This window comes from Cinclus cinclus, chromosome 15 (assembly GCF_963662255.1).
Source record: "Cinclus cinclus chromosome 15, bCinCin1.1, whole genome shotgun sequence".
NCBI classification, from domain to species: Eukaryota; Metazoa; Chordata; class Aves; order Passeriformes; family Cinclidae; genus Cinclus; species Cinclus cinclus.
In genome coordinates, this window is record NC_085060.1 from 1,096,292 (window position 1) to 1,156,111 (window position 59,820).

Below are 59,820 nucleotides of genomic sequence, written 5' to 3' on the forward strand. Positions count from 1 at the left end.
GCTCAAAGGCATTCCCAGAGCCCCTGCTTGGAGTGGGTCCCAGGAAGAGGGTGAGCTGGGATTTGGGAGCAAGATGGGCTGGCCAGGAGACTCCTTGGCTCTCAGCACTGGTTTTCAATTTGCCAGAGCTCATTTTGTTGGTGTTTTCTGCATAACAGGCCTGCAACAGAGAGCTGGGACTGGGGAGGGATGGAGAGACACAACTCACAGGGATGTTTTCCTCCTCTTCCAGTGGGAGAAGGGAAGAAGACATCCCCAGAAGACGCTGTCAGGCTAAGGAGGTGTAAAGGGGAAGGATGTGAGAGGATTCAGCCCAACATATGGAAAAGGAGGAGGAAAAGGAAGGTCTGAGGTTGGAACCAGCTGCACACCCACTCCCAACGCCAACCCAGACTCGTGGTCCCAGCCTTGGGACCAGTTCACAGCTGGGCATCGTCCCTGCCTCTGTTTCCTGCAAGGTCAGGACACATCAAGCCAGGAAAATCCTCCTGGTGTTGTCTCAGGAGCAGCAGCACCGGGGGATGCACTGAGCCTGGAAAAACGAGGCTCAGCAGGGGAACCCCCAAGTGTTTTTTTGATCAAATATTCCCTGGTCTGGCCCTGGGATAAGCCCACCCAAGGGTGCTGTCACTGTCCTTAAGGACCCATTTCTCCACGTGCACCACGGAACCCTGGTGGTGCAACAGGCAGGCAGGGGAGCAGATGGGAAATCCCTCTCTGTCCCAGGTGGGATTGGCAGCTCTCTGCACACCCAGGGCACCAAGCAGCACAGCCACTGTCCAGGAAACCACAGCGTGGAGATGTCCCCGTGCTGAGGACGTACCTGGGCACCTCCAGGAGGGATGGGGATGATCCTTCCCTTGCTCAAATCCCTCGCAAAGCCACAGCCACACCCTCCCTCATCCTGCCCCCTCCACCTTCTCTCCTCTCCCTTCTTTCCCCCGACATCGCTCACCCTGGGGGCTGCAGGATGCTGTGTCCTCCCTCCCTCCCTCCCTCACTCGTGGCTCTTGTCCCCCGGTGACCTCGGAGCGACATGGGACAGGCTCTGGGCACTTCCTTCACTCCCTGCTGTCCTCACAAGGGTTTCCTTTCACCCCCTTCCCGGAAAGGTCATTCCCAACTCATCCCATTCCCGTGGAGCTGGCAGGTTTTGCAGGAATCACTCCATGCATCCAAGAGCTGCTGCTGCTTCTCTGTGACAATATTAACAAGAATACTCCAGGGCATTCCATCCCCAGGAGAGCTCCCCACCGTGGGACACATCTACACACACCAAACCATTCCCTTTTTCACTCATCCCCAGTGGCACCTTGCCATTAGTTTTCCATCCACCTTGTTAGTGATAACAAACATTTCCAGAGCTCTGAGGAAACGCTGCCTGTCTCCAGATAAACATGGAAAGAGAACAAAATTCATTTTGGATAAACACAGCAGGATGAACGGTGCACAGCCACACAACACACAGCTGGATTTCACATCACAACCCTGCCTCTCCCCTGGTGCAAACCAGCATGGAATTGCCAGGGGTACGTTGCTGCAACAAAGGACTGCATTGGGGTTAGTAAAAAACCTAATTTTAATTAAGTTGTGTCCCACCAGCCTGGTATTCTGCTCAAAATAATAAATGTCTCCAGGTTCCAGTGCTGGACAAAGCAAAGAGCCCCAAATTCCCCCAAAATCCAAACATTGCTTTGGGAACGAAGGCTCCCGGTTCTCCCTGGAAGCTCCAGGGTGAACTCCCAGTTCAGTGACCCAACAGAACTGGAGATGGAGAAGAAGGAGAGCTGGGAAAGACTCAACCAGACACCCAAACACTGAAGGCATTCAAGAAAAGCAGCCAAGAAAACCACCAGTGCCTCACTTCTACCTCTGCAGCTGGGATTTACCTGCTGTGGTGATGCTTCAGCTCAATGGGAGGATGCTCTTGTCCCTCTCATTTCCTGGTAAATCCCACTTTTATAGTCCTCCTCGGGAGGAGGAGCCTGCAGCTGGTTGCTTCACTCATTGGCACCTGTGGCATTTTGGAGACAGGAGTTTCCTTGAACCTTGTCAGTTATTGTCTAAAATCTTTATTTATTTCCTGAAACGGGGGGTGGGGAGGGATTTCCCTTCTGCCCAGCAGGGACAAACCACCCCTCCTCATGGATTCCCCCCACCCTCTGGCTCCCCAGGGGCTGATGTCATCTCCCTGGAAATTCAGTTGCACAAAACAGAAAGCAAATTGCCTTTTGGACGCCGATATAAACCCTGCCACCAGCACCTTCCAGCCACACACCTCTGCCACCCCTCGAGCCGAGCACACCGAGCAGGGAATGGCACTGGCAAAAGCAGCCACCAGCATGGTCTACTCCACCTTCCAGGTAAAGCTCTTCCATCCAAACCCTCCCCACCCCTGAGCTCCCCTTTTGCACTTTAAAGAGGAAACATCGCTTTCCGGATGGTTCCTCCACTGGTCCAGCTGAGCGTGGCATTAAACCTGCCCCAAAATGAACAAATCCCTGTTTTCACAGCTGCTTCATTCAGCTGCTGATCTTTCCCTGCCATCCTGCTCCTTTCATGCGTCCCCAAAGTTCCCTGGACCGTGCCATGTGGGGGTTGTTTTTGTTGGGATGTTCTCCCTGGGTTTTTTCCTCGTGCCCGCTCCGAGGTCGCTGCAGGATCTCGTGGCAGGGCTGCACAAGCTCTGCTGTCCCTTCAGCTCTGTGGATTTATTTCCCTGGATGTTCTTGGCATCCTTGCTGGACGCAGCTTCGGAAAATATTTTTTTTTCCCCCTCCTTTAAGTATGTTGTTACTTTTACATGCTCGTTTGATCTGCGAGCGTCTCACGATGAGAGGCATAACCAGGAAAACTGCTCCGAGAAACCTTCCAGCAGCTCCGGTGACAGATTCCCTCTCTGTGTCTCTCCTCTAGAAATCCCAGAAGTTCTTGGCAAGCTCTCGGCAAGTCCACAAAACTGCTGCCCACGGTCTGTATCTCTCAGCATTCCCCACCCTTTCCTAGCGGGCATCCCCAAATAATCATGGCAGCGCTGGAAAAGAAGGTGCTGGGCTCAGAGAAATCCCCAAATTCTTGGAAGGCAAAATTTCCAAATGTTTGGGTGCCTGAGGTGCTTCGTGCCCTTGGAGGTAAAGGACCAGGTGAAAAGCAGCAGAGAGTAAAAATGTGGACTGTTAGTCCTGTGTTAAACCAGAACTTTAACTGGTTTACAACCAGACTTTCCAAATTCTTTGGTGGCAAATGTGAGATGTTGAAAGGGTGGCTCAGATCCTTAACTCCTCCACTTGTCACTGCTTCCTAATTCCACCTGACCCTGCCCTGGGCATTGCCTGGAGAGGTTCATGGATCTCTTTCTGTGGCTCCAGCACTGTCCAGCTTTGGATAAATTAACCACAGCTTGGCCATGTAGACACTTGGTCTATTTTGTCTCTAAACTTGGTCTAAATTTGTCTATTAACTGATCTTAAAATATGTTCTTGGTCTATTATGTTTATTAAGTTCTTTCTTTACTACAACTTTATTATAAGTCTATTAACTTTTTTTTAAAAGGGCTCCTCATTTATTGAAAGTTTTTAATTCTTAGGCTATTACCTCAATTTATTTTAAAATGAGTTATTAATGAAATAAATGCAAGGAATGTTGCCTAACGAGACCTGAGGACAAGAGAAACAATAATCCACAGGGATTTATCCTGCATCAAATTTAATTTTTTAATGAACTCCTGCTGTACCAGGAGGAAAACCCCAGAGTCATTGAACACTTTTATCTGAAAGGTTGAAAAATCCAGCTGCCCGCTGAGGTGACAAAGAGCATTTGATACCGGGAAGGAACCAGTCCAGCTTTTCTGGGTGCTGAGTGATTGGAGAAAATTTTCCTGCAGCGTCTCCAAGCCCTGAGAGCACCGCTCCGGCTCCGGGAGGGCGCCGGGGGAACCGGGGATGCTCCAGGGGAACCGGGGATGCTCCAGAGGGATCTGGGGATGCTCCGGGGGAACCGGGGATGCTCCGAGGGGAGCCGGGCTGGGCTGGGCTGGGCAGTGGGGCCCGGAGCTCTGAGTGCCGGGGTTCCTGCTCCCCGGGAGGGGGGATGTTGTCCCGGTGAGTCAGGCGGTGATGGCATTCCCAGCTGTGTTTACAGGAGGCTCAGACTGGGCTCGAGGTGAGCCCAAGCATGAGCCAGTGCTCCGTGAGTCACTGATGTGACATTTCGGGATAAGTCCAAACCAGGGAAATTAGAGAATGGTCATTTCATTAATTGCCATGTTTGCTGTTCTGAAAACAAAGCCTCTTGTGTACCTGCCGATCTGGATGAGCTTTCCCCTTGGAGCAAATTGTTTTTTATTTTGTTCACCTGTGATAAATTTAATTTGGACATTATTTAATCTTTTATCTCCATCTGTGTGTGCACCACGACATCCATCCATAAGTAAATGCATGGATTTGCCATCCTGCAGATGTTGGCTACATGGAATTTTATTTTTCCTGCTCTCCTGTGCACTCTCAAATTAACAATATAAATTGTAACAGGTCATAACAATTTTAATTCTATGAATTATGAATATAATTATATTCATGACCTTCTGTATCTAAGTCTAGAATTATGAATAATTTTATAAATTATTAAATACTGTATTAATTATAAAATTATAATATATATATTTGAGATATATATATAATGATCTATATATAATCTAAACAAGGCAATTTGTCACTGAAATCAAAACATATAATAGACACAAACTGGGGATTTTCCATAAAATTTTAACTCCTTTTTAATGATTAGCATCCTTTGGAGTATGTAGGGCTTAAGAGCTTTGGTGGCTAAGTCAAGACACTTCAGTGCCTTGTAGGATGAAACATCAGGATAAATCCAGGTTCTGGGTCTAGTCCTGCTTTCCAAAAAAATTATGGAAGTTTTTTATTTCTGTGGTCCAGTCCTGCTCTGCCTTTCCTCTGGATAAAGGGACATAATTTGTGTTGATACCTCCCAAAAAATGGTTGTTGGAACCCCAAGGTGAGGGGATGAGCTCTGAAGTTTCTTCACCTGAACATTCTGGAAGCCACCCCAGGAGGAGCACAGAGCGTGTGTGGAATACGAAATTTCCTATATAGAACATATAGACCAGAGAGCGCCCCAAGTGGGAAGGGAGCCATGGGGATGATGAATTCCAGTTCCCAGCCCTTGCAGGACTCCCCAAACTCACCTACCTGGCCCAGGCAGGTGCAGCACCCCGAGCTTGGTGCCACTTGGGGCGCAGAGCCGTGGCTGCCAGCGCAGGGCTCAGCTCTGTCCTTGTCCCCTCTCTGTGGCTCAGCACTGTCCTTGTCCCCTCGCTGTGTCCTGGCCCTGCAGTGGTGACTCGAAGCGCTCCCGAGGAATCCGTGACCAGCAGCTTTGCGTCGTTCATCCACGCGGCGCAGCCCGAGCATCTGTCCCAGACCGTGCGGCAGCGCAGCAAGAGGATGATCCTGGACAGCATCGGAGTGGGGCTCGTGGGCAGCACCACAAGAGTGTTCGACATCGCCCTGCGCTACTGCCGGGTAGGGACAGCCCCGCCAGGGCCACTGTCACTGCCACTGCCACCTCCACTGCCACCTCCAGGGCTGGTCCTGGTGGTTGCTGGCTCCAGGGCTCCCCTGACATTCCATCCTTCCCACAGGAGCTGTACTCCTCCGTGGCCGTGAGCTCTGTCTATGGCAAGCCCGGAGTGAAGCTGTCCCCGACCCTGGCTGCCTTCACCAACGGCGTGGCTGTAAGGATGGGTCGGGCTGGGCCAACTCTGCTTTGGGTTTTTCCAAGGGGATTTGTGCTCCCGACTTTTCCAAGGGAATTTGTGCTTCTGGTTTTTGTGCTCCCAGCTTTTCCAAGGGAGATTTATGCTCCTGGCTGTCCCAGCATTATCTGTGCTCCTGGCTCTTCCAGGGGAATTTGTGCCCTGTGTTGCCAGGAGCGAGCATTCCAGGAGATAGAGTTGTCACTGATGGGGGACAAAAGCTGGGAATGTCCTGGCTTTTCGAGGAGCCATGGGGACACTGAGTGGAGGCTTTGGCATAATTTCCCCAGGAATATCATCAGGGACCCTTCACTCCCTCAGCATCCAACAAGCACACCCTCATCTGTTTTCCTGGCAGACTCATTCCATGGATTTTGACGACACGTGGCACCCTGCCACTCACCCCTCGGGGGCCGTGCTCCCAGCTCTCCTGGCAGCTTCCCAGATGCTCCCTCCGAACACCAAACCCAACGGCCTGGATTTCCTGCTGGCCTTCAACGTGGGCCTAGAAGTGCAAGGGAGGCTCATGCATTTCTCCACTGAGGCTCACGACATTCCCAAAAGGTAAAGCTCCTCTTCTTTGCCGAGGACGGAGATGGTTTACAGGTCTGGGTTTTCAGATGTTAAGCCAAGTTTAAGTCCAGTTTAAACTAGCTTTACCCCAGGGTAAAGCCTCACTGAGAGTCAAATGCCAGAGGCGATTGCACCATGCATTTATTCAATGATTTCCAGGGATTTTGCCGCAAAAATAACCCTCAGGAGCACTCCCAGGGAGTCTGCAGTGCCAGGGCAGGACCCCAGCACCAAGCAGAGTTTGGTGGTGGGAACAGCCCCTGGGCCAACTGCTGCCACCAGCAGTGCCCTGGTGTGATCGGAGCGATGGAATCAACCAATAACTGTTCCCTTGGGTGTGCTTGAGGCTGAATTATTTGTCTGAGGAATTTGTGTGGACACAAGCCATGGCACCTCCTGGAGAAAGTTCAGATTGCTTTTTGGAGTTGCTGAGCTCACCTTGGTGTTTCTGAGGAGGTTTTAAGAACAAACTCAGTTTTTAGGCTAAATTGACATTAATTAACTCTAAATTTAGAGTTACAGTAAACTCCAGTAAAACTGATTTTTAAATTAATTTATTAATTGAATTTTGAATCGGGTAAATCCCACCTGCACCAGAGCCATCATGAGGGAGTTCCACTGTCTAATGGGTCCCTGATTTTCCATAATTTTTTCCGTGGGAGGATTGCTTTGGTGTTACCTGCGCCCCTGATTTTCCATTAATGGTTTTCATGGGAGAAATGCTTTGATGTCACCCGTGCCAGGCATCCAGGGCTGCTCATTCCTGCCATCCCCCTGCAGGTTCCACCCTCCCTCAGTGGTGGGCACTCTGGGCAGCGCCGCGGCCACGGCCAAGCTGCTGTCCCTCAGCTCTGCCCAGTGCTGCCACGCCCTGGGCATCGCCGCGTCCCTCGCCGGGTCACCCATGGCCAACGCTGCCACCCAGGCCAAGCCTCTGCACGTGGGGAACGCCACCCGCCTGGGCTTGGAGGCCGCTCTGCTGGCAGCCCGAGGGATGGAGGCCAACCCCTTGATCCTGGATGATATTCCCGGCTGCTCGGGCTTCAGCGCCTTCTACAGCGTCTACCACCCCAAACCGCTGTCAGTGCCCGGACAGCACCACGAGTTCCTCCTGGAAAAGCAGGATATTGCCTTCAAGAGGTTCCCAGCCCACCTGGGGATGCACTGGGTGGTGGATGCTGCCTTGTCCGTCCGGAATCTCTTCGTCAACTACGCGGGGTCCTTCTGCCCGTCGCTGATCCGCACCATTGTGCTGAAGATCCCGGTGTCCAAGTACATCAACCGGCCTTTCCCCAGCTCGGAGCACCAGGCAAGGCACTCCTTCCAGTTCAACGCCTGCGCTGCCCTGCTGGATGGTGAGGTGGGCCTGGGCTCCTTCTCCGAGAGCAGCATCCATCGGCAAGAGCTCAGGGAGCTGCTGGACAAGGTGGTGGTGGAGCACCCTGAAGACAACGTGGCCAACTTTGACAAGATGTATGGAGAGGTGGCCCTGCTCCTGCACAGCGGGGACGTGCTGACAGGCAAATGTGACACTTTCTATGGCCACTGGAGGAAGCCCCTGAGCAAAGAGTCTCTCCTGAAGAAGTTTCGATCCAACGCCTCCCACGTGCTTCCAGAAGAAAAAATAGAAGCCATCATCACTCTGGTGGACAACCTGGAGAACCTGTCAGACAGCTCCCAGCTGGCCTGCAGCCTGTGAGGGGACAGCGTGGGGGCTTGGTGAGGGACTGGTCCTGGTGAAGCTGCGATTCCTTTCTTCATTGGTGCTTTCTTATTGATTCCCATCCCTTCCAGTAGATCATTCCAAAGGAACCCACAAGGCAGGAGGTGTGTCTGGGCTAGCACACAGAGTAAATTTCAACTCCTGGTTGATGCCGGCTGAGGAGCTGAAAGGCTGCCACAAGTATAAAAAAAATCCCATGGAAATCTCTGAGAAGCCTGGGGTATAATCGAGTTCTCCAGGAGGAACAGTGCCCACACATTTGTTACAGCTGGATTCCAAGATTTTCTGTGCAGGATACTGAGTCTGGGGAGAGGAGGAGGCTCAGCTGCAGAGCCTGTGCTTTTCTTAATGCTCCTCTGGGCACTTTTGGGATCAGGGTGAGGCAGTTCCACTGGCCACAGGAAAAATCCATCCTTGCTGTGAGCAGCTCTGCCTGCAGGACTCTCCAGCAGAGAGGGATCCTCTTCCTTTCCAGTAAAAGCCTCGTGTTTCTCCAGCCCGTGGGCAGTGTTCGCACAAAGGATGGTTTGAGGACCCTTGAGAGCTGGATGTCTTTTCTGAAGGGAAGAGAGTTGGTGGGTGAGGAATCCTACATCAGTCCTACACCCTGAGGATGATCTCTGCTCATCCCAGGCTCACCAGGCTGCCCATGGGCTTCTCCAGGAGGTGGCTTGGGCACATACACTGTGACTCCCATAGGGAAATTCGCATTTCTCTCCTGTGAGAGGAAGGGAAGCTCACTGTGACTCGGCTCTTAACTCATCTTTCCAGCTGGGATGAAATCTGTGCTCCTGAGCAGCCATTCCCTGGAAGGCTCCTTCCCCTGAACCCTCCCTGAGCAGTGAGATGGAGAACTCAACATTTCTCCACACAGAATGCTGAGATTGCTGATCCAAAGAGCTCCTTCCCAATAGGATCATGATAAAATTGTGGAATCTGCTGTGGGAATTAGGATTCAAGAGGGATGAGATGGGAGCAGACAAGAAGGAAGATCATTTTCTCTTGCTGGTCATGGTTTGTGCGGGAAATGAACCATCCAGAAGAAATCTGTTTTCCCACCTGTTAATCCACTGTCCAATATTCATAGTGAATCTTGCTGAATAAAGAACAGAATTAAATTCATTTTCTCCATGAAGATTTAATTCTGCTTTATGTAAACCATCAGTTTTAATTGGAATACTCACAATACAGAGGCTTTTCCCATAGATGGGGAGCCCAGCAGAGGCTGGGACATGGACAGCTGGAATGCTGGCCTGTGGCCAGTGGTTTCTCCAGGGAAAAACTTTGAGTCCCACAGGTTATTTTTCCCTGAGACAACAACAACCATCAGCTAGCAAAGCCTCTGGTGCTCCAACACCCTCACTCCAAGAGAAATTCCTCCATCAGCAACGCATTCCAAATACTCGCTAAATTCCCATGTCAGGTTTTGAGTTTCCCATGGTTTGGGCCAGGTGTGAGATCCCCAAAAGTTTCATTCCATGTTTGACCCTCCAGTGAACGGGAAAGCCACAGAGGCGGCGTCCTCCAGGCCAGCCAGCAGCTGAGCACTTAAAGGGATCAACAGAGCCAAGATGGGCTCCAGGGGAGAGAGCAAAACCCTTTTCCATGGGTTTGACTGTGTCCCGTGGGCACTGACCCCCTCCCATGGGGTCTGACCTCCTCCCATGGGGTCTGACCTCCTCCCATGGGGTCTGACCTCCTCCCATGGAGTCTGATCTACTTCCGTGGGGTTTGACCTCCTCTCATGGGGTTTGAACCCCTCCCATTGGGGTTTGACCCTCTCCCGTGGGCTTTGAACCCCTCCCATTGGGATTTGACACCCTCTCATGGGGTTTGACCCTCTCCCGTGGAGATTGACCTCTCCTGTAGGGATTGACCTTCTCCCGTGGGAACCAACCCTGTTCCATGGGGTATTTGAACCTCTCCCGTGGGCACCGACCCTGCGAGGGTCGCGGGCACGGCCGGGGGACATCAGCACCCTGAAGAGCAACCTCCGGATGCTCCGTGGGCGCCGGGGCTGAGGGGACTCCGCTCCCGGGGGTCCCTCGCTGGGGTCCCTCCCTGGGATCCCTTCCTGCACCGCCATTCACGAGATGAAGGTGAGGAGATGCCAGTGGCTTTCCTGTCTTTAGCTCCCACAAATAACTCAGTGGAAACCAGCTCATCCCCACTGATCATGCAAAGCACTGAACGTTTTGTGACCTTGCCATTTTTTCGCACAGTGAAGAATTTTGGATTTCCGAAGAAATTCCAGCAAGGAAAGAAATGAGTACGAGTGAGAGATTGTTTCGATTTTATAGAGGATTTGGACTGTAGAGGTCAGAAGAGTTCTCCCTCCTTTCCAGCGCTGTTCCCGTGAGGATATCGATGCTACCTCAGTGTGGCCAGCATGGGAACTGCTCTGCTTGAGGATCCTTCATTGTTTAATACTTTTTAGATCACTTTGAAATGGCATTTTAAATCACTAAAGGAAGAAGAAAACTTAGGACGGTCCCACAAGTAACCAGGTGCCATGAGAGTCAGTCTCCTCTGTGTCAGACCATCCTCAATCCCTGCATAAATCCAGGTGAACTCCTGACATTCTGCCCTTCATGGAGGGTCCTCATCCCTGCTTTTTCCAGTCTTGAGTGACAGAAACCCCACAATTATTTGTACAGAGTTGACGATGAAACTTGAAGCTTCAATTTCAGGAGTGTTTGAGTGTCACACTGAGGCCAAATCCCCAAATTCCAGGCGAGGAGTGTGTTTGGATAGTCACAGTTGGATTTAAACCTCTGGCTTGGTGGGAGAGCCACCAGCACCGAGCAGGCTGAGACAAGAATCAGGAGGATGTGAGGAAGGGAGACAGAAATTTCCAACTGTGGGAAAGGGACTTTGAAGAGGAGAGGAGTGACAGGTGGACAGTGTAGGAGTGAGGACTCCAGCAAAAGCGACAGCAAGAATTAAGGAAAATGTCCCAACAATTGCAGTGCAGCAGCAGCAGGACAGATCTTTCCAGAAGGCCATGAAGCCTCTGTGGTGGAGATTATCAAAGCAAGGATTCACACCCAGAGCAGAGCAGGCTGCCTTGGGAAAACTCCTGATGTCCTTGCAGCCCTTCTTTGTGGCTATGATTTGAGGCTTGTCCCAGGTTAACACAATTAAAGCTTGGACTTTTAAATGGGCCAGCTAGAACCAGCCTCTGCAAACCTGGTCCATCTCCTGCAGGGAGCCAGGCAGAGCACGGGCTGTGCTCAGGGTTTCCCTTCAGTGTCTGCAGCCACACCCGTGCAGTACCTGGAAACCTCAACCAGGTTCTCGTCAGGGTCTCGGAAGTAGATGGAGGTTATTGGACCCACAGCACCAGTTCTGGCCACGGGACCTTCCTCAATGGCCACCCCACAGGCCTGGAGGACACAGGAGAGCAAGGTCATGTCATCATCATGCCCTCCTCCCCCAGTCTTGAAAACATGAACTGTTGGATGAGACAACCCTGACATTCCCCAGGAAAATTCCAGGGGAATTCCAGGAAAGTGTCATTTAGAGGTTCTGGGTTCGTGTCTCCTGGGGTGACCATGCCATGGGGACACTCTGAGCCTGCCTCACCTCCAGATGTTCCAGCAGCTTCTCCAGGGGTGCTGCTGTGATCAGGCAGAAATCCGCAGAGCCAGGCACCGGGAGCCGAGCCTTGGGCTCAAACTCCTGCCCAGCCTCGTGCAGGTTGAACTTCTGCTGTCCAAAACGTAAAGCTTTGCGATTCCCCTGTTCCCAAAGGAAAAAGCCAAAGTGAGGGAGACTTCCTGGGCTGGACATCTTCAGCACCCACTCCCCTGAGCAGTCCTGGAAACCCTGGGGACCTGGTGGGGTCCTGCTAACTCAAGTTAGGATTACCTTGAAAGTCACCACCTCCATGCCCAGGACTTTGGAATAAAAGGCCACAGTGTCCTCAATGCTCTTCACCGTCAACACAAGGTGATCCAGGTGCTGGATGAAACACGAGGGTGGGCTCGTGCCCTCCTTCTTCCAAGCCATGCTCTCAGGGCTGGGAACTGGCATGAAAATGGAGAATATGGAAGTTAGGAACATCCAGCTGTGCAGGGAAATGGAAAATGGTCCAGGGAGCGGAGGGCTGAGTGGGGACCGCCCGGGTTTTCCTTTGTCCTGAAGGTGGCACAAGTACAGAAGCAATAAATCCTCCTCCCTGCAAGAGCTCAGACTCTGCTCTGCACCCTCTGGCACCTGAGGCTGTCAGAGCCCCTGGCTGGGCCAGGTGTGGGGGATAATCCAGGTGACTTCACTGAGGGCTGGTGTCACCAAGATGCCAAGCGCCCAACACACAAACCCTGTGTGCACCAAGGTTGGGACCATGTGTGAGATCCTTCCTCCAGACCCCTCTGGGGTCCTCCCAGGTGTGGACACTCACCCAGGTGGAGCCAAGCCAGCGAGTGGAGACAAACTGGGGGCTGGCACAGCAGCAGGAAATATTTGGGATTTCCTAAAAACCCCAGATTCTTGCTATTTGTCTTCAAGCTGCCAGATGTCACCACCAGGCAGAGGGTGAGGTCAGGGCTCAGGGTGTGGGCACTCACCAGCCTGGGGTCACAGAGGTTCCTGGTGGCTTAAGCTGGGTTCAAATCCTCTGGCACTGCCCTTGGCTTTTAGGGACATGGGTTAGGGAGGTCCTGGCAGGCCTGGGGGAGTGGTTGGACTCAAGAATCTCAGAGGGCTTTTCCAAACTAAATGATTCCATGATTCTGCATGGGAAGTAGTGGGTGAGGAGAGATCCCACATCCCCACTGGCACAGGAGCAGGCTCAGCGTAAAGCCAGGAGCAGTTCCACTGGGATCTCAGGAGCCTGTTGGAGCAAGATCCCATCATCTCACTCCGTGGCATGGCCTGGACTGTGCCCAGTGACTGCACCAGTTATGGGGGAGCCATCACCAGACCCAGAGGAATCCCTGCCCCTCCTTGCTGGAGTTTGGTGTCCAACAACCTCAGAGCCGCCTGGCTCAATCCCTCTGCACATCCCTTCACCCCTGGCGTCCTTCATGTCCCAGCACCTTCACGTCCCAGCCTACAGCTTCCACCTCCTGCCCTCCCCTCCCAGCTGAGCCCCTGAGCCAAAAACTCAAAGGAAATGGGGCTGCAGAATTCCTGTTACCTCCAGAGGGGCGACGAGCTGGGAAGGCAGTGCTGGGTGTTTTCTTATGACCCTCCTCTTCCTGCTGGGAGCAGCCGCATCACGGGACAAAGGGAGGGAATGATGAGATTGGCAATGGGAACTCTAAACATTGTAGAGGTGGACCTTGACCCAAAGGCCAACTGCTTGGAAAAATCTCAGAAAAATAGTCTGGATTTTTCCCTTTACAAGGAAAAAATTGGTTTATGTGCTGGCTTAAAGCTCCCACTGAAGAATCCAGGATGTCCCTGGAGAAGAGGGGCTGTTCAAGCAGCCACAGCAGCCTCCCACCTCCCTGGTAATGGACAGGGAATCTTATCTCCAAGACTATTTTCTAGCACACAAAATAAATAAAATAATCTTTGTCCTGTGAGGCAAGTATCAAGGAGTTCAAAGTCTTCAGTTGTTTAGGAAGAAGGTTATGACAGACAACGTGAACCCCATGTTCATCTCAAGAAACAGAGACAACCTTTAAAGAATGACAATGTATTGGTGAGTTGGTGTAGGAAGATTCCTAAGAAAACGAGTTAAAAGCAGGAAATTCCCTGAGGGGTCAGCTTGGATCTCTAGAACCGTACATTTCTCCACTCCAGTTAAGACGTGAGTAAATCTGAGCTAAAAGCAATAAATCCATTAATATTTACAGCTCTGGACTTTCATCTGCTGGATGACTTTCAGTGTTGGGCTGTGGAGTGTCTGTTGGGATACCTGGATGTGGGAACACCTCACCCTCAGAGTGTCTCCATGTGGTTTAACCTCTGGTTGAGCACAGACTCACTGAAATTCGAGCACAGAAGAGGAGAAAGTCCCTGGAGAGAAGACATTTTTCCATTGGCAGTGTTCTGCTGAGGAGCTGTGGCACCAGCACTGACTTTGGTGGAAATTTGAGGCTTGGAGGGTCATTTCCTAGAGGCAAAATGGTTTCCTGGAGCAGGGAAGTTGTGGTTTGGGTCTGACAACTCCACTTCCCTACGAGAGATTTAGTCCAGGACCAACAAACTGGAGAAACTTTGGGATTAAACTCAGGGTAGGAACACAAATATCCAACTTGGGAATGGTTTTGTGATCAGCTCCTTGGAGGTGTGGCTGCAGACAAGGATTCCTGAGCTGCTCCTGACATCCAAAGAGGGATTTCCCTACATGTTGGACGTCGTGATGGAGTTGAAGTAGCTCAGCAAGTCCTCCACGGTGAAGTCCAGGGCAATCCCTGTTCCTGCATAGCAGCGTTGGATGAGCTCCTCAAACTCTCTGTACTGCTGGATGAATTCCTGCTCCATGGCCTTCCACAGCACCTGGAAAACCAGAACTCCTGTTCCATGGCCTTCCACAGCATCTGGAAAACCAGAACTCCTGTTCCATGGCCTTCCACAGCATGTGGAAAAGCAAACCTCAGCTCCTTCCCCTGGCCCTGCAGGTGCACTCCTGAATCCCAACCATCCCAGTGTTGCACCCATCCTGCTCCAGTTACCGGCAGAAGATTTTCCTCTGGGGACAGATATTTGTGGGTTGTCCTGTAGAGGCTCTCCAGGGCTCTTTTCACTTCCTTGCCAGGATATTTTTCGATGACTTTCCGGAGTTCATGCTTGCTGTAGGCCAGCTGGAAGCTGACCTCCTCTTCCTTCACCCCCTCATCCAGGCAGGCTTTGACCCCCTCAAAGAAATCCTGGAAAGGGAAGGAGGCATTGCATGAAGAGCCATCCTGAGGTGGATTCCTGCACCAGGGCTGACACCTGAGTGCTGGCCTTGATTCCCATGTCTAATTCAGTTGACATGAAGAATTTAAGAATGTTTAATGAAGCATTGGAGATTTTATCCTGCAGAAAAGCAGAGTTTAGGGAATTCCATGGTTCTCTCGCCTCCCTGCTCAATAAGCAGCATCCCTAAGGGTTGCAGGTCCATGGAGCAGTGGGACTGCTGGAAAATCCCTCCAGTTCCTTGTTTCTCCCCCCAGCTTTCTCCCCACAGAAGTGGGGAGGGGTGGATCCCAAAACCTGAAGAGGTGTAAAGAAAAACCTGAATTTTCTCAGTTCTCCTGACATCTCTGCCACAGCTGGACAGGACATTCCACATCCACTATAAAACAAGGGAATAATCCCTTCCTTCATCCTCCTGTCTGTTCATACAGTCCAAGAATCTGTTTGGGTATTCCAGCTGCAACTTGGCTATGGAGAAATACCCTAAATCCCAAGGATTTTGAGTTCCTAAATGTATGACGTGTTTCAAAAAACTCCTGCATCACTTACACCTCTTTGCACTTTCCCTTGGTGAAGGGAAACTGGGAAGGCCACACCAGGATTTTTGGGAAATTCATGTGCCCTGATATCCCACTCCCTTTGTTCCAAACAACGAAATTATCCTTTCCCTTGGAAAAGAGAGGATTTGAAGCCATAGCAGAGCTCAGGTAGCACAAGACACTGAGCTGATTTTCCAGCCAAAACAACAAATGTTTCACAGCAACAACTGAAACAAATTGGAAGTAACAGGTCCCATAAATAATTCCAGCTGAGCTCCGTCTGTGAGACATTTTAGGAAGAGGGAAGGAGCGGAAGAGCCGTGGTCTGGGGAAGGAGGGAATGTCTGTCTGAGTTAGCAGAGCCAGATGCTCTTAGCTCAGTTAACAAAGCAGCCACTTGGGAAGGGTTGGATGGATCAGCCCAGGCAGCTGTGAAAAAAAAACAACCTGGGATCTGCCAGATGCTGGCACGCAACTGGAACGGGGATGGGAACAAACTGGGAACAAACTGGGGACAAAGCTCCCCACCTCTGCTTTGGAATTCTGCCCCCCATGTGTTGGAACCCTGGTGACTGAGAATTTTAGAATTTCTGTGCTGGCAAGAGAACACTGCATTTGACCTGAGGCCATGGAGAAGGTTTCCAAAATGGAATGATAGAACTGGGATCGTTGGCGTGTAGTTTAAATAAAAGCATGTAATATCACATAGTGGAAACCTTAAAGTTTAAGGTTTTAGAACTTAGTAATATAAATAAAGCAAGATGGAGGTTTTAGGGAGGGAGTTTGCCCTTCTTCTTCACCTTCTTCTTCATGTGTGATTAAATAGAAAAGTCCACCTTGCAGGGCACAGGCGGTTGATTGTTAAGTTAAAAGTAAAATTAATTGAAGTGGCGTTTCTTAATTAAACAGTTTACTCTTAAAAGGCCTTGTAGAGAGAGAGCTCCATTTCTAAATTGTTAACTTGAAGTGCTGTGGAACTCACGGTTTGTGAGGCTGTAATATAAATAAGAACTAATGAACATCTAAGTCCAAACAAGAAATACCAGCTCATGCATTTAATCCCTGGAAAAAGAAGATAAGACCCAACACACCTGTTTGTCTTGGTCCACAATTTGGAAATGGGCAGGAGGACAAGGCAGAGGGAGTGAGGAGAACCCACACGTGGTTTGAGCTGTTGGTAAGAGGAGGGAGTGGAAATGCTTCCTTGTGGGACAGGGGAGCTGATCACGTTGTCTGGATACCTGGAACTTTTTCCAGTGAGAACAAGCTGGGATAATCCATCAACGGTGCCCGGGGATGAGATGGAGTCCCACCACTGGAGCTCCCAGGGTGTGACTGGACAGGGAGCTACAGAATCTCATCCAAGCAGCTCCCCAGTGAAGTTTGGGCTGGATGATCCTTTGGGATCCCTTCCAGCCTGGGACTCAGTGATGCTGCTGAGGTGGGACTGCACAGCCAAACCCAGCAGTGGGCAGGGAAGGGGACACTGGACAGGACATTCCACATCTGCTGTAAAACAAGGGAATAATCCCTTCCTTCATCCTCCTGTCTCTTCACAGAGCCCAGAATCTGTCTGGGTATTCCGGCTGCAATTTGGTTGTGGAGAAATAGCTTAGATCCAAAGGATTTAGAGCTCCTAAATGTACAGACTATTTCCAAGAACCAAGAAATGGCTCCTGCACTATTTACGCCCTTTGCACCTTCCCTTGGTGTCCGTGCTCAGACTGGGAGAGCTGGAGAAGGCCATGCCAGGATTTTGGAAATCCCTGAGCAGAATGAAATCCAGGTGCTCTCCTATCCTGTGACAACAAAGTAACACAATCCCAGAGTGGAGTCAGGGCAGGGAGATTTGAACACCGGTTAATCCAGAGTTTTGGGAAGAGCCCTTGCCCTTGGAGACCCAGGCCAGGGTCCTGCACTCACCTGGAGCCTCTCCAGGGGCTGGCGCAGGGATGTGGTGACATATTTCTCCATGTGCTCACTGGACCTTTGCTTGGCTTCTCTCTTCTTGTCCTCCAGGCAGGGGATGTTCTTTTGGCACAGGAAGTTGTGGATGTGGTGGAAATTTTCCATCATCACCATATCTGCATTCACCTTCAGGTTTGCTGAGGACAGGCTGCTGACTGGAGGGGAAGGGAATCAGGTGTGGAGAGAAGCCCCTGATCTTGGGAGGGATGTGCCTTTGGGATGGCTCATTTGAACCATCTGACCTCAGAGGGAGCCACTGCACCACAAACCCCCATCCCTGTCCCTGATTCCCTGCGAACGCTCCTGGAGCCTGGCAGTGGATTTATTAGGGGCTCAGCCCAGGCTCTGCACCACCTCAAGATCTGTGCTCAGAACTGTGACTTCTGCAGCCCCTCAGCTCCTCTCCGGGCAGGAAAATGAGATTTATCTGACAGGAGGCTGAGGGCTCCAGCAGGGACAACACAGGGATCTGCTGGAAGCTTCCCACCCCTCTCTCCCCACCCCTCTCTCCCTACCAACACCCCTTGGTGTTTTGGGAGAGTTTTTTCTCAGCTCCCAAGACCTTGTAAGAGGAGTCTGATCTGTGAGGAGCTGTCCCTCCATAGTGGGGCAGGAGATGTTGGAACTGGATCCAAAGCTGAGCCCTCATGTTTATCAGCCCTGTCACCCCATCCTGCTGTGACAGATGCTGTACACCCAGAATTTTCCTGGTGCTCCCAGGATCTTGCTCGGGAAAAGGAGTGTCAGGGGTGCAGGCAGTGCCCAGGGGACAGGCAGCTCCCACCCTGACACATCTGGAATTCTCCCGGTGTTCCCAGGATCGGGGTCCTTGGGGAGAGAGATTTCATTGCCCAGGGGACAAGCAGCTCCCACCCTGCCCTGGTGGCCCAGCTGGTCACTCCTGTAGCCACAGGGGGACATTTCCTGAGCAGTGCTCACTCACTGCTGCTGAAGACGCTGCTGGCCAGCCTGAGCTGGGCCTTGTCCAGCTCCTCCCGGTGCTGGGATGTCTGGAACACCTCTTCAGAGAATGCCACGAACTCCTGGAAGCTGCTGATGCAAGGCAGGATCCCTCTCATCTTGCTGGGAGTCTTGGACTCCTCCATCTCTTTGCACAAGGTCCCCTGAGAAGGACACAAAGACGTGGCACCCTCAGATCCGACCTCGTTTGGTGGAGCAGGGACCAGGGACACAAGGCAAGGAGCCGGGTTTGGGAACGCTGCTTCCATTTTCAATGCCTCCTATAATTCCAAGGAATGTGACATTCCTTGTTTGAAGCTGACATGGAGCTGTGCCCAAGAAAGTTTGGGGAGGTGTCCAAGGAACACCCTTGGATGTGGCACTCAGAGCTCTGGGCTGGTGACAAGCTGGGAATGGGGCACAGATCAGATTCAGTGATCCCGGAGGTCTTCTCCAACCTCCATGATTCTGGGATTCTGTTTAGAAAATTCTGGAACATCACTCAGGTCTACTGGGCTCCCTCCCACCACGGACACTCACGATGCATTTGTGGAAGTTGCCCTTGGCCAGGAGCAGCACATTCCCCAGGAGGGCGTGGAGGAAGGACGAGGGGGGAGCTGAGGAAGAGCCCCAGGGGCCCAACACGGCGTCACTCAAGGTCACCAGGACCCGCAGGCAGCCCCGTGGCTGAGCCTTGTTGCAGATATCCAGAAATGCCCCCAGCTCTGGCTCCAGGCAGCTGAACAGCACACTCAGCACTTTGGTTGTGGCTTCTTCTGGCCTTAAAAACCTAACCAGATCATGGGAAAGGTCAGGATTTAACTGGGAGGCGACACTTCAGCCATGTCCTGTCAGAGCACCCAGTGTATCCCATCACCCACGTACTGGCTCCAGGGCTTGGTGCAAGGAGGATCCTCTGGAGGTGCCCTGGGCTCTCCTCCCTTAGTGGCAGATCCCTGAAAAAAGATTGGAGTGGAAATGATCAAGGGATCCCAGAATGGTTTGGGGTGGACCCCAAACCTCCTGCCATGACAAGGACACCTCCCCTTGTCCCAGGTGTTCCAGCCTGGCCCTGGGCACTGCCCGGGATCCAGGGGCAGCCACAGCTGCTTTGGGAATTCCAGCCCAGCACTTCCCCACCCTGCCAGGGAGGAATTCCTCCCCAGTGTCCCATCTAACCCCACCAAACAATGATCTGCCTGCTCTCCCTCAGCCAGGAAAATGAGCTCTGGATTTATTTCTGCTGCCTCTTGTTTAATGCTTGGAGACCCCTCTTTTTCCTGGAGCTTCGGATGAAATTCCATTTAATTCTCCTCTTAAGCTTCCCCACTGCTGGCTCCTGGAGGATGAGAGCCCAGGAGAGCTCGGGTACCTCATGGATGTGCCAGGCTGGGTAAGGGGCCAGGAGAGGACACGGTGCCCACCCTCACCTGCAGCTCCACGGAGTCACAGCGCAGGCAGAAGAATTCCTGCAGGAATTGCTGCTCCGAGGTGCAAAGGGCCTGCAGCTCTCTCAGCACCTGCTCCAACACCTGCATAGAAACAACCTTTGGTCTGAGAAACCTCTGGAATTCCCTGGGGAGAGCAGAGCGGGTCCGTGTCCACCTGAGGGGACATTGGACAGCCCAGGGAGCACCTGAGGCTCCGCTCCAGGGGAGGAGCACGGGATGGGACGTGGGGCACCCCAGGAACCCCCAGTTCCTTACCCTGCTAATGTCCCCCCTGCCTGGGGTGTCCTCCTGGCTTTCCCTCCCCTGGGGCTGCTTCCTTCTGCCCATCAGCTTCTCCCAAGTTTCCTGCAGACCTGCACGGGGTGTGGGATGTCAGAAATCCAAAACCTGCTGGAATCGCCAGCTCCTGAATGTTTAAATTCTTAAATGTCTCCTTTTGTGTCTGACCTCATGCATGAATTGATCTTTTTCTGTTGCACTCAGATAAATGAGGAATTCAAGTGAAATTCCCATTTTTTCTTTGCCTTCCCGCCTGTTTCTCCCTCTTTGTCATTATTTTTGTTTCATTAAACCACCTTTTTATTTCATTGATTGTGGTGTTTATCCCTTTGCTGCCTTCTGCTTGCTCCTGACACCTGGGCTGTGCAAAGTCCCAAGGGGTAAGAGCATAGATCAACACAAAAAAACCTTCAAAAGTCTCAGGAAAATTGTTTGGTGGTTAATTTTAACTGTAAATTGCCATAAAAATATCCAGGGGAGGTGAAAGTGGCTTTTTCTCAAAAAATGCCCTTTTAAAATTAAAATCTTTCTCCTGGAAATAAATATATTTCTGCAACATTGGCAGTGTTAGCCCTGGGGGCTTGGCTCGAATGGAAAAGTTTAAAAAATCTTTTGAAAGATGCATTTAAAAATTCCTATTATACTCCCTCTAAAGAATCAGTGGGGAAACATCCAGATCACTTCCAAATTAATCCTAAAATTGGGAATCATTCCCCTATTCCAAAGATTCTGGGGGAGTCAGTTCACCTCTCCATCAATCATAGAATCCCAAAAATCTTTTTTGGAGCCATTCCCTGCAGGGTTTTCCCTTTGGGAAGGATTTGTGGGTTCCACGCTGAGCAGGGGTGAGGGATGAGCCAGCCCAGTTCACAACCTCAGCCTTGCTTAAACCAAGACTAAATCAAGGAGCTCCTTTCTAATCTTTTTCTCACCATTACATTATAATTTCACCAGAAGGGAATTGGCAAAAACAGGAAAAAAACTAAATATTTCAACAGCAAATGGGAAAGAATTTTACAAACCTGTGGAAAAGGGAAAATGAGGAAGGATCACTGGCTCCAAATTAATTACAAACAGCTCAAAGTTGCCTTCAAAACTCTCCCATCACATAAGGCAAGAAATCAGCAGGGAATCCACATAAAAATGTACTGGGATAACCAGGAGAAAGCAAATGACCTGGAGACCTGGGCTGGGATATTTTCCAGCAGGGATGAGGGAATTTTGACTGCAGGGATGAGGGATTTTTTGGACAGGTTTCCTCAGAGCCTGGGCTCCATCCATGAGCAAGACCTTGGATGAGGTTCCTGCAGAACTTCAGCAAAGACAGACCTGCCCTGCAAAACATCCCAGGAGCTGCCAGTTCTGCAGGAATATTGGAATCTGGGAATTCTGGCCGTGCCCTGGAGCTGGGAATGGGTCACCTTCCCCTGCACAGGGAGGGGGGATGCTGTCCCCCTGCTCTGCCCCCAGGACTGCAGACTGTGACACCACCAGCCCCTGGGAAGGTGCCACAACCTCTGTGGGGACAACTTGCTAAAAATTCTCCTTTTTGTCACCAGCTGTGACATTTTTCCAATGTTCTGGCCTCATCAAGGATAGGCTGAACAACCCCAGCCCAGCCTGGGGCTTCCTGCCTGTCCCAGACCTGTCCTTACCCTCTGGAGCAGAGCAGGGACATCCCAGGACAACAAAATTCACCCTGTCCTGCCCATGGAGCAGCCCCAGCACTGGGCAGAGACTTTGGGATGATTTCTACCAGAGCAGGAGCACCTTGTAGCTTTCCAAGGGTTTTCTCCTGGGATTTAATCCCTCCTGCTTTATAGACTCGTGTAGGATTTAAAGATGGATAAAATACAGGAAGGAAATCCCAGTTTAATATTTATGGAAAGGGATGGGGCTGACTGGCTGCCACACATGCCCTTCACCACCTTTGGTTTAATTTAACAACTTTATTTGCACAGATGGTCCCGTGGTGGCCATTTAGGTACCTTTAGGACTATTTAGGTGAAATTTTCCTCCTTTTTTCCCTGGACTCTTGTCCAGGTATTTGTGTCAGCACTCCCCATCCGGTTTTGATCCCAGGGTTTTGAGGTGCCCTGTTTTCCCAGCTGCTGAGTGTTTTGGGTGTGAAGAACCCCAAAAGTGGGAGGCACCTACTCCATTCCCTTCCCTCAGATCCATCCCTTGGCTTGGGGATGAGGGAAAAGCAGAGCTGGAAGTGCTGACTCTGATGGACAAAACACACCAGTCTGACCTTCAAACTGGGCCAAACTGGCCTGGAAATTTCCATTACAGCCCTTTGTTTTGCTGAGGGAAAATGTGACTTGTGGGCCATAAAAAATTTCCAGAAGAGACAGATCAGTTTCTCTTTTTATCTTCAGAAACACCTGACTGGAATATTTGGAGCCAGATCCAGCGATTTTGGTGGAAATGAGCACCTTGGGACAACAATGGCCCCGCAGTCAGTTTGCTGTGAAGTCATTCCATAAATATTGCTGTGAATTCCCTCTGTCTGCTGGGACAGGCTTCCCCCTGCTGGGAAAAGTGTCTGAGGAATCTCGCGTGAAATAAGGACCAGGTTTTATGGCATTGTAAAATTATGGAATGCTTTGGGTGGGGGTGGCCAAAGAATCACCTCATTGCACCCGTGCTGTGTGACACCTTCCACTGTCCCAGGATGCTCCAAGCCCCGTGAGACACGGTCTGGAACACTTCCAGGGATCCAGGGGGATTAAATTGTTTTCCTGGAGCCTCCTCCAGGCTGAACAACCCCAGGTCCCTCAGCGTGTCCTCACAGGAGAGGAGCTCCAGCCCTTGGAGTAGGGGAAGGCAAGGGAAGAGAAAACCTGGTGGGTTTCTTTCAGGAAGTAAAGGTGGAGTGGGAACTCTGGGAACCTTTGAGAGCCAGGGAGAAGGGAGCTAACACAACAGGTTTTGTTTTCCAGGCTTTTCCACGTCTCCCTCTCTCTCTCCTGTGGCTCCTTGGAAGATGATCCCAGCCACCACTGTGTCATTCCTGAGCCCTGCACAGGGAAGGGAACAAAATCTCCGGCTCTGAGGAGCAGCTGGACAAAACTGGGGAATTCATGGAGCTCTCACAAACGCTGCCTGGCGTGGGGCAGAGCTGGCTTTTCCCTTCCTGCCAACTGCAGACCCAGGCAATAAATTCCTGGATGAAAACCTGGGGAAGCCACCCGTGCTGGAGGTGACTGTCACCACCCCTGGGTGCCAACAAACCCTGCCCAGCATCGCAAAGGGCAAGTTTTAAATCACTCACTTCCTTTTCTTCTTCCTGACAGGGTGAGTTCGGCCTGTTCAAAAAGGGCTTTGATTTCCCGCTCGTAGAGTCTGCCAAGGTTCTGGGAATAGACCTGGAATGGGAAGAAAAGGCCAGGTAAGAGAAAAAAGACCAAATTTGGGTATTTCAGACCTTTTACTTCAACACATCTCTGCCACTCCCCAGCTTTCTGTCGGGCACAGAGCTCCAAGTTGACCAAACATTCCCAAAAGGACCAAACTCTGGAAGCTCAATGGTTTCATGGCTTTGGGGAGACCCATGTCCCACCAGGAATTCCCCAGCTGGGAATTCCTGCTCCCAGGGAATGGTTTGCAGTGTTGCTGAGGGTTTCAGCCGTACCTTGGGGAGGTGCCAGAACAGAACGGGGTTGATGTTCCTCAGCCAGGCCATGAGGGGGGTGTAGGGCAGCAGCTCCTCATGGTGGGGTCCATGGCTTGGGGCAACCACGGTGCCAAGGGGGTGACCAAGAGCAGGGGCCTGGGAATTGCCCTAAAGGGACAGAAATGACAGAAAAAAAAATCACCTAAAACAGCCTTGAAGCTCTGCTGGGATGCTGCACCCACAGACTTGTGCAGGTGGGATTGGAGTGGGACAGGCTGGGAGCAGATCCCGACGGAAGAGTTTGTTCAGGGATGTGCCCAGCCAAGGTCTGCAAATCTCCAGGGATGGAAATCCCACAGCTCCCTCCCAGTTCCCTTCTCGGAACCACTGCTTGGAACAGAATACCAAGGATTTAAGGAGTGAGGATTTGGGAATTGCTCCTTTTCACAGAAGGAAATCCATGGGATTGCTGCTCACAGGCGTCTTCTCCATCAAACCTTTTAAACTGCCAGATCACTACTTGAAGGTGTTAATCAAGGGATCACAGGATTGGGGTTTATCCTGGGATTTTAGGTTACAAACAGATCAACAACCCCCAAAATAAAATAAGGATACCTAAACAAAAAAATCTCCAGGCCAAAGGACTTAAGGAATGTCACCAAAGGGATTTTTGGGTGCATGAATTTCTCTTACATCCCTGGAAAACTAACCTGAGGACTGAGGGACAATGGCAAGGGGAAGGTTTGTGGGAAGATCTCTTTGGAGAGACCATTTGGGAAAATCCTGGCACAGTGGCATCTCCTGCACCACTGGCCCAGAATATTCCAATTTCCCAGGATTTCGAGCTGCCATGAAGAGTGGAGCCCACCTGCAGCTTGAAGATGTTGGTGACGTGGTTGATGAAGGACTTCTCAAATTTCTTCTTGAGGGTTTCAAAGAGGATCAGCTGCTTAGCCACCGCCTGCAGCTTCCGGTAACCTCGAGGGGAAAAAAGGATATTTTGAGATTTGAGGGGATCTGGTGGGGCTGCAAATCACACCCCTCAGAAAACTGGGAACTCAGAGAGCAGTCCTGAGATAAATCCTCCCAAAAGCTGATGAAGGGGAAAAAGCTTTCCTGCGGTACCAATGAAATACAGACAAGGAGTGGAAAGTAAAATTTAAAAAATAAAAATAATCCGTGAGTCCGACCTCAGCCAAGGAGACACGCCCAGTCTCACCGCAAGGAAAACTTGGGATTTTCTGCCAGGATCAAATCCCTGTACACTTCCAGGGATCCAAAAACTCCCACACCCTGCCACAACGAGCTGTTGTTTTTCCACGCACAGACAGCACAGCCCACGATCTCCAACCACAGATTTCCATTCCGAGCTCTGAGAGGCGTTGCCCGCCCCCGTCGGGGTGATCCCACGGGAGAAATCCTTGCTCTGTACTCACTGGGGTGGATGGGAACGGCCATGCAGGAGGACAGAGCCTGTGCTGCAGCCGTGCAGGCTCCCACGGCTCCAGGGCTCGACAGATCCCCCCGGCTCAGGGCAGCGAGGTGCTCCCTGCTCAGGTGCAGCTGGGTCTGCAACAAAACCAGCCAGGACAGCTGCAAACTCAGTCAGCTCCTCACCCTTCCTCCTCATCCCTTCTCATCCCTCTGGGACTGCCTCGGAGCCCTGAAGCCTGGGAGTTTGGAACTTTCTGTGCTTTCTGGCACAGAACCTCAAAGGAGCACTGCTTTTGACTTGAGGCCTTGGAGAAGGCTTCCAAAATTGAGTGATGGAGTTGGGATCACTGGTGTGCAGTTTGAATAGAAGTGTGTGATTTCTCGTGGTGCAGGGTTTGGAATTTGGAGTTTTAGAATATAGTAATGGGTGTGGGACAAGATGGAGGCTCTTGGGTGTTGAGTCTTTCTTCCTTTTTGTTCCTTCTTCTTGGTTTTAGGTGGTACTTTTTAAAATTGGTTAGAAGGTGCCACGGTGCGGGTCCTGGGTGTTTGGTCATTGGGTCAAAAGTATAAATAGTATAGATGTTAGTTTTTAATTAGATAGTTAACCTTTAAAAGACCTTGTAACTAGCTAGGTAAACTCCATTTTCTCACTTTTAGCTTGTTAGTTTGAAGTGCTGAAGAACTGTCTGTACTATAGATAAGATTTAATAAACAACCAAGTCTGAACATGAAATTCCGTCTCTCGTACTTCAGCCTGACTCTGACTAAAAGGAAAGAAAAAATAAAAAGCAATAAAGTAGTTCTCCATGTGAGGACACCTGTTAGAGTCAGGGTCAGGACCTCCCTGAAGAAACAGAGAAAACAAAAGCAGCTAGAAACTGGAAAAGTCCCCCAGGTGAAAAAAGGAAAGAAAAGGGCTCGGAAATCCCTAAAAGCCAGTAAAAGTTGAACCAGAAACCCGTAATACTGGCCATTCATGGAAATGGGGAGCTGGGAAAAAAAACTGACAGCAAAAAGTCGGTTTTTATAAAACCTTATAAAAGAAAGGTCGTATAAAACCAGGCCTGGCTCAGCTGAATGAACAGCTAGCCTGTTAAGTTCCCATGAGAAAGAATCATAATAACGAAAATCATTAATCTCACTGCTCTTGTGAGAAAAACAAGTTGCACCTGTGAAAAATAAAAAGCCTAACCCATGAGAATCCATGAAGAAAATATGGAAACACCTGTATAAAGAGAGAGTCTTAGCACATGCACACTTAGGCACCTTCTAACCAATTAATTGAGTGACAAAAAAGATACTGACCACTTAGAACTAAACATGATAACTTGGAAAACCAGATAAAAATAGGCTGCAACATTAAAGTGAGGCTTCTTCTCATTATTCACCAATATTGTTATAGTTTTGCACTCCCAGGTCATGATTATTGGCTATTAAATTATTAATTTTCTTTGTCATTCCTAATCCTGCCCTGGAAAAGGATTTCCAAAGGCTCCTCTGGGTTATGATGAGGGTCCTGCACATCCCAGCTCTTATCTGTCCCTCCCTCCTTTATCAACACCATCCCTCATTTCCCAGCCAGGGGAAAATCAGACAATGAGAGCTTCCAGTGTTTAAAATTCCCTGGAAGTTTTTCCCAGCTGCAGATCGAGGTCCTTGCAAACTCACGCACCGTGAGGAACAGGATCTCATCCATCAGCCTCGTCCTGTTGGAAGCGACGCGGTGCAGCAGGGAGTTTTCCCGGTGGATGTGATCCATCTGCTGCTTCACACCCCCCAGCAGCTCATCACAAACCTGCAGGGTCTGCTCCACCCTGGCCACCTCGGCCAGGGCCTCGTCGATGGAGCTGATCAGCTGTGTCACCCGCTGCTCCAAGATGATGGCTTGTAGGTTGGCCTGTGGGAAGCAGGAGAAGAGGGATTCAGAGCTTCTGCTTCCCTGTCACACCCAGAGACCCCATCCCATCCCATCCCATCCCATCCCATCCCATCCCATCCCATCCCATCCCATCCCATCCCACCAGCTCTGTCCAGAGTTTCCCATTTATTAATTGCTCTTTAATTAGAGCCAGAAGCCTCCCCCAAGCCTGTCCCTGTCACTCCTCCAGGTTGTCATGACGGGGAGCATCCCTGGTGACACCCATGGGACAGTGCTGCTGGAAGGGGCTCTCCAGAGGCTCCAGGATCAGGAATAAAATCCAGCTACAGGCAGCACAGAGCTGCTGGGAGCTGCCTGCAGTCCCACATGTGCTGGGATCTGGGAATTCTGGAGGAATATCAATGTCCAAATCAGAGCCTTTAGCCTCCTGGTGTCCCGGCCGTGCCATCTTTCCCTTTGGAGAAATGAACTTTACCTTGCTGTCAGTGCTGGGATTTCTGTGATTCCCAGAACAGCTGGGTTAGAGGAGAGTTGTTAATATGGGAGAGAAAGCCAAGGTGTTATCACTGGGATGTGGGGAAAACATTTAAATGGATGCATGTGCTGGTCTGACTTGCTGGGATTAATGACATTTAATATTGGAGATTAAGGCTCGGAAATGGAAATGCTCATTAATTAATTTGTATTAGTGGGAAGTCACATTTATTCATTAGAGGGCATTAAAATAATGTATTCAACGGTGCCTTTCATCTCAAAAAAAGATTAATAAAGATGTATTTGTTGCTCTCCCAGGGTGTTTTACAGCTGGGAACAGTCACAAAGTGCCTGAATTCCTTGCCAGGAGCTGGCAGGAACAAACCTCAGGAACAAATTTGGGCTTCCAGATTAACTTCCAAGTGTCACAAATCATATATGGGAATACAGCAAACTCTGCAGCTAAAGGAGGATGGATTTAAGGGTTGTGGTTTCTTGTATGCTTTAGGATATTTCCTTTGGCTTATTTTTTCCCCTATTTTCTTTTGTTGCCAGCCATAAAATCCCAGATATTTTAGTAGAAAATTAATGCTCAAAGCAGCTTCCCCAGGTTTTTTGTTCCAGCACTGAAAAGAGAAATTTCCTCTGCACAAATGCAATAAATCACAGCAACCGGAATGGAGTCAGTAAAGCTCAGTGGTCAAAAATCATGGAATGGTTGGGGTTGGAAAGGACCTTAAAGCCCATCGAGTTCCACCCACTCAGGAATGGGAGCCAGGGATGCTGAAGGATCCTCTTGCAGGGGACCCTTGAGCTCCACGATTTCATTTTCTCCCTTTCCCTTCCAAACCTATGGAAAACCACAAAATCCTGGAATGGTTTGGGATGGAAGGGACCTTAGAGCCCATTTTGTTCCAACACCTTCTGCTATCCCAGGCTGCTGCAAGCCCTGTCCAGCCTGGCCTTGGACACTTCCAGGGATCCAGGGGCAGCCCCAGCTTCTCTGGGCACCTGAGCCAGATCCTCTCCACCCACTCAGGGAATTCTGGAAACATCCTGTGCCTTTTCCATTGGCCCATCCTACAGGTTTGTATTTCCCTTTTCAATCTCCTTCCAGCTCTGTTTCATTTTCCTGCCCTTTTTCTTATCCCTGGATCCTGTTTTTCCTTCTGTAGTGACCCCTTTTGTGCCTTTCCCTTCCTCAGCCAGCCCCAGAGCACCCTACACTCCACAATCAGACCCTTCCCTACCTCTCCTCCCAGGATTTTTCCCAGGCCACACTCCCACAGCGACGGGTCTGGTCCCAGTCCCCAGAGCAAATGGAGTCAGTAAAACTTAGTGGTGAGAAATCATGGAATGGTTGGGGTTGGAAAGAATCTTAAAGCCTAAAGCTGCTGATGCCCAGAGAATCCCTCCTTGGGGGCACCTCCGTGGCTCCATACCTCATCCAGCTCCTGGAGCTCCCGGCCCAGCTGCTCTGCAAAGGCCATGGAGTTGTTCTGCAGGGGCTCATGCTCCTCCATCAGCTCCAGCACGTCCACGGCTTCCTCCAGAGTCATCTCCTGGAACACGTCCAGCCCTTCCTGCAGCTCAGCCATCCAGTCCTCCCGGGGCCTCTGCATCCCTGTGGGCTGTGGGGATGGCCAAAACCTTTTGGTGAGGTCATTTTAGCAGCCCTGTTCAAATTAGGGCTCACGGAGGCTGAGGGATCAGTCCAACAGTCGGGATAAGATCACGGAACGGAGCAAAGAACGATGGATGTGAGATAAAGGGTTGACTTTGCAATAGGGACAAAACAGACTTTGGGGTGGGGTTGTGTTGGGATTTTCCTTGCTCATGTCTCCAGGGTTTGTGTGCTGGGCCACCCTGATGTCTTGCACAAAGATGGGACCAATGCCAGAGGTGAATAAACTCCCCGATTTAAATTAGAAACTCCTCTAATTTAAACTAGACACAAGGAAGAAGGGTTTGATAATGAGGGTGGGGATGCCCTGGCACCCATTCCCAGAGAAGCTGTGGCTGCCCCTGGATCCCTGGAAGTTGGACGGAGCTTGGAGCAGCCTGGGATGAAGGAAGGTGTCCCTGTCCATGGTCCTTAATGTCTCCTCCAACCCAAACCTGTGAGTTTCTATGAAAGGGGCTGAATGTTGGTTGTTGAAGAGTTAAACATACATGTATATATATATATATATGTATATATATGTGTGTGTGTGTGTGTGTGTGTGTGTAAAATACATTTTATATTCTCAAATGTATTGATTTCTTGATGAGGGGATGTCACCAGGCAGGCAGGGGTAAAGAAGGGGCTCCAGGCCTGGTGAGAGGAAGAGACAGAGAATCCAGGAAAGGTTCCAACACTTTCCACTATCCAGGTTGCTCCAAGCCCCATCTAACCTGGTCTTGGACACTTCCAGGGATCCAGGGGCAGCCACAGCTTCTCCTTCTTCTCCTTCTCCTTCTCCTTCTCCTTCTCCTTCTCCTTCTCCTTCTCCTCCTCCTCCTTCTCCTTCTCCATCTCCGGGAATCTGTGCCAGGGCATCCCCACCCTCGCAGGGAACAATTCCCTCCCAATATCACATTCATCCCTGTCCTCTGGCACTGGGAGCCATTCCCTGTGTCCTGGCACCAGCAGAGGAGGATGTGGAGAGGTCATCCCGCTCATCCTGCCAGCAGGAAGGTGAAAGGAGAGGAGGCTGCAGTCTAAAAATGCCTCTGGGAAGGCAAAAAGTTCCCTGGGCTAAAGGACATCACAGCACAAGGGGCATGATGGAGGCAGGAATACAGGCTGGGAATGACAGGAGGGAGAACCAGGTTCTCTCTTTGATTCCCAGAAGGATGTGGGCAAAAATACACCAATATTTCAGATCAGTATGGTCAGTTTATCCCTTGGGATGGCAAAGGAGAGGGAAAAGACTGAAAATTCTGGAAGTATCTCCTACTCTGAATTCCTGAGGAGCCAAAGCAGTTGCAGGAGCCAGGTTCACCTGCTAAAGGAATTCTCAGGTGTGGTGGGAGCTCCTCATCTCCTTGTGTGTGGGAAAAGTGAGATAATGAGGGGTCAGAGCAGATCTGGTATCTGCATTGGGACTTTTCCTGCCGGCCATCTGCACTTCATTCGTTCTGGATGTAAAACTGGGAAGCTGCTCTGTTCCCCATTTATTTTCACATTTGTGAAACCCCAGGCATGTTGCCAAAGCCTCTGGAACATTCCCATTAATAAAAACCCTCATTATCCCAACTTCAGCGATGCTGTGCCACCCTCAGCAGCAGAGAGGGAGGATGGAGCTGCATTTCCCCAGAACCTTGATGTCACCCTAAAGGCACAAATTCCTGCTGACTCCATAATCCCTCCTTCAGGAAATCCAATCTTTAAATCCCTTATGGAGATGTCTGTCAAGGAGCTTTGTCCCCGTGGCCAGATGGGCCTGGCTGTGTCCTGGAGGCTGCACAAGAGCAGAGCTTTGCAGCCTCCCTGAGCTGCTGCTTCCTCCTGGAAGCTCCAGAGATTTCCATGGAAGCTGTGTCTATGCATCACCAGGGAATCATTGGAAAGGGGCTCCAAAATCCAGCCCAGCCTTGGAGTGAGCACTGCTAGGCCACACTCAGATATTTGGTATTTGGCCAGCCTGACTTTCCTAAGTTAGAGATGGGTGTTCCAGGAGGGAAGGAAATTCCTCAGCATCCACTCAAACTCTTGGACACAGGGGGCACCTTCCTGCAAAACACAGCCAGGATGGAGAGATGATCCATGAAACTCTGGCTGCCCCAACCCTGGAAGGCTCTGGAAGGTTCCCTGCCCATGGCAGGGGGGGGATGGGATGGTCTTTAAGGTCCCTTCCAACCCAAACCTCTCCGGAATTCTGTGACTCCCAAGTCTCAGGAATTTGGGTTGGAAGGGACCCCAAAACTCCTCCTTTCCCAACCCCTACCATGGGAATGTTTTTGGGATGCTCTTCCGCTCTCAGCAGACCCAGCAATATTGGGATTCCTGGATAAACACTTGGAGACCACCAGGCATCCTTTCCCAGCCTCTGAGCTGCATGGGAAGGGGAAAAACTGAGTGGATACAACTGAAACCTCGAGTTTTTGGAAATATCTGAGTGAGAACCAGGGATAGATAAAAATACTGACTGCAGGAAAATAATAATAATAATAATAATAATAATAATAATAATAATAATAATAATAATAATAATTAGGCACCAGGAATGTTTGGGAGGAAGAATTTGTTGTTGAATTTGTGGCTCTGCAGTGAACTAAAAGCAATGAACCCCTCAACAACTCCCTCCCAGTTATCCTCTCAGCTCAGCCAAACATTTAACGAGCTTGGAATCACATCCCCAATTATTAAAAATTCCTACCATGCCTGTAACCCTCCAAAATAAAAAGAAATTTACTGCTAAAATGATTCTGTCACCACCACATGCCTTTGAACCTTTCTGGCTTACCCTGGCTCCTCCATCTCTGTCAGGTTTTCAGCCTCTCCAACGGCACTTCCCTCCCCACACCCATTCTCCAGCACTAATTCATTTAGAGCAGCACTTGAACTACAGGAAAATGATGGAAAGGCAGAGTAATAGAGGGCTCTGTGCTGCTGGATGAGTTAATTTGGGAAGCTCGACACTTCCCGTGGCTGGAATTGAAAAGCTGTCGGCAGCAGAGCAGGATCACTCCCCCTGTGACTTAAAGATGTCAGGGAAAGCTTCCTGAAATTCCCCCATCACCCATCCAGCTGCTGGCAGCCAGGGAAAGCACCTTGGGAAAGGCAAGAGCAAAGATTTACCAGAAATCCGGAGCAGAAATGGAGGGGATCGGCTGCAAGGAGCCTCAGAGCAGGAAATGATTTGTGGGTGAAATGAAAGCTCTGAGAGCAAAACAGGAAGCCTGAAGGACCTGAGTGAGAGGCCAGGGCAGGAAATCCCCAGGTGCAGGAGGAGCATTGGGGCTGCAGAGGGGGAAAAGCAAAGCAAAGTTAAATCCTGCCCCATTTCCTTTTAGTTTGGTTAAAAAGTCAAAATCAGGGTTTAATCCCCCTTCATTTCATCTTTGTTTGGTTAACAAGTCAAAATCAGGGTTAAATCCCCCTTCATTATCTCTTTGTTTACTTAAAGAATCAAAAATGTGGTTAAATCCCCCTTAATTTCCTCTTTGTTTTGTTAAAAGCAGTCAAAATCAGCGTTAAATCACCTCCATTCCCTATTTCTTGGTTAAAGAAACTCAAAATCAGGGTCAAATCACCTCCATTTCCTATTTCTTGGTTAAAGAAACTCAAAATCAGGGTCAAATCACCTCCATTTCCTATTTCTTGGTTAAATATAGTCAGTCTTTTCAGAGAGAATTGGTTCCTCCATCTGAGCTCACCTGTCACCCACCAAGCACGGAACTGCAGCTCTGGGGGAAGGTTTGGTGGGATTTTTCTTTTTTTTTTTTTTTTTTATCTTATTTATTCCTCTTTTAAAATTCACCTCCTGGTGCTAAAGACAGGAAAATCCCCAATGTCCCAACCCTTCCAATTCCTCCTCCCGTGGGTCCTTGTGTGGATGTTCAGCATCAAGGGTTTGGTGCAGCAAAGGCTCCACTGATTTGGATGATTTAGATCATCCCCAAAAAAAAAAAAAAAATAAAAAAAAAAAAATCAGGGAAAAAGGGAAAACTGAATGGGACACCACGATGGTGGCACAGCCAGACGTGGCGTGTCCCTCGCTGTCCCCAGCAGGATGCTGCCATTCAAACGTAAACAAGGTGATTAATTAAACATAAATCTCGCTCTTTTTTTTCGTGTTTTCACCTCCGCTGCTCTCCCTGCTCACATTTTTCTGGCCTGCTGGGTTTCTTCATGCCCCAGATAACTCCGGGAGCTTCATCTCCGCCACTCCTTTTTCATTTTTCATGAAGGCTTCTCTTGCTCTGCTCAAATGCTCTGAAATCAGGGGGGCTTTTGCTTTCCCGCACACAGAGACAAAGCCCAGTTCCCTGCCGAAGCTCCATCCCAGCAAAGTTGGTTTCTCCCCTCTTCCCTGCTGGCATTGAGCAAAGTTTGGGATTGGAGATGTTCCCACTTCATTTTTCCAAGGACAAATTGGTGAAACCCATGGGAAGATGGAGAAATGGCCTTTTCCAGGCTCTTCTGGATGAAACCACCTTAATTAAATGATTAAATAGATTAAATAGATGATATTTAAGGTCCCTTCCCAAAGCCATGATTATAAAACCCAAGAGCTCCAAGCGGGCTAGTTCCCATTCACTTCTCCTGCCATTCCCAGATTTACAAACCCTGCAGTTTTCCTGCCCATCCCTGCAGACCCTGGATGAGGGAATTCCTCGCAGGCTGTGGAGAAACAGCCTGGAGCCAGCTGGAAATGGGAAATCAGGTCAGGAACCAGCTCCTTGCCAGGATAAGGATGAGGCATGACCTGGCTTTCCTCTTTTCCTCTTTTCCCATCCCTTCTCCCAGAGAGGATGGCTGGAGGCAGCAGCAGCCGAGTAGAATCTGGATGTGCAGACCCAGAAAAGCAAATTTTTGCCCTCTCATCTTTGCCACACAGGAATTACACTTGACATTATAAAAACCACACCAATAAATTTTTTTTCCCCCCCTGATTTCTGAGCTGGCACATGTCAGGAAAGCATAAAGCAGCACAACCAAGATTTATGGAAGATAAAAAATATTTTAGGAGAAGCCTTTTGTTCTGTTCCATATTCCATAAAGTCCCCAGGCATTGTTTGTCCCCCACACTCAGTGCTTGGGGACAAAAGCCACTCTGCAAAGGAAGAGCTTTAAAACACACAAAGCTGCAGCTTTTTAGGTCACGTGGAATTGCCCTGGGGAAGCCACAGCCTCAGGATTCCCATTGGAAAAATGACTCCACAGTTCAGGAAAACTGGTGGCAGTGTTCCAGAGGATAACCCAGGGGGGCTGGAATTGCTGTTCCTGGCATGGTCAGCCTCTGCTCTGGAAAATCACATCCAGGTCTGGTCAGGAAAATGAGCTGTGGCTGTCCCTGGATGCCTGGAAGTGTTCCAGGCCAGGGTGGGACAGTGGGAGGTGTCCCTGTCATGGCAGGGGTGGGATGGGATGAACTCTAAAGTCCCTTCCCATCCAAACCGTTCCATGTTTTGCTCCAGGGAAGGTTTGGAATGGTTTTTGCCTCCCATCCTTTAATGGCAAATTCCCACAGGATGATTTTCCATTCCCCCAGGCTTGCTGCTCTGCAGGCAGAAAGGAAACGCGTGCAGGGATGCAGGGAAGCCGCAGCATTTGGGATCTCCCACCCTGGAACCCTGTGGCTGATCCCTTTTGCCACCTGGAGGATCAACCCGAGCTCCATCCCAGATTTCTGGGGGGCTCTTTCATCCCAGAGCATCCCCGGGGTGCTCTGATCTGATCCTTGGCTCCTCTGACCATCCCCGGGAGCAGAGGCAGAGGGGACAGGAGGGACTCAGCTCCCGGGGCACTGTGGGGACCTGATTTTTGCAGTTTGGACAATTCCAGGAAAAGCCTCTGGAAAAGCTCCCGATGTCTCATTCCCCTTCCTGAGTGAGCATCCCCTGGCGAGCGCTGGTGGGTGACAGGGCTGCACGGCCCCATCCATCCTCCCGTGTAGCCACTTTTTTGGGTTCTCGGTGCTTTTTTGGGATGCTCCAGAGGCGGAGATCCCACTAGAGGGTGCTGGGAATCACCGAAAGGCTCAGCCTGCTCCTGGGCCATCCCTGCGAGGTCCTGCGGCCACATTCCCTCCCCTCTCTCCTGATTTATGTCCAGCTGTTACACCTTTAAACTGGTTTTGGTTTATGGCTCCACTTTTTCTTTTTCTTCTTTTTTTTTCTGCTCGAGTAAACACAACCAAGAAATGGAGTGAGCCCGAGCGAGGGATGGGGATCACAGGCGGGGATATTCCCAAATTCCTGAGCATCCAACAAGACCTGGCACACATGGAGGGATCCCTTCCCCACCCCAGAGACCTCCAGCAGAACTGGACACCATTCATATATTTATATTAATATTTCTATTTTCAAATAATATTAATACATTTTTTTAAAAAAAACATCACCTCCAGGTGACCCCATGGTCCCTGAGAGCCTCTCCCAAGCCATTTATGGCCTTTTTTATTTTGGGGTGTGTGTTTATGTCCCCACCTGAATGTCACAAGGGATGGAGCTTTGTGTGACACACGTGCAGATGAGATAAACGTTTGATCTGATATGAATTATAAACTAAACATGAGAATTTTCCCTCTTTCCCCCCATGTTTTCAGAGTTCCAGCCCAGCGAGATGGTGATAAATGAATTCTAATTAATACCTATTAATTCATCACATTGAGCAGGCTATTAAGATTTCTTTTTCTGATAGACTGTACAGATAATCAGATTAATTGAATTTAATTATATGTGGGGGGTGGAGGGGAGAGAGAATTGGACACAAGTGGGACTCATCTGAGTTTTCCGCTGGAATTCTGTGGATTTTGCTCCTTGGCTCTTTAGATAAATTGAAATGATGGCTGCAGCTCCAGCCATTAACTGCCAAGGCCACCCCTCAGCTGTGTCCCCAAGTGCCACCCACACACCCACAGGGCTGTGAAATCCCAAACTCCGGGGCTTTTCTGTGGAGAAATCCTCCCTAAGATCCAACCTGCACACCCTGGCACAGCCTGAGGCTGTTTTCTTTCTGTCCCTTGTTATGGACATCACTTGTCAGGAGTGAGCGCTGCTCTCCTGGGGGAGATGCTCCAGGAAAACTCATCCAGTGGCAAATCCAAGCTCTGTTGGGAATTAAAGCCCTTGAAAGGATTTCACATCCAGCAGGGCCACCAAGATCCCAAATCCCTGCAGTGTTCTTGTCCTGGGCCAGAGGAAAACAGGAGGCAGAGAAGTTGGGAGATATTTCTCCAGAAATTATTCCTTTAATTTCCAAACTTCCTGAACACTTCCAAACTTTCCCGACAGGCAACAGAGGAGCCAGGCAGGCTCAGGGAACTGAAGGCCAGGAAGAACTGGCAGAGAACACCCCTGGGAATGCGCAGCACATGTGAAATGTCACTTTGTCTTTTGGGGCTGAAGTCCCTGAGCCCTCCTGGTGCTGTCCCAGAGCCACATCCCAGTCACTGTCACCTCCACCCTTCCCAGGGGGGTCCCTGCACATGGCAGGGCTCGGAATGAGATGGGCTTCAAGGCCTCATCCTATCCAGGATTTGGGGATTTTTGGTTCTTCTCTCAGCTTTGAAAAGATAAATTGTCCACTCAGGTAGCTCCAGAGCTCTGTCCCCGTGTCAGGCTCAGTCCCCGCAGGGCTCTGTCCTTCCAAAGCATCCTCAGGGGAAGAGTTATCCCAAACTGGGCTGGGGTGTGAGCAGTTGGTCCGGGGAGATGGGAGCTGTGCTCCAAACCCCCTTCCAAGCACAAGGAATTCTCCCTTCCCAGCCCTGTGTCCCTGGCACTGCTGGATCTCTCTGAGTCATGAGGCACACACGGGGCTCGTGGCCAGGGAAATGGGCCAACAAGTCTCCCTGGCACGGGGCTGGGGTGGGGATGTGCCTTCCAAAATCCACCCCTGGCTGGCAAAGTGACATTGGTGCTCCTGGGCCCCTCCCTGCCCAGCTGCACATCTGGCACTGAAGGCTCCCTGCACGGCCAGCAGGGCTGGGGTTGATGTTCCCAACACAGCTGAAGCTCCTGGCTGGGCTGGTCCCTGCCTCGGGCCGGCTCTGGGCTTGTCCTTGACCCACTGAGACCCTGGGAAAGCAGTTCCAGGGGACAAAGGGACAGGGACTCTGCGCTAAAGGGTGAGGGTGGCATGGGAAGGAGTGGGAAACACAAGCCATGGGCTGGAGATCACAGAATTCCTGAGGCTGGAAAAGCCCTCTGGGACCATCAAAGCCAACCGTTCCTCCAGCTCTCACATCCCCAAGTGCCACATCCACAAGGCCTTTAAATCCCTTCAGGGATGTGACTCCACTCTGTCACTGGAAAGGAAAGACCTTTCCAGTGCTGGACAACCCTTCCTGGGAAGAAATGAGTGAAGAAGAGAAGGATCTCGGCATTCTCCTGAAACTGGTTTAAGCTGGGAAACCTGGAAATCCGTGAGGCTGAATCCCTCCCGTTTGTAGGAGAGGGTGGGGAGCGCTCACCTGGGTTTGCTCTGGGGGATTTCTTGCTGCCCAGACAGATCCCAGTGTTCCCTGTCCCTGCACCAGCAGCATTCCCAGGCCACCAGGTGGCACCTCCACAGGTCCCTCCTGTCACCCTCCTGCCGCCTCCTCCCTTCTTCTTATCCCATCTCAGCTGGGTCTTTCTAAATAAATCCTCCCTGCATGATAATCCCAGCGTTTGTGAGGAGTTTGGTAGCCCAGGTTGTTCCCAGCTCACTGTGTGGATGATCCACGTCCCAGAAATCCTGTGGGGTTTTCACAAGTTTCTTTCATCCCAATAATTTTTGTTTGCTGGAGCTTTCCCTGGGTCCTGCAGAGGTTCCATAGGGGAGTGAGAAGGCAAGAGCTGTGGGATGTGCTTCAGGAAAAGGTTGGACTCACTGGGTTCTCCTTGGGGGCAGAATTCACTCCGGAGAATTGCCCTGGAGGGAAAAATCCTCCAGAGTGACGGCAGAGAGTGCAAGGCAGAGGAACTGGGGGGGCTCGGTGTCCTCTGGCTCTGTGCTGCTTTAAAGATGTTCCTGCTCCAGCCAGGCTTTCCCACTGGGGCTGAAATATTCCTCAGCCCTGCTCCAGCTGACAGCTCTGGCCTGAAATCCAGCAGTATTTGTGGTCCTCAATGGGGATTTTAATGGGGATTTCAATTCCCAGCTTGGAAAGGGTTACAAGGAAAGGTCTAGGGGAGAAATCTCTGCTTAAGGGATGAGCAGTTCCAAAGTGTCCACCCAGGAATGAGATGGGATGGATGGAAACTCGCCGTTTCTCTTGGCAAATCCCACCCAGGATGGAAGCGGGTCCCTGCCACAGCGTTTCCATTTCTGTGGTGACAATTCCAGTCCCATCAGAGCATCCCACAGAACCCTCCCGTGGTGATGCCACCAAGGATGCCGAGGATCCCTGGCTCCTTTGGGAGGGATTTTCACCCTTGTCCTCCCCTTCCTGCGCTCTCCTGGACCGTGCAGCCTGCTGAGCTCCCCGAATGAGCACCCAATTAAACCGCCCCACTAAGCAGAGCCTTTTTCCTGCCGTGTCCAACCCGATCTGTCACCGGCAGCCGCTGCTAAAAATGGCCCAGATCAGATGTGCGGTGAATTATTGAAGGAGTCTCCGGGGTCAGACGGGTGTGTCCCGTCACCTGAGCACCAGGCAGGACAGGATTAACCCTTTTTATAGAAGCTGGCAGTGGCTGGAGCTCGCAGGATCTTGGTGGAGATGCAGGGACAGCGCAGGGGTCGCTTCTCTTCAACTTCAGGTGCTCAGAGCTCTGCGCTCCCCACGGACCTGGGCGGCTTTTCCTGAAGGAAAAGAGGAAAACATGAGGTTTAGGGATGCTGGAGGGATTTTCCCGTGGGTTTATGGGATTTTGGGAGTCTGTACAGGGCCAGTGATTCAAGGCTGAGATCCCCTGAAGCTCTTCTCACCCCAAACCCCACAGTGGGATTTTAATTAACCCCAGAGACGAAAACCCTGCACATGAAGGAGGAATGAGGATGGGGAGGAGGGAGACAGAGCTGGGAGCACCAGGGATGCTGCAAAGGGGGATTTTCCCACTGATGGACACGCATCCAGGAAGTCCCATAGAAATTGAAAATAATTCAGTGCCCCAAACCTATAAAAATAATGCAATGCCCCAAATGTCCTAAAAATAATTCCGTGCCCCACAGGAGTCTGGCACTCAGGGATTCTGCTGCCTTTTTAGGACTTTTTAGCTCCACTTTGTTTAAGGATGAAAGATTCCTGCCTCCAGTCCTGGCTCGTGAATCACAGCCTTGGCACTGAGGAATCCAAACCTCTGTGTGGACCCTTCTGACATCCATGAATTAGGGGATTTTTCCTCTGGTAAAAATTCCTGCCTGCACAGGCAATTCCCTTTGTTATCTCTGGATAAGGAAGGGATGGAGCAGCATCAGTGCTCTAGAACAACATTCTTGCAATGTGATGGGTCATGGGATAATAATTGATTTATTATTTTTTGGGCTTTTCTAGCCAAGGGAAAATCAGGTAATGGAAACATTTGTGTCTCAGTTCCAGTTTTCACTCCTCGATCTGTTAAAATGAAAAATTAAGGAGCTTTCAAGGAGTTTTGGGGCAGCATAAAGGGGTTTTAGCAGTGCTGGGGAACAGGCAGGAGCCTCTGGAGGGGGGTGAGGAGGATGACAGTGAAGGGATTTGTGTCCAAGCTCAGAAAACATGGGAATAGCAGCCAGGAAGTGATGCCAGGGCCTTCCTTACAATCACTCAGTGAATCCCAGAGTGGACACAAACAAACCCTCATGAAACCCCTCCCTGCCTTCTCTTGGGATGGGGATGAATCATCTGCCACTCTTGGGGTGGATAAAAGTCTCCAGAAGCCAGAGAAGGACCCAAATTCCTGCTCCACTCTTCTTGGAAGGACTTGTAAAACCTTCTTTATAAATCCTGGCAGCTTCTCCTGAGTTTCCAGGGTCCCTGGTCCCTTCCGTGGTGCCAAACATCTTCCCTTCCCCTGGAGATCCCATTCCCAGTTTCATCTGGACACATCAACAGTGGCCTGGATGTTTTCCATGATTTCCACATCAGCTCATGGGAATTTTGCCACCAGTTTGGGTCCAATTTTTGTCCCCTGTGAGCCTCAGGCATGTGGGAACAAAAATTCCCTGGGAATTCTTTAATAAGGTTGCAGATACATTGGATCAGACCTCCAGAAAAGTGGGACAAAACCACACTGGATTTCATCCCAATCCTAAAAATCAAACAGGCTCATGGTGGCTGAATTTTACCCCAGGCCAATTTCAAAGTTGCTTCAAGTACCTGTTAAGCAAATTTCCATCATCCATGCATCCATCCATGCATCCATCCATGTATCCATCCATCCATCCATCATCCATCCATCAATCCATCCAATTGGTCTCATTTATAATTCTCCCCCAAATTTAAATATGTTCTGCCACAGGGCAGAGTTCCCGCAGTTTATGGGAAAATAATCAAACAGCCCTGGGATACAAGAAAACAACAAAGAGAAACCCAAATAGAAAAATTCTTTGGATGTGAGTGCCCAGACTCAGGGATTTGATTTGTAGGAGAAGGAGAAATTGCATCTTCTTCTCTTACAAAATTTAACAGGGAAAAAATTCCTGGGTGAACTCAGGCAAGCTCTGCTGTCAGAGAATATTAAGCTTCATCAGACTTCCAGGAAACATGTAAATATTGGGGTGTTGTTTGGAGTTGTCATATTTTCCTGTGTTTACAGGAAATTGGGATTTTCTGTAAGCTAAAAAGAGCTGGGTTCTCTTTCCTTGCTTGGTTTTTACAGCCTGGACAAACAGCCTAAGCTCTTTATGATCCCACTGGTGCCATTCCTATCTTGGGAAAGGGGATTTCAGTTCCTCCAGTCCCCTCAACCACATAAAATCATCCAAGGCATAGCAAGAGTTTGGCTGCTGTAAGGATTTGGTGGCTGGATTTGGAATTATGGAATCATGGACAGGTTTGGGCTGGAAGGGACCTCAAAGCTCATCCCATCCCACCCCCAGCCATGAGCAGGGACTCCTTCCACCATCCCAGGGTGTTCCAATGTCCAGCCTGGCCTTGGGCATTTCCAGGGGTCCAAGGGCAGCCACAGATTTCCTGGGCACCCTGCACCAGGGGCTGCCCACCCTCCCAGGGAGGAATTAATTCCCAATATCCCACCTAAATCCCCACTCTTTTAGTTTCAAACCGCTCCCCTTGTCCTGACACCGTATTAGAAATCCCTCTCCCTCCTTTTTTACAAACCCTGTTGTATTCCCAGGTGATGGAGAGGGTGCCCCTGGAATTCCCTGGAATTCCCTCCGGGTACCAGAGCGGGGACGATGCGGGGATGGGGATGTGGGGACAGGGATGTGGAGATGGGAGATGTGAGGACAGGAATGCGGGGACAGGGATGAGGGGTCAGGGATGAGGGGACAGGGATGAAGGGAGAGGGATATGGGGACAGGGATGCGGGGATAGGGATATGAAAACAGGGATGTGAAAACAGGGATGCAGGGACGGTGGGGGCCTCTCGGATGGAGGCGGAGGGAAGGCGGAGGGAAGGCGGAGGGAAGGCGGTCCCGGGGACAGCAGGGGACGGCGCTCGCCGCCTTCCCGGCCATAAAACGGCGGGGCCGGGGCCGGGCGGGCGGAGAGGAGCAGCGGGGAGCGGCACGGAGGGACCGGCACCGGCACCGGCACCGGCACCGGCACCGGCACCGGCACCGGCACCGGCACCGGCACCGGCACGGAGGGAGCGCAGCGGAGCGGCCGGGCCGAGGTAACGGGAGCGGCAGGGTCGGGGTCCCCAGACCGGGGAGCGCTGTCCCCGCTCGTGTCCCCGCTCGTGTCCCCGCGCCTGGGGCGGGCAGAGGGGACAGCGGGGCCGCTCTGTTCCGCACTGTCCCCCCTTCCCCCGAGCCCCCAGCCCACCACGGGCAGCCCCCCCCCCAGCCTCCTCCAGCCGTGACAAAGGGGTGCGAGCTCCGGGCTGCTGCCCCGCTGGGAATCGCCAGGGAAAGGGAGCCAGAGCCGCGGCGGGAGGGGACTGGGGAGCCGGGACCGCGCTGATTCTCTTTCCATCCTTCCGTCTCCTCCTTGCCCGAGTCGCTCCTTGTTCAAAGCCGGTTGTGCCCGGGAGCCGGGAGGAGGACTGTGGCCGTGGAACGCTGGCTCAGCTCTGTCCCCGTGCCCAAAAGTGCCCACAGAGTTCTATCTTCGTCTTTAGCTGCTCCCAAATTTGTGCTGGGATCCTTCGGAGCGGCTCCTGGGAATCTCTAGGGCTGCTCCTTGGGTGTGGGACCAGTACCGGGGTGTCCCAACCTCCGAGCAGACCCAGGGCAGCACTGAGATCATGCGGGGAGGGGACAGAGCTGGGGGTCGGCCCGGAGAACCCCTTCCCTCCGTGCTCTCCCTAATGCCTGCCCAGGGCACGGAATGGATCCAGGCTCGGGCTGCTGAGCCAGGTTTATGTAAGCTGCTGATTTGCAGTGTCAAGAGACATCCAAGAACCGGCTTGCCTTTGGAAAATGTAGAAATGCGTGGTGTCTGCCCCGAGGCTGCAGCAGCAGCCCAGGATTTGTCTCGGCCCCTTGGAGAGGTTCTGCCATCTCCCAGCTTGGCTGCGAGTCGGTGCTGAGCACTTTCCAGGAGCAAGGACAGAGCAGGAGTGCCGGAAGGCTCTGTCCCTCTGTCCCTCTGTCCCTCAGGGCGCTGGTGCTGCTTGTTCCCAGCCCCGGGGTGCTCCTTGCGTGCCCCACAGCCCCTCCAGCCCCGGCTCTGCGCCGGGAGCTCCTCCCTCGGCAGCTGCTCCTGCCCGCAGGATGTCCCCAGGATGTCCCCAGGGTGTGACAGCTCTGCCTTTCCTGTTGTTCACAGCAGCCCCACGCCCCTGCACTTTCCTGGGCAGAGGGGCCGAGCCCCTCTGCTGCCTGGAGAGCTCAGATGGAGATGGCACGATCAGACCAAGGAAGGGGAGGTGACTTTGGATAAAGCTGTCTGTTCCAAGAGCCAGGGACTGGGGAAGAGAGATGACTTCCAGACTCCTGGAGAGACAAGGATCTGGTCCTGCCCTGCCTGCTGACCCAAACCAGGCATTTAGGGGTGGCTTGGCAGTGCTGGGTTGGACTCCATGATCTCAGAGAGCTTTTCCGATCTAAACCATTCTGTGACTCCATGTGTGATCTGGCTTGGGATCGTTTCCAATCACTTGGGATTGGTGCAATGGCTTCAACCCCTTGGGATCCCCTGCAATCATTTGGGATTGGGATCCTTCGGGATCCTCTCCAATCATCTGGTATTGAGGCAATGGCTTGAACCCCTTGGGATCCCCTGCAATCATTTGGGATTGGGGCAATGTTTTGGGACCCCTTTGGATGCCCTGCAGCCAGCTGGGATCAGGACAGCGGGCCGTGTTTCCTTCCCATTTTCACACAATTTTGACCTTTTTGCGCTGCAGGTGGGAACAGCGGGAGCTCACCATGGCCCTGGCAGACCCCGCGGGCTGTGCCAAAGGCAGCGAGGACAGCACCCCCTTCCCTGACATCATCGAGCTGAACGTGGGGGGACAGGTGTACATCACCCGGCACCCCACGCTGGTCAGCGTGCCCGGCTCGCTGCTCTGGGAGATGTTCACGCAGAAGAACGCGCGCTCGCTGGCCCGGGACAGCAAGGGCCGCTTCTTCGTGGACCGGGACGGGTTCCTGTTCCGCTACATCCTGGATTACATGCGGGACCGGCAGCTGGTGCTGCCCGAGCACTTCCCGGAGCGCGGCCGGCTGCAGCGCGAGGCCGAGTACTTCATGCTGCCCGAGCTGGTGAAGCTGCTGGCGCCCAAACTCAGCGAGCAGAACTCCCTGGGGGACGATCCCTGCCAGAGCGACCCCGAGGAGCTGTCCCCCGGCGCGGACGCCGCTCGCGGCCTGGCCTCGGCCGCCTCCGCCGCGCCGCCCGGCGCCGCGTCCGGCGGTACCGGCGCCGAGGGACGCAGGGCTGGGTTCATCACCATCGGCTACCGCGGCTCCTACACGCTGGGCAGGGACAGCCAGACGGACGCCAAGTTCCGCAGGGTGGCCCGGATCATGGTGTGCGGCAAGACCTCGCTGGCCAAGGAGGTCTTTGGGGACACCTTGAACGAGAGCAGGGACCCGGACAGGCCCCCGGAGAGGTACACGTCCAGGTACTACCTCAAATTCACCTTCCTGGAGCAAGCCTTCGACAAACTGGCCGATGCCGGCTTCCACATGGTGGCCTGCAACTCCACGGGCACCTGTGCCTTCGCCCACGAGCAGACGGACGACAGGATCTGGACCTCTTACACCGAATATGTTTTCTATCGTGAGTGACACAAAACCAGCCCTCCACCAACCAACCACTGACTGTCCCTTTCCCGTCCCGTGCTGGCTGTGGCCTAGAAGGTAGAGATCCGTCCCCAGATCCCGGCGTCCTCCCTTTGCCTCCTTTTTCAGTTGGTTCTTGGGGTTTTTTTCCCTCCTCCTTGCTCCACGTTGAACCTGCCCAGCTCTTCCTGCTGACCACCAACCTTCCTCCCTCTCTCCGGCTTCTGCAGTCGCTCCCAACCCTCCCTGGATGTGTGGACTCGGACACTGCTGTGGACGTGGGGTGGGTGGGAAGGGTGGGACACTGCTCCAGGCTGGAATCCCTACAGCTGGATGGGCTCGGACACCGGACTGGGCTCTCACGCGCTGGGACCTGCTGGGGGGGGAGCTGGGAGAGGAATCATTGGGATAAAGACATGGGAAAGGTGGGAAGCAGAGCCGGGGAGGGGGGTGGGGGTTGGAAAGTCAGCCTGGCAGCACGGTTGGATTGGCAGGAGCCCTGCTGTAAGCAGCTTAGCCTGAGACTGGCAGCGCTTGGGAAGGGAGAGGCTCCCCCTGTGCTCGCAGCTCTGAGCTGAGACATCTCCGCGGCTCTCCGGGATGCCTGGGGGGGGATTTTGGGAGGGATTTTGGGGAGGGTGGGAGGGGCAGATGTTCTGTGGGGGACGTGAAGGGGAGCGGGGAAGGCTTGAAGTGCTCGGGGGTGTAAAATGCTTATACAGCTCTCCAGCTCCTTGGAGCCTTGTCAGACAAAAAGTCCCTTCGTTTTTTTTCTTGGGAGCACAACGGGCATCACAGGGATGAGGTTGGAATGCTCCAGTGATGGTCAGGCCACAGCTTCACCCAGGAAAGGGAATTTTGGTCCTCTTCTGTCTCCAATCCCAGCTCTCCAGGCCCTCCCAGGGCTGGAGCTGCTGCTGCTCTCCCGCACTGGGCAGTGCAGAACAAAGGGACAGCGCGGGGTGGCCGTGTGCCCACGTGCCCGGCTGGCACAGGCAGGGGAGGTTGGCTGAGGGGGTTCCAAGAGGACAAGGAGGGAAGGAACACAGAGTTATGGGAGCCTCTGTGCCCTGCTCTGCCCCTGCCGGCCCTGCTGGGCAGGATCCCAGGGCTGCACATCCCCAAGCCCAGCCCTGGCTGAGGCCCAGCCCCAGCTCTGGCACACGGCCTCAGCCTGCAGGGGAGGTGACCCTGATGTCCCTGTGTGCTGCCTGTGCCTGTCCCCTGGTGCTCTGCCACCCATTCCTGGCACCCATCACCCATCCATGACATCCACTGTCCACCCAAAGCACCCGCCCTCCATCCCTGGCACCCACCATCCATCCCTGTTCCCACCCTCCATTCCTGGCACCCACCCTGCATCCCTGCTCCTCCACCATCCCTGCTCCCACCATCTATCCCTACTTCTCCACACATCCCTTTCCCCTCACCATTCATCTCTGTTCCCCCACCCTCCATCCTTGTTCCTACACTCAATTCCTGTTCCCACCACCCAACCCAGCTCCCACCACCCATCCCTATTCCCACCATCCATCCCAGTTCCACCACCCATCCCAGCCCCCAGCACCCATCCCAGCCCCAGTGAAGCTCCTGGAGCAGGAGCTGCAGGATCTCCTCCCTGCCTGGACAGCATCCAAGGGGCCATTCCTGCTTGGGATTCATGTGGGGGGAAAGTTTGCAGCTGCTTCCTGGAGAGCAGGGAGGGCTTTGGGGCCAGCAGAACTTTCAAACCAGGCTCTCCCTCCCTCCTGGAGAAGGGGAAGGCAAAAACGGTATTTTGACATTTTTCATGGTCCTGTTCCTCATTCCAACAACCTCTGGAAGAGGAAATGACAACCAACCTAAAAAGAGACCAAAAAAAAAATTTAAAAAAGGAACTTGAGCTCTGCATGCACACAAAGAAAACCTTCAAATGAAGGGGGAGGGGACCTGCATTCCACATTAACTTTATTTCTTTGAACTCAAGATTTTCCTAAGTAGGATTGGGAAAAGAAATTGCTGCCTTGTGGGAAATGGGGCTGTTTTGATGTTTCTTTTCCCACTGGAACTGGGCTGAAAAATTGATCTCCTGGGAGGAGGAAATTTTGCCTGAGAGAGAAACCAGAATGGCAGAGTCACCATTCCAGGGGTTTTGATGTGGCAGGTTTTGGGATCGGGGCTTTTCAACCCAATCCCCACAGGAAACACGAGCAGGGGTTTGTTCCTGAATCCTTTCAGAGCCCCATGGTTTTCCTGGAAACTGAGACTTCATGGAAAAATCCTTTGGTTGAGATCCATCTGCACAAAAATACACCCGATTTGGGGTTGTTTCTATTCCTTGCATGTATGTATTTATAGGAAAAGTGTCCTTGTCATGGCTGGGAGAAGAACTTGGCTCGTTTGATTCCCAGGAAAGACCTTGGATCAAATGGATCCAATTTGCAGGGAAATGGTGGCATGGAAAAGCATCTCAGCAAGGTCTCCTGCTCTGAACAATCCTGGCACGCTGGGCAGAACCAGGCAGGGAATGGCTGGGACACAGTGGAGAACCAATTCCCTGATGTTGCCTGGTTTTCCTGGGAATATTACAAGAATATTCCCATATTCTTGTGATTCCCAGACCTCCAGCTCCTGCTGGGTTGTTCCTTGGGTTTGTCCAAATCTCCCGGACCTGCTCGGCTCGTTCCATCTTTGTGCTCCCCCTGAGCATCTCCCACCCCCAGGCTGTCCCTAGGGAAAATCCAGCCTTGTGCAGTTCCTGGATTTGGGCTTGGAGGTGGCTTTTCCTTCCCACCAAGAGGACAGGACCTGCTCCTCAGCTTGCTGCCAGTCCAAGCCAGCTCAAGCCAAGCTCCAGGTGCTGCTGGAGGTGCTGGTGGCAGCGTCCCGCTCTTTTCCAGGAGCTCCACCCCGAGATCCTCCCCATCCACTGCATTTCCAGAGCTGGGGAGATCTTTGGGATGTCCCAGCTTTCCCCTGGGAATGCTGGCACCCCGAGGGAGGGCACGTGGGCAGAGCACACCTGGAGCAGGGGTGGCTGGCACGTGCCAGGGGGGATTATCCACCTTGTCCAGGAAAACCGGGGCCAGGAGGGATCCCTGGGATTATTTTAATCTGCCCTTCACTGAGCACTCAGCAGCTTTTCTCATCCTGCTGGGAGCGAGAGCTGGGGGCTGGGATGGGGTTTGGGATGGGTTTGGGATGGGTTTGAAGGTGGTGATGTCCCCAGGGGTGTCCAGGCAGCAGATCCCACGTGGATCCCTCGGGAAGGCGCCTGCTCTCACCACAGAGTTCAGCACACACCGAGGAATGTTTCCAAAAAGAGCTCCCAGCTTCCCGAGGGTGTTTTCCCCTGAGGGGGGAACATAACCCAGCCTCTCATTTCGAGATTCCTGGAAAACCCTCCATCCCAAAATAAAACAACCACTGGGAGAGAGGCAGGGCAGGAGCTGGGGCTGGCTCTGCCCTCCCAGGCAGGCACCTGCCCACAAATTACCGTCTGCTCCTCACAAAAACTGAGCTTAAGGAAAAGCCAAATCCCATCTGTCTCCATCAGACACTTCTGCCACCCCTGGAGAACATCTGGGAACACTTTGTGTCCTCGGCTGTGGCTCCAGCTCCTCTCCAAGGGGAGCCTTTGGTGGCACAGGAGTCCCAAAGCTGAGCTCTCCCCATCCTCATGGAGCAGCTCAGTCCCATGGGAGGACAAGGAGGGTCCTGTGGCCATTACAGAGGTCAGAGGGGGAGCACAAAAATCCCATTCCTAGTTCTGAAATCCCATCCTGCCACGGGGGACCGGGTCAGCACACCACAAAAATCCAAGGGATTTGATGGGATTTTGAAATAGAAGGGATTTGGTGATGGAGGAGCACAGAGAAGGGAGAAGCAGCTGGAAGCTGGAACCAGCCTCTTCCTCTCTCAAATAACCAGGGAATGGTTTGGCTTGGAAAGGACCTTGAGGCTCATCCAGTCCAGTCCCACCCCCTGCCAGAGACAGGAAAAACTTCCACCATCCCAGGCTGCTCCAAGCTCCCTCCAACCTGAGCCAAATCTTAATGAACTTTAAAATAAACCCCCAAAACTCCCTTTAACAACACGGGCATCCAGCACTGGGGGAAAAAAAAAAAACACCGAAGAGAGAGGGGGGATTTTCCAATTCCTGGTGCAGAAACCACAGCCAGGAGGTTTTTTTCAGGAGGGGTTTAACAAAACAAGGGTTTAGGCTGAGTTTAGCAGCTGCAGCTGCTGTGTTCTGACCACAGAGAAACCTCTGGGCCTCCTTCCCGGGGCTGTGGGGAGCAGGAGAGGGAAGGCAGAGAAGTCTTTGGGGCTTTGGGAAGTTTTGGGAGCTGTTGGATGTGTTGGATTCCGGACAGTGCTGAAGAATTTGCCAAATAAATCTCGTTCGACGTGCGCTGACAGTTTGTGCTGAGCTTAAGCAGGCTGGACTTGAGGGTGTCCAGGTGCTTTTCTTCAAAGGCTCTGGCAGTCCAAAAGGTTTTCCTTCATTCCAGGTGATGGATGGCTGGGAATTACTCCCCCCACCCCTGCTCCAGGAGGGCTGGGCAGGATCTGAGGGAAAGATGTTCCTGCAAAAAACCTAAAGCAGATTCCAGCTCAATGGCTTTGGAGTCAAAGCACAACCCCTGTATCCCGAATGTTTGCTGTGACTCCTTGCCCTTCTCCAGGATAAATCCTGGTAGGATAAATCCAGGATTGCAGAACCCAACAGCATCCCTAAAGGATTAACCCTTCCTTTACCCCCACACACCCCTAAAAACTCCCATCAGGAATAAATTTAAGGTTCCTTCCTACCCAAACCGGTCTGGGATTCTGGGATTCCATGGGCTGGAATTTTTTAAGGGAGATGGAGCCTGGGCTTGTGCCATCATTCCAAGGATCCCTGTGGGAAGCAGGGAGGAGGAGCACCCTGTTCCCAGGACATGATATCCCTGGAATGTTCTTCCCAGGGAAGCACAGCCCCTTCCCACCATGAGGGGCTGCAGATTTTGGGGACATTTCACGAGGGAAAAATGCCTGAAAAATCAGATTTTTTCCCTCAAAATTCACTTTTTGAGCTCCCATAAACTGAGAACCAAGGAATATTTCCAATTAGAAAGGACCCACGGGATTCATCCAGTCCAACCCTCCAGGAATGGCCCCTGCAGGGATCGAGGTTTGTTTGGTTTTGGTTTGGGGCCCCTTCTGGGACAAGAGAGGGCCCAGCCCCAAAAACCCAAACAAAGCCCGAATGTTTAGGGCTCAAAGATGGAAAGAATAAATAAATGAAACTGGGACAAAAAGGGGAAAAAAAATCAAGTTTTCCTTAGCCCAGCCTTGTGCTGTGGGGCAGGGAATGTTTATTGGGAGCAGATGAGGAGTGCACGGAGCCAGGGAAGCTCTGGGGACTTGGAAAACCCAAAAGGACAACAAAACAACCCCAAAGTGGGGTTTGTGCCTCTCCCAGCTCACCCTGCCGCAGTTCCCCCAGCCCCAGCGTGAGGAAAGGAGTCCCTGGAGGTCCTTGCTGGGATGTTCTGGAGAGCAGAGCCATGGGAAAGATTTTCCAGGAGCTCCCTCACCTCTGGGATGTGGGGAAAGCCCTGTTCTGCTGAAACGCTGCCTGCCCACATCTGGAAACCCAAGCACCGAGAGAACCGTGGAAAATTGTTCTAAAATCACGGAGTGGTTTGGGTTGGAAAGGAGCTCAGAGCTCGTCCAGTTCCATGGGCAGGGACCCCTCCACTATCCCAGGATTTCCCAAGTTCCATCCAGCGCTTTCCCGTCTCACTGCAGCTGCTTCAAACCAGGCAGGATAAATCAGGATAAACAAATCCCCGCCGAGTTTCACTGCCCGGCCCCACCTGGGGATCACTTCCTAAGTAAGAGCTGAGACTTCCAGCCAAAAAAAAAAAAAAAAAAAAAAAAGGGATGAACCCAAATCCTTCCCCTCTCCGGCAGAACGAGGGATTAAAGCTCGACTGGCGCCGTCCCCTCTCCCTGGAATTACTCCCTGAGCACAGCCATGATTCCCATTAGTCCCTAATTTGCTGTTAATGGAGCGTTTTAATCAACTGCGAGGATTAAATGCCACAGAGGAGCCAGGGGAGCGGCCTTTTCCAGCTGCAGGGATCCTGAGCCGGGGAGGGGAGGGCTCGAGGGTGAAGGAATGGGGACAGGGACAGGGTAAAAGTGACATTTCAGGAGCGGAGTCCGCCCTGAACCCAGAAAAGAGAGAAGCAAACAGGAAATTCTTTCGCAACCTCTCGCCACCAAAGCTCGCCCTGCTCCTCCGCGCTGCCGCGGACCCCAAAGGTTTCCCAGGAAAAGGGGTTTTTTCTCTGGATCCCGGGATGCCTCGGCTCCCACGGGATGCCCTCGGTGTGGGGGGGGTGCAGCAGCAAAGCCGACACCCCAAAAACTCCTTTGTCCATAGAGGGGGACCCGGCTGCTGCCCCAGATCCCACCGCAGGCAGGAGCTGCCACCGGCTTCCCATCACTCCAAGAGATCCCAGCGGGGATTTTGGAGCAGGCAGAGCCTCCCTGACGTTTGGGACTCCCGATTTTTCCTGCAGCACTCCGCACCTTTGAAATCCTCAGCTGCTTTCCCAGCTGGAAAATTCCCAGTTTGATCCTTGTCACTGGGAATGTCCCGTCCGCCTTCAGTGGTTTTAATGGAGCAGCTCCAAAACTGAGGGAAGCCAGGGCGCAGCCAAAGTTTCCAGTTTTATTCCCAAATTTTTATTGTCCTTTGAGTGCCTGGGGGGATTTAACACAACCCCCAGCGGAACACACACACACACACACACAAATATTAACTCCATGCCGCAACCTTTTAACTGGAATTTGGCTCCAGGGGAACTGAAATCCCCAGGTCCTGGTTTGGAAGGATTCCCAGTCTTCCCGAAATCAGCAGAAGGGGCCAGGAGAGCACTTCCAGCAGGCTGGAAAGCTCAGCGGGCACTGCGGGCTTGCCATAAGGTGCTGCTGCCAAACACTCCTCCCAGTTCCTAAAATTTCGGAGTGGTTTTAATCCCCCGCATCCATCCCAGCAAACCGCAGCCCCTGGAAAGCGCAGCCGCTTCCTTCCAACGGGATGGATTTGTATTTGGGTGAAGAATGAGGTTCTGGCACCAGGGATCTCCACCGTGAGCCGTTCCCTCCCTCTGGAGCTGAGGTCATCCGGCAGTGTCATGGAAATGAAGGACAGACTGTCCTGGCTGCTGCCAGCGAGCCCTGCCAGGAGCCGGGAATGCTCTGCGGGTTCATTCCCGGCTTTGTTCATTCCCAGGTTTGTGCATTCCCAGATTCATTCCCAGGTTCATTCCCAGGTTTGTTCATTCCCAGGTTTATTCCCAGGTTTGTGCATTCCCAGGTTTATTCCCAGGTTTGTTCATACCCAGATTCATTCCCAGGTTTGTTCATGCCCAGTTTTGTTCATTCCCAGTTTTGTTCATTCCCAGGTTTATTCCCAGGTTTATTCCCAGGTTTGTTCATTCCCAGGTTTGTTCATTCCCAGGTTTATTCCCAGGTTTGTTCATGCCCAGGTTTGTTCATTTCCAGTTTTGTTCATTCCCAGGTTTATTCCCAGGTTTGTTCATGCCCAGGTTTGTTCATTTCCAGTTTTGTTCATTCCCAGGTTTATTCCCAGGTTTATTCCCAGGTTTGTTCATGCCCAGATTCATTTCCAGGTTTGTGCATTCCCAGTTTTGTTCATTCCCAGGTTTGTTCGTTCCCAGGTTTGGCCATCCCAGGTTTGTTCATTCCCAGGTTTGTTCATTCCCAGGTTTATTCCCAGGTTTGTTCATTCCCAGGTTTATTCCCAGGTTTATTCCCAGGTTTGTTCATTCCCAGGTTTATTCCCAGGTTTATTCCCAGGTTTGTTCATTCCCAGGTTTATTCCCAGGTTTATTCCCAGGTTTGTTCATTCCCAGGTTTATTCCCAGGTTTATTCCCAGGTTTGTTCATTCCCAGGTTTATTCCCAGGTTTATTCCCAGGTTTGTTCATTCCCAGGTTTATTCCCAGGTTTATTCCCAGTTTTGTTCATTCCCAGGTTTGATCGTTCCCAGGTTTGGCCATCCCAGGTTTGTTCATTCCCAGGTTTGTTCATTCCCAGGTTTATTCCCAGGTTTATTCCCAGGTTTGTTCATTCCCAGGTTTATTCCCAGGTTTATTCCCAGTTTTGTTCATTCCCAGGTTTGATCGTTCCCAGGTTTGGCCATCCCAGGTTTGTTCATTCCCAGGTTTGTTCATTCCCAGGTTTATTCCCAGGTTTATTCCCAGGTTTGTTCATTCCCAGGTTTATTCCCAGGTTTATTCCCAGTTTTGTTCATTCCCAGGTTTGATCGTTCCCAGGTTTGGCCATCCCAGCAGGGCTGGTTCCTCCCGGGGAGCCGTGTCCTGAGCATCCCCTCCTTCCCAGCCCGGGATCTGCCCCTTCCAGCTGGGGCTGAGCCCTCCTGCCCTGCCTGGAATTATGGAATGGTTTGGATCGGGAGAGACCTTATAGCCCATCCCTTCCACCTCCCACTGCCCCAGAGTGCTCCAAACTCCCTCGGACCTGGCCCTGGACACTTCCAGAGATCCAGGGGCAGCCACAGCTGCTCTGGGAATTCTCTCCCAGCACCTCCCCACTCTCCCAGCCAGGAATTCCTTTCCAGGATCCATTATCTGGGGCATGGAGTGGTCACTGCAACCTCCTGTGCTCGTGGACATCCCAGATGAGATCAGCAGCTCGGCGTTCTCCCAGATAATTAATTGGATCTTGGATGGAAGCACTGGAGGGGGCTGGGAACAGCTGCAGCATCTTGGCTGTGCTCAGAGCAGCTCTTCCCTGCTGATCCATGGAAGGGGTTTTTTTTGGTTGGTTTATTCTGTTCTGAGGCTTCTTTTTTTTTTTTTTCTTTTTTTTTTCTTTTTTCTTTTTTTTTTATTCCGAAGACCAAAATCAAAACAAACAAAAATCCCGAGCCGTTATTTCAATAATAGGAGCTCGGTGCCACTGGTTTAAAGGGATTTAACTCCAACCTTAAAACCCGGAGTTCTGCAATTTCCTGATTAATTCTTCCCCAATAAAACAAGGATAAAGACCCTCCTGGCCTTGCCCCTGCTCTCCCTGGACCCTTCCCTTCCCCAGGTGAACATTCCCAGCTCTTTCCTGAGTCTCTGAAGTTCACCTAAATCCCACCAAGGTTTATTCCCAAGGCACATTCCCGTGTCCTGTTTGTCATTCCATCCATCTCAATGGAAGATTCTCCATCAGAGCTGATCCCCCAGATCCTTCCCCACCAACCTCCACCACCCCATTATTCCATTTTCCTCTTGGCTCTTTCCCCTTTCCCTTTTTCCCAGGTAATAAAAACCCTTCATCCTGAGATGGCCTCTTGGGAACATCCCATTATTCCATTATTTATACATTTGGAAGGAACTCTTGATTCCATCCCCCCTCTTCTCCCTCTTAATAAGCTTTTAATCCATTCTGGAAGTTCAACAATCCCCCCTTGGCTCCAGAGTTTCCTTAAAAGCCTCTTGGATGGCCTTTATCCAAAAGCCCTCAGGAAAATGGAATAACTGCTCTCCATTAGCCACGAATTTGTGGACTGAACATAAAACCAAGGGATTTCCACCCCCCCCCCATGTTTATTAGAAGGGTTTTAATTCTGCTTTTAATTATGATTTCAATTTTATTAGTACACTGCCACAGTTCCTAAATGAAATTGGCAAATGTGCTCAGGTAAACCATTTATTCCATGGAAAAATGCACATTTGGGATTAATTATGACTGGTGCCAAATTGGTCATTAATGAAGTTTTAGGATTAATTAGAACCAGGTGCAAATTTCTCAGGAAGGGCAGGAAACAGTGCAGAAAATCCTTTTTCTCTTTATTTTTTTTTCTTTTTTTTTTATTTTTTTTTTTTTTGGTAAAAAATGCAGCTCCCAAATGGAACATCCCAATTTCCCCTTTTCCAACAATATTCCAGGATTAATGATCATTTTCACCTCCCTCTCCACGTTGTGTTAATGGGTTTCCAGGGAAAACTCCAATAGCAACCAGCTCCAACCAGGCAGAGCTGCCTCATTCCAGCCCCCTTTGCTTCCAACAAAAGCCATGGAATTGATAAAGCATTTGGGAATGACTCCAGCCTTTCCCTCCTTCCCTGCAAGCAGAAAAGAGGTTGTTGGTCCCATTTTCCAGGTGAACTTTTCCAGGATGGAGAGCAGGGAATGTTCCTCAGGTTTCCAAGGAGCACCAGGGTGGTTCCTTCAATTCTTCAGTGGAAAAAAACCCTTCTTGGGTTGCTGTGGTGCCCAGGCTTGATCTGATCCCAAATCCCAGGGAAGGGATGCACCAGGACTCTATCCCTGCTCCCACAGCACATCTTGGATCAAAATTCCCTTGCCAACAATTCCCAGTTTTTGCTGGTTCAGGGGCATCTCTTGCTGAAATTGGAATGGGGTTGAGCTGGAGAACTTTTCCATGGATTAAGGGGTAATCAGGTTACTCCTGACTTCCAAAAGGCCGGAAATGCTGGCAGGAGCCCAGACATTTTGGGAAAACCTGGCTGGGCTTGTGGCACATGCAAGGGGAAAATCCCAGGGAATGATTTTTCATGGGACACAACCATAGTGCTCGTTTTCCTTTCATTCCTCTCCAGTGGGGGCGTGGATGTGGAACACCAGAATTCCATGATTTTGGAGCATGGATCCAGATCCAAACCTTCTCCTTTGTTTCCAGGTCCCATTGTGCGAGGCCAACTCTCCAGGCAGCTCTCCAGGCACTGCAGCCTTCCAGGTAAATTCATGGGAAAGGATGTCCTGGGAAAAACCTGGGAGGGAGTGAAGGAAGAATCCCAAACATCTGAGTTGCAGCAGTGCCTGTGATTCCCAAGTGTCCCAGAGCTTGGTGGTTCCTTGGTGGCACCCATGGATTATCCCCAAAGCCACTGTGTTTGTTGGACAACATGGATTCGAGGCTGGAATTGGATTCCTCAAAGCTCCCAGGGGTGGCTTTGAATCTTCCCAAACCCTGGGAAGCAGCGAGTGCCTGTCTGAAATTTGAAATAAAATGGGATTAATGCAGTTTTTCCAGCGGAGCAGAGCACGGACAGGCAGCACATGGAGGGTGTTTTGTTATCCCTGGGGTGAGGGAAAACCAGGACAGAGCAGCTCCTCTGTCCCAGGGATTAACCCAAAATCCCAGAGGTCTGACGGGAGGTGCTGGGAGAGGAACAAACTTCAGGAAAGCTCCGCCAAGGTGTGCAAAGCCTCTGGAAGGAAAAAAGCCTCCCTTGGCTCCTGGCACTGCTCCAGCCTCCACCCCCTCTTCCCAATCCTATTAGAATTAGAGGGATAGAGCTATAAGGGGAAAAGTCCATCCCCAGAGCAGCGCTGGCAGCTTGGTCTATAAATCTTTAATAAGCACCAGCTGCAGGTCAGCACGTGGAAGTGGGAATCCAGCACTCTGGAGCTCTGCTGGAATCTTTGGGAATACCTGGAGCTGTGTAAATGAAATGAGGGAGCTTCAACATTGCTCTTATTCCACAGAAAATCTTTCCTCTTCCACTTGTGCGCCAGGAATTCCATTCCAAGCCCTGTTCCTGTGTCCTGTCTGGATGTTGTTTTGCCCGAAAGGCTTTGGAATGTCCCACTGTGATGGAATTCAGCTGAGATTCCCTCCTCCAGGACTCTGGGATTTAGCTGGGTGCAAAACCGCTCTGGGATATTAATTTGGATTAGGAATGGAACCTTTCCAGCTGCACTGGTGGTGGCCACAGAGCCTCTGCATGAAGCTTGGAAGCAGGAGGCCCTGGATAGAGCCTGGGAAGAGCCAGGAATTGTCTCAGGAGCTACAATTAATGAGGGAGGCCTCGTTAGTTAATTAATTAATTTATGGGCACAGGGGACGCTGGCATCCTACTGCCTTCTCCTGGAGGATGCACCTTCTTCTGGATCACAATGGATCCTGGAGGTCCAGCCTGGCCAGGCTCTCTCAGGGTAAATTCCTGTTCTCCTGGTTTCTGGAAACCACTGAACACTGAATCCTGCTCAGCTGTGGGGGTTTTGGGAGCTGGAGGCATTCCCAGTTCCACCCCCTGCTTCCCATGGCCTGGTGGAGCAGGATTGGTTTTATCCCAAATCAGGGTGGCCTTGGCAAAAGTCTTCATCCACCTCTGGAAGAGCAGAGTTAGGTGGGATAGTGGGATAGTGGGATAGTGGGGTACTGGGAAGGAATTCCTGGCTGGGAGGTGCTGGGATAGAATTCCCAGAGAAACCGTGGCTGCCTTGGGATTCCTTGAAGTGTCCAAGGCCAGGCTGGAGCTGCTTGGATCACCCTGGGACAGTGGAAATGTCCTGGATGTTCTTTCTGGCTGATGATTCCATGATTCCCTGCCTGCCTGGTGGGAAGAGCTGTGGAACTGGAGCATTCATGGCACTGACTGCTCTCCGTGCCCACGGGATGATCCTGCTCCGACTCTTGGGCATGGAGAGGCAAATCCCTTGGATGGGGCAGGAACTGCAGCTGGATCCTGAACCTCATCAAGGCTGTGTGGCAAATGGAAGCGCCTGGAAATGTCAGGAAAGAAAAGGATGGAAAGCTGAAGCACTAATCCCAGTGTGGGATGAACACTTTGTATTCCTCCAGCTTGTAAATCCATGTCAATGAGGTAAAAAGGAAAGCTAGGGATAGAAGGGTTTAGGAAAAAGGCAGGAGAGCAGGACCAAAACATGAGGAACAACAGTTCCTGGTGGGAAATGTGGGATGTGGTTACAGGCACTGCCCAAAGCTCAAGGATCACCCCAAGAAGGGTTTGGGAGGCACTGGGAGTTTTCCTGATCATTCCTCACCCCGGGAACCCAGCGTGGCACTCTGGGACGTGCTTTGGATTCTATTCCCATCCACCACTCTCCCCACATTCCCCCTGCAGCATTTCCCTTCTAAGGTTTTCTCCTTTGGGTGTTGATTTTTAGGAAGCTCCTGGCTCAGCCTTCCCGTTCCTGAGCCTTTGGAGCCGGAGCAGAGCCCCAAAAAACCCATGTCCTCATCTGAGCCCATCCTGGACCTCAAGGGAGACACGGCAGAAGAACTTCCAGGTGAGAACCTGCACTTCCAGGTGGGAATCAGCACTTCCAGGTGGGCTATTGATCACTAATCCAAATAAATAGTCAGGCCTCAGAATCATGGAATTATTTAATTGGGAAAAGACCCCCAAGACCATGGCCATTCCCAGCCTTTCCCAAGTGTGGCACTAACCCATCCCCAAATGCCACCATCACCAGGGATTTTAAATCCCTCCAGCAATGGAGACTCCACCCCTACCCTGGGCAGCTGTGCCAGGCCTGGGAAAACTTTTCTGGGGAATAAAGGGTTTATCCAAAGGGATCGGCTTGGCCAAGAGGGAAAGCTGCTTTTGCTCCACGTGGTCCCAAGCCCTCCCACCCCAGCCAGATGTTGTGCTGATGTAAAGCAGGATGGCTCCGTTGGCTCCCGACATCCAAGGGCTCTGTGCCACCACCGGAATTTGACCTCTGGTGTCCGAATCTGTCATAATTCCCATCCCGGCCATAAAGCTGGAGTGGCTGCTCTGGAAAAGAGAGAGGGAATCCAGTGGTCACGCAAAGTCTTGGCTGCACTTCCAGGGACATCCCACGGCTCCTCCCACTCATCCCAGCCCTGTTATCCCAAAGGATTTGGGGAGGAGCTGCAGGGAAAAGCAAAACTTGCACATGGAGAGAAGGCAGCGAGAGCTGGGAGATATTTAGAGGAGGGACTGGGAGATTGGAGAGGGAATTTGGGAGACTTTGGAGAGGGAATTTGGGAGGCTTCAGAGAAGGAATTTGGGAGACCTTTGGAGATGGGATTTGTTGTTCTTTTCCCTGTTTTCCTGGGAATGCCAGAACTGGAGCAGATTAGAGCAGATGTTCAATTAATCAGTAACAGGGAATATCCACTGCTATATCCACTGCTAAATGTGCATGTTTTATATATATGGATAAAAATAAGCGGGGAAAAAAAATACTTGGACTGCACAGATCCACAGGAAAGAGCCAAAAACTGACAGCAGAGGTCTCAAAAACAGAAACAAAACAAAAAGGGAATGTTTTGGAAACAAGAACAGCTGCACAGGGGAGGGATTGAATTGCAGGAATCAACTGTGATGAAGGCAGCCAAAATTCCAGCCCCAAACACCGCTCCCCTCGCTCAGATCTTGGGCATGGACCCGGGTAGCTCCAGAGAGGGCAGGAAATCAGGAAAATCGGGAGGAATTGGAGATGAAAGGCGCCCTGGGATGAATCGGGAGCAGTAATTAGGTGCTGATGGATATCGGCTCGCTCAGGGGGTGGGTGGCGAGGGCTGATTTAGATCCCGGCGGGAGCTGGCCGGGAATTAAAGGCACAAAAACCTTGGACGGGTTTGTTCCAGCTCCAAGAGATTGAAGTGCTGGGTAACAAAAGGTGGCAGGAGTTAGATCTCCATCTGTCAGTCCTGACACGCAGGCGGATTTAAAGGCTAAAAAGGTCGGAATTGCTCAGCATCCCATGCTCGGGAGTCGTGAAAGAGAATCCCAGAGTGGTTTGGGTTGGAAGGGACTTTAAAGGTCACCTAATCCCCCCCTGCCATGGCAGGGACGCCTTCCACTGTCCCAGGCTGCTCCAAGCCCCATCCAGCCCGGTCTGGGACAATTCCAGGAATGAGGCAATGCAGCCACAGATTCCAGGCTGGAGGCATTCCCACATTCCAGCCATTCCTGCAGCCTGTGGATATCCACAAGCACTCAGCAAACAGCGATTTAATTTAGATTAAGGATCTCCAGGGCATTTCCTGCAATCACATTATCCCTACATGGATCCTGCAAAGCCGAACATCCTGATAAAAACTGGCACACATTCCCAGAGCAGCTGTGGCTGCCCCTGGATCCCTGGAAGTGTCCAAGGCCAGGCTGGACATTGGGATTGGAGCAGCCTGGGATAGAGGAAGGTGTCCCTGCTCATGGAATTGGATGAGCTTTAAGTTCCCTCCCAACCCAAACCATTCCAGGACTCCACAATTCCCATAAAAGATGGAATTGTGAGCACATCTCCCATAATTTATGCAATTCCCAATCTTTTCCTCACAGAGAACCTGGGAGGAACAGGGGAACAGAGCTCCTGCCCACCAAGGGATGCTCCAGGGAGTGGGCAACCCATGGAGCACATGGAACCAAGGCCAGCAGGTACCAATGTCCACCTTTCCTGCACCTTCCCTCCAAGGAACCTCAGGAAAATCCCCAAAACCCCTGATCCCACCTTGCCTGCTCCTGGCAGCACCTGTATGATGGAGGAAAAGCTGGATTTTCTT

General features: G+C 51.5%; 4 protein-coding genes across 4 annotated transcripts; 2 read left to right on the plus strand and 2 right to left on the minus strand.

Annotated features, from left to right (window-relative positions):
• Positions 1–1,514: 1,514 nt before the first annotated feature.
• Positions 1,515–8,048, plus strand: LOC134050228 (cis-aconitate decarboxylase-like). Its single transcript, XM_062503162.1, has 7 exons — positions 1,515–1,529; positions 2,175–2,363; positions 3,884–4,100; positions 5,356–5,543; positions 5,663–5,755; positions 6,135–6,340; positions 7,130–8,048. The coding sequence occupies exons 1-7, from the start codon at positions 1,515–1,517 to the stop codon at positions 8,046–8,048; spliced, it is 1,827 nt and encodes a 608-aa protein (XP_062359146.1).
• Positions 8,049–11,305: 3,257 nt separating this feature from the next.
• GLOD5 (glyoxalase domain containing 5) lies at positions 11,306–12,107 on the minus strand. Its single transcript, XM_062503136.1, has 3 exons — positions 11,943–12,107; positions 11,658–11,813; positions 11,306–11,458 (listed from the first exon to the last, which is right to left on the minus strand). The coding sequence occupies exons 1-3, from the start codon at positions 12,105–12,107 to the stop codon at positions 11,306–11,308; spliced, it is 474 nt and encodes a 157-aa protein (XP_062359120.1).
• Positions 12,108–14,366: 2,259 nt separating this feature from the next.
• Positions 14,367–29,152, minus strand: LOC134050089 (exocyst complex component 1-like). The gene is made up of 14 exons (XM_062502939.1): positions 28,973–29,152; positions 26,850–27,074; positions 25,177–25,309; positions 24,609–24,718; positions 23,759–23,908; positions 23,399–23,492; positions 20,098–20,195; positions 19,816–19,923; positions 19,277–19,347; positions 18,932–19,172; positions 18,375–18,555; positions 17,387–17,586; positions 14,699–14,893; positions 14,367–14,522 (listed from the first exon to the last, which is right to left on the minus strand). Exons 1-14 carry the CDS (start codon positions 29,150–29,152, stop codon positions 14,367–14,369), a joined length of 2,142 nt encoding a protein of 713 aa, XP_062358923.1.
• A 14,492-nt stretch (positions 29,153–43,644) lies between these two features.
• LOC134050049 (BTB/POZ domain-containing protein KCTD12-like) lies at positions 43,645–44,587 on the plus strand. The gene has a single exon (XM_062502869.1). It carries the CDS (start codon positions 43,645–43,647, stop codon positions 44,506–44,508), a length of 864 nt encoding a protein of 287 aa, XP_062358853.1. The 3' UTR covers positions 44,509–44,587.
• Positions 44,588–59,820: the final 15,233 nt, after the last annotated feature.

Excerpts from the sequence above, each read along its gene's own strand:
- LOC134050089 (XM_062502939.1), bottom strand. The coding sequence starts at position 29,152 with ATGCAGAGGCCCCGGGAGGACTGGATGGCTGAGCTGCAGGAAGGGCTG. Across the intron at positions 23,909-24,608 it reads CCAACATCTTCAAGCTGCAG|GGCAATTCCCAGGCCCCTGC; the intron begins GTGGGCTCCACT and ends CTGTCCCTTTAG. Across the intron at positions 20,196-23,398 it reads GTCAGGAAGAAGAAAAGGAA|GTCTGCAGGAAACTTGGGAG; the intron begins GTGAGTGATTTA and ends CACCCCGTGCAG.
- GLOD5 (XM_062503136.1), bottom strand. The coding sequence starts at position 12,107 with ATGCCAGTTCCCAGCCCTGAGAGCATGGCTTGGAAGAAGGAGGGCACG. Across the intron at positions 11,814-11,942 it reads TGGAGGTGGTGACTTTCAAG|GGGAATCGCAAAGCTTTACG; the intron begins GTAATCCTAACT and ends CTTTGGGAACAG. Across the intron at positions 11,459-11,657 it reads AGCTGCTGGAACATCTGGAG|GCCTGTGGGGTGGCCATTGA; the intron begins GTGAGGCAGGCT and ends TGTGTCCTCCAG.
- LOC134050228 (XM_062503162.1), top strand. Across the intron at positions 2,364-3,883 it reads TGGTCTACTCCACCTTCCAG|CGTCTCCAAGCCCTGAGAGC; the intron begins GTAAAGCTCTTC and ends ATTTTCCTGCAG. Across the intron at positions 6,341-7,129 it reads GCTCACGACATTCCCAAAAG|GTTCCACCCTCCCTCAGTGG; the intron begins GTAAAGCTCCTC and ends ATCCCCCTGCAG.
- LOC134050049 (XM_062502869.1), top strand. The coding sequence starts at position 43,645 with ATGGCCCTGGCAGACCCCGCGGGCTGTGCCAAAGGCAGCGAGGACAGC.